Source organism: Lycium barbarum, chromosome 3 (assembly GCF_019175385.1).
Source record: "Lycium barbarum isolate Lr01 chromosome 3, ASM1917538v2, whole genome shotgun sequence".
Lineage (NCBI taxonomy): Eukaryota > Viridiplantae > Streptophyta > Magnoliopsida > Solanales > Solanaceae > Lycium > Lycium barbarum.
Genome location: NC_083339.1, coordinates 111,929,211 through 112,001,299, shown reverse-complemented (window position 1 = coordinate 112,001,299; position 72,089 = coordinate 111,929,211). Strand labels below are relative to the sequence as shown.

The following is a 72,089-nucleotide window of genomic DNA, read 5'->3' as shown; positions in this document are numbered from 1 at the left end:
GAAATTTAATACATTACCCAAAAAAAAATTAAAATAGTCCAGGCCCATTAAGTTTAAAGCAAAAAAAAACAATTGTAATAAGTCATTTTTTGCATTTATATGCCCAATTTTCCTCTTCAATTGAGAAAATCAAATATCCTTAACAAAGAAAGGTAACCAGGATGTGTCTTTAGGATTAATATATGTCCTTTATGTGTTTTCTTAATTATTCTTACGGTATGTATATAACACCTAGTATTCCTATATCATGATTATAGTTTTATGTTCTTATGTATCCTGTTTGTTTGATTTTGATTTCAATTTATCAGTTTTATGTTTTATTGCTTTTGAGAATATGAATTAGTGTCAATGGAATCGCTTCTAATATTATATCAAAAAAACCGAATTGAAAAAACCGAAACCGAACCGAACCGAACTTTAAAAAACCGAAACCGAAAGAATCGAACCGAACTAGTTTGGTTCGGTGTTCGGTGTCCACCTTCAAAAAATCGAACCCGAAATAGCCAAACCGAAGTTTGATAATCGAACACCCACCCCTAAGCACAGTGCAACATTCATGCATAGTATCCATTTTTAGAAAACAAAATATATAATGCCTATAAAATACTTAAAACTCAAAGAATGTATATTATATACTAGTTTAGTGTACGTGTTTTTCACGCATCTCTCGCGTCAATCAATAAACTATATACAAGAAGAACAAAATTATTAAAAAGTAGCAATTGACGTTAAAATAAAAGTTATATCTATTTAAATGATATAAAATATTATATGTTATTGATGGTTGTGCCTCACCTGATTTTTTTTACAGATGATTCTTTGGCTTATGTTGTCGACATTGATAATAATGATTTTTTGGCTTATGTTGTCGACATTGATAATCTCTTGTAAAGCGCAACTTATATGGATCCATGTGAATATAATGTTGCAGAAAATAAAGTTCAACTTATTTGACACTGTGATTTATTTATTATCATTGCAAATCACAAATTTATTGAAATCACTATATAATTCTTCTAAATTATGATCAGGAAACAATTTTCAATTTCAATTTCAATTTTTAGTTGTATGGTAAGTCGGTAACTATAATGTAACAATTTCGTATAAATATATGTATTCAATAGACTAATCCCGATCACCACGTATTTGATATGGGTTGAACTTTTGCCGAAATGAATTTATCTTTCAATGGACTATGTTCCTAGTTCTGTTCTTTCCGTTTATAACATCCTTTCTTCCAAATTAATACATTATTTCAGTTCTTTTTTTTTCAAATAAGGAAAGAATTTATATAAGGTTAAGTCATAATTAATTTCAAATTCTTAAATATTAAATAAATAAATATTATTTTGTCTAATGTGAAATTTATTTTTAAAGGGTGAAAAAGGCAAACGTCTTTCATGTAAGTAAAATCTTGGTCAATTATGAATTTCTAAATATTAAGGATTCTTACTTAGTTCAAATAAAGAAAAAATTAATGATCAAAATTTTATTTTATTTCAAAATCCTAAATATTAGATTATAATTAAAGTCACCTCCTTCACATCCTAACAATTAAGGACCAAAATTAAATGTCGAACAAAATTTCGCATTTAATAACCAGTTGTAATAACCCCTGAGATACTCCAACATAAAAGACATTAGTTATATTATACGAATTGATTATTAAGATGTGGATCAAACTCCAACATAAAAGAAAAGAAAAATCGTTAACCACAATTAAAGAAAAAATACTAGACAAATTAATCAACCTTGGAAAAACAATTCTGCAATCAACATTCTTAAATGAAATAGTACTAACCTGTTACGTTGTAGGCTAATCCCTGAGATACTCCAACATAAAAGACATTATACTAATTGATTATAAGGTGTGGATCAAACTCCAGCATAAAAGAGGAGAAATCATTAACCACAATTGAAGAAAAAATACTATATAAATAAATGACAATTTTGTCTATTGTATAGTCTTTTAATGAATGACAATAAATCTAAGCAACATTTTTAAGGCCATTTGTGCTTTTACATGAAAAAACACTCTAATGAATAAGATGAAGGAAAATGAACTACATTATATAGGAGCATAACAATATGACACAACTACTTGTAACAAATTAACAATAACAGAAAGGAGTATGGTAGGGTAGAAGATGACAACCTGAAATTCCTGACGGAAGAAAACTAAAATCGGTAGTTTGCTACTAAATCGATATTTTACGTAATCAACTAATCAGCATTGCAATTGTTTGATCGAGTCCAATCTCCACTAGTAGAAGGCAATGATTTTAATGTTCACCTGAAACAAAATTCACAAAGAATCAAGTTAAACTCAAGGCAAATTATACAAAATTAAAAAAAAAAAAAAAAAAAAAAAAAGATAAAGCAAAAACTAATCATCGCAATTCAACTAATTTCTTAATATGTTTTAAATTTGTAATGCTAGGTAAAGTTTAGGCTACAAAGATATTACTTGATAGGAGGAATAACATGAATCAAGAATATCTAATAAACTACAAAAAATCATAAATCAATTCTATATATATGCCAATGGAAAAAGAATTTGCAACTCTAAACTAAGCATGGCCGAAAGACGAGAAGATGTTTAAAAGTAAAACCATGCCTCTTGGTGACTCAAATAACAATCTCATTCCTAAATATTTATAGTACTGGAAAGATTTATAAATATAGTAGATCTCTTAAATTTTGATATCAGATTCTAATTTGGACTCTAAAAATAAGTGCCATAACTTTTTGCTGACAAAGTCTTCTATTACTTGGACTCTACAATTAAGCCAACTAAATTTGTTTATAGAAAGAAATAAAAAGATTGTGTCATAAAAATCAATGCTTATTAGTACGACGTAAATTTTGTGGCTCCGTGTTGGTACTTGGTGTATAAAGATTTATATAAAGTAAAAATTTAATCGACTTTAAAATCTTGTCTTAGATATTAGGACTTCTTCCCTAGTTCAAATAAGGAAGTACTGAATAATTATAGTTTAGTTTTTAAAATTCTTAAATACTAAAAAAACAGTAATTGACAATTTTGTTTATTTCAGAGTATTTTAGTGAAGGATAAAAAGTTCAAACAACATTTCTAAGATTCTTCATGCTTTTAGTATAGTACTAGTTTCTACGAACGTGCGTTGCATGTTAAAATCAAAATGAATATTTAGATAGTAATTTTAAAAAAAAAAAAATGAATATTAACCGACAACCCGATCATAAGAAGTTTGGGTCCCTAAAAATCATATGGAGTAAGATCTTATTGTGGTTGATACTTGAAAGATTCCTTCAGCTATTGTAAACCCTACTGACTGTGACTTCACAGCCTTAAGATTAGGCAGTCCTAAAACATCCAAAAAAGTAAGTCGACCAAACATATTCCGTTATTATCCAATACGGGATTATGCTCTAAAGAGATAATTTTGCTTTTGAAGAATATAAAAGTCTATTAGAAATTTCAAAATATTTTTGTCGACCAACATGTCACTTTGAGATTTATGTTTTTTTATAATAATATAGTAGCATAAATGGGGAATCTTAGTACGTAAGTTGGTTGACTACCTAAACTTTCACCTCGTTGGCGAGCGTTCAATTTCGCACCTTCTAATCCCCTCCCCAATTTTTCCTACCCCGAATTTATTTATTTTTTAAAAAAAATATAATAGCGTAAATATTGATAGATTATCTTATTTAGCCAAAGGTAATTTAATATTTAGTTAACAAAACATTGAATTTGGTTGGGAAATGCGAACAAATCAGATTTTTATAAATAGAAATCCAAAACTAAAACTGATTGAACTGGATTTGAAATCACACCCACAAACTAAAACTGATTCTATGTTGCCCAGAGAACTAACAATTTTTCAGTTATATTCAATTTCTTGGGTGAAATGAAATCTTTAATATGACAATTTTCTCCAATATTAAGTTGCTTTTTGAAGAAAAGTTTTAGTCTTGAAAGGAAACAAAAACCAGTCTATTTATTTCACTTGGAACCAAAACAAAACCTAACATTCTTTCTTCAATTTTGTATAATAATTATTTTAATTTCAATTTATACTTTGAAAATATCTGACCAAATACAATTTATCTAAGTTTCCCATTGATTTTTCTTAGTTCTTCCACGTTGCCTAGAGGAAAACTTGGTATATTTGGTTTAGGATACTATTTACACAGTTGTAGTCCGATAACAATTTATAACTGAATTGAATTCAAAAGTCTTGGGGTGAAATGTTTAATATGACAATTTTATCCAATTTTAAATTGTTTGTTAAAGAAATATTTTAATATTGAAAGGGTATAAAACTCGTTCAATGTTTAAAGGATATTTGGGTCAACCAACATTTATATTCATGCTTTTAAAATAACTAGTCTCTATGAACGTGTGTTGTGTATTATTTCCTGTTAATCATGAGAGGAAAAAAAATGTTATGTGAAGTTATTTGTAACCAAATATCATTTTTGTTACGGGTTCTTTTATCCATGTTGGAAATATTCACCGAAAAAAAAATCTACATTGGGGATTGATTGACCATATTTTTTCTTTACGTCATTATAAAAATAAAAGTATTGAAAACATTGCTGAACAAAAATAAAATATAGTTCATTTTTTTGTTCAAAAATTCAAGGATTGATGAGAAATACGTTTAATAGCAAGTTGATCCATCAAAGTTTCACCAAATTATAGGGGCTCGGCTTTTTGCCTAAGCCTAGATGGAGATATATAAGCTATTTTAATTAGCAAACAAAAGAGAATAGCTAAGCAGGGAAGAAACAACTCAAGTGCAACATTTAGCTTAAATTGGAATTTGGTGCATTAGCTTTACCCAAAGACTAAATTTTTTATTCAAATGCATAACTTATATTGTTTTCTTGTATCTTTGTAACTTTAAACAAATAGGACGCTTAATTGGTAATTGGTATTATAAGTCCATGCAAAAGGACTTGTAACAAATCAGTAGCTAAGATTTTATAGCTAAAGATGCATAATGTTATAGTGATCTCTATCAAATTGCCGCATTTTCCTACTTAGGGGTCGTTTGGTAGGATGAGATTGGAACTAATCTTATGTTTGGTTGGTGGGATAACTTCTTTGATATCCCATCCAATCCCATCTACATGGGATAAGAGGTGGGATAAGTTATCCCACATAGAGGGTGGGTGTCACGACCTAAATTACGGTCGTGCAGGCACCTACCGTATTACTACCTAATAGGCAAACCCTTGCCAACCAACCCAATATTCAAGGCATAATTATTATCAATAATAAACTTAATGATCACAATTTAAAAGTAAGTATTCATAATGACTCTGTTAACACGAAAGACTGCAAAATTTCTCGGGATCTAGTCTAGACAGGTACAAAAGCTCCTATTACACAAGGATAAACCAAATAAATGACACAACCTCTGCCTGGAATGAGATGAGCAAGGCTGTAGGAAGATGTCCGGTAATCCACTAAGAGAAACTTCAAGTAATAGCTTACAACACATCTACACCCAAAAGGATGTAGCAAGAGTAGTATCAATACACCACATGTACTGGTAAGCATCATAGGTCGACTAAGATTAGTTCACGCAACACAACACAACATAAAATCAATAAGATAAACAGATAAGTCATCGTACGTCCCCAAGACTCCCAATGTAGACGACTACACCAATACGAACTCACCTCTCTAACTCCTGGTTATTCCGGTTCCCTTATTCCCACAGTATTGCCAGCTATCCGACTAGTCAAGTGTAGTCCTACTTCGTATTTCCTTTAGGGCCAAACAATTCTTATCTTATCAATTCACTAACGTCTACTCTTTGATTTTTAGCCTTAGAGTTTTCTATCCGGTTCACTCGCTAGGGTATGATACATCCACGGAACGTACTCCTTACACTTTCATCAAACACTGTGACTCCCTAAGTCCACCAGATTTATCACAGAAACTCTAAAAATCTGTAATTCATTCTTACGCCAACACCTTCATGCATGATCAGAACTCCTTAGACAGTCCAACACAATTGTAAAAGATGCATAATGTAATCATAGTAGAATTACAACATGTAAACATGAGGATATGAATATATGTAATGCAATACAAGGGCCCAACAGACTAACTGTACATACATGCTAATTGGTGTCTTTGCCCAATAGTCATGACCTGCAGGGAACCCATGGTGTCCATGTATCACTCGTTCCGGAACGAACCTCGGGCCACGTGCTCACAACTAGGCCACATCCTCACTCTCGGTCAAATGTGCCTTTCCAAATATGTATATATATTTATTTTCACATCACTGCCAATGATCGACTATCAAGTAGTACCTCATATTCAACCCAACTCGGCCATAAAATCGGATAACATAACTAATACTTACTCAGACTTTCCGCTCTATGCATTATTTCATAATCACACGCAAATATATGCAACGATGCCAATGAATGAATCAAGGTCATGAAATATGTCCTTGATGGGCGTAACACTATTATGCCTTCGCTTCAACTCACCCAATGCAACCTTTTTTATTGACAAGAACGAACAGCCGTATGAATATTACCAATAACTCAACAATTTATTGCGGAAATTAGATATACCTCGGAAATAATTATGCTAAACTGCGGGGTAACCCCCCCCCCCCCCCCCCCCCCCCAAATAGTGATCTCTCCCAATGAGTAACACATAGACATCAACAAATTTATAGAACTTAGTATCCATTTATACACTCGTTGATAGCCTAGTTACTATATATATACAACTTCCCTAAACTATATGTATATTCATCCGAACTCCATGTCCGAAGACCTAATCATGCTTTCTCCCATCAATTCTATACGTATATACGACTCACTAATCACAGTCGAACTCCAGTAAACCGTAACCTACCTCGATGACGAGCAGTTGTTCGAACCTGCATGAAGTATCCACCCTCCTGGCCTTTATCCGAAATCCACGAGAGATGATAGTTGAGGGGGAAGATGTGAAGAATGTTGGAGGAGCCTCTTTTTCTTGGTGTCAAGGGTTTTTCTTCATGTAAAACCTAATAGCAGCCTTGAAAGTTCTTTTATTAAAAGAAAGGGTGAAATACAAAACTAAGGATGGAAAAACGCGCTCACTGGTCCATGATGTCCGTTGTTGCGGACGTCAATCTCGCTATGGCGAGACCGTTGCGGCGGACCAAATCTTGCTAGGGCTCACAATTCTTAACTCTTTTCAAAATTGATTTTTTCCCACTAGTATTTATTTAAACACCCCATAGGGCTTACCATTTAAGATCGTGGGACTAGATTGGGTACGGGTTTTGTGAAGTATTAAATAACGACCATGCGGGTCGTTACAGATTAGTTATCCCATCTTATCCCACCCAATCCCATCTACATGGGATAACTTATCCCTCCTACCAAATGACCCCAAAGTTCTACTGCTAGTTATTACTTAATTATTCCATTTGTTTCAATTTATGTCTTATTAGTTACTATTTGGAATGTAAAAAAAAAACTTTCTATGACCTTGATATTTTCATATGCTTTTTAAATATTTTGAATTATTAAATATTGTGATTTATAGTACATTTTATGTAGTTTCTAACTTATTTCAAAAAGATTTAAGATTCTATATCAAATTTACATAAAAAATTAATTAGTTTGACCCTCGTATTCTGAATCAGGACTCATAAATTGAAACGGATGAAGTACTATTTAGGAACTTAATTCAACTATGTCAAAAGATTGTTTTTTTTCATTTGATCGAATGTATGTTATATATATTGCTCTACGCTACATTGAGTTCGGCATAAAATAAGATAGAAAACTGTAGTTGGTTATTAATATTATCATTTATATCTTTAATAACTCAACATAAAACCAATCTACTACTCAGTCTTATTTTTTGTTTAGATTTTAAGATGATAACAACGTTATCTCTATTCTTGATAGTGTAGAGATTTAGGATTATAGTTTTAAAATTGTAGTCAAATAATAATTCTTTACTGGAAATCAAAGTCCAAGCTAAGATATCTAGTAAAATCCTAATATAATTACGCTGGTTTTTAAAAATTTAGTTTTTTAGTTGAGTTTGAAGTCCTAGATATTAGGAAAAATTAATATTACGTTTATCTAATGTGATATTACTTTCTAGAGAAAATTTTAACTTAAAAGGGTGTAAAAGTCGTTCAATATTTGAAGAATATTTTAGTCAACCAACATTTATATTCATGCTTATAAAATAACTAGTTTCTACGAACGTGTCTCGCACATTATTCCCTATCAATCATAAGCAATGTTAGGTAATGTTATTTGAAATTACATAGGAGTATTATTAATTTCACGAGGTGTAAAATATTATTTGGTCGTATCCCATTAAAATGTTACTTTTGGTACATATCCTTTAGGTTTTTCGTCGAGGAAAGAGAAATTTAACGAAAATAAAATTACTAAATGGGTATTCACTATTCTAAATGTTTTTTTTATGCACAGAATACACAAACTATTATAGAAGAGATTGAAATTGTATAACTCTAGTTAAATTGCTCAGACATGGCACACTGCTTCTTGTTATTTTCTCCGGTAGCTATCTTAGTTGGAAAGAAAAATAATTCTGACACAAAAAAAAGATACAACAGATCAGTGCCATCTTAAGATTCTTAACAACTCTACTTACAATGCTTTCTCTATGCAGTACACTATTTAAGCTATTAATTACTTCAAAAGGGAAATTTTTGTTTACTTGTCCTTTGTTGAACTTTCGTGAAAGAAACATCCGCATTTCTAATGCCGGTGATATGTTTTGGAATTTTTCTTTCCATTTCTAGAAAATAAGACCCACAAACATAATTTAAGTTAGAAACCCTATTCCTTATATTTTTTAAAGTAATATCTCATTCACATCCTTAAAAAACAATATCAATGCACTAAAGTTTTTCAAAATACATACATATCGAGAATCAAATTTTCACTATATTGAAACACACCATTTAATAGTCAAGAATAGAAAATTTACTATGGTGCTATCTTGAGTACCCCTTAACCTAATGATCCATGACAGCTTTCTCAGTATTATTCACATGAGATAATTAAACAAATGACAAATTCTGAAAATGTTAATATTCCTGTAAATCAAAAAGTTCTTAAATACAACTATTGTTGACATATAGTAAATCTGGCGAATTTTGTCGACTTCAAAGTCGTAAATTTAGGCTGTCTTAATCCTATAGCATATATGACATATGATCTAATAAATACCTAATAGATTTTGTGTTAGAAGGAAAGAATTTTACACGGACAAAGCAATGTTCAATCACAAAAGTACTCCTAGGCAAATAAGGTTACCAATTGGATATATCTCCGAGTTTCTTATTTTATTATCAATATTTAATAAGTAGTCTTTTCCAAAACTATTTTTCATTCTCTAAACAAACACTAGAAGAATTTGGCCAACACAAAATATGATTAATGAGTGTTAGTTTTTCCTTTGGCAAACATCATAACTTATGCACGTAATCATCAATTTGAATACGAATATCAAAATTGAAAGCTTCAACTAAAGTAACTCACTTTGAAGAATATTTCAATAGAGGCAAATCTTAAAGACCAACTCACAAACACAAATTAACAAAAAGCGGTAACGTATCACCTTAATTTTAAAAGTAAAAAAAAAAAAATGTTCGCTTGTCATCTCTTTCGAAGTAGTTTCAGCTTCCTAGTTAACCAAGAAAAAATTCCTTTTCGATTCAACGGATACCTCAAGCAAAATAATAAACTAAGAAGTATAATAATCAGAAGAAGCAATATCTTTCAAGAAGGCTGCTGAATTTTATTATGTTCTTTCTGTAATAGTACACGAAGCTTAAAAATAATACAGTAGACTCCTTAAAAATTTATAATGGAGAATGTGGAATAGAAGACTTGCGAAAAAAAGCCTCAAAACTGCAAACAAAATTGAAGAAGCGTTTGTATTACTATAATTCTCTTGTTAATTTGGACACCAAATCGCATGCATGTCTAGTTTGGACTCTTTATTCAGTTGCACTGCTTGTTCAATAAACTTTTGTGACTGCCCAGTTGGTTAATATAGTTAATTTAAAGAGTTGTCTTTGTGATAACAGTCTTAAGTCAATTTGAATATGAATAGATTTAGTTCCAATGTCGATTTACCAGGATTTTCCATTAAGTGTAACATAGTTAATGTAAAGAGTTATCTTGGTGATAGAAGTCTTGCGTGATCAATATGAACATGGATTTAGTCCAATGCTGATTACCAGAATTTTTAGATAGTATAAGCTGTCACAATTCATTTTTAATTAAAAAAGTTTACTATTTTTAATTCAAAAAGTTTACTATTAGGTAAAGTCTAAATATTACCATTTTATTTGACATTCATTGATTCTTCAAAAATTATTTTATTTAGCTTTAAAAGGGTATAAGTCAATTAATATTTTAGGGCTATTAGGTTTATAGTTTTAGGTTTAAGAAGCATGTCCAAAAGAAATAGGAATAGAGTTCATTAAGGATATAAAAGCCGTAATATTTAAAGGATATTTTAGTCAATTAACATTTATGTTCATGCTTTTATAATAATATAAATATAGATATAACTATAGATATAGATAGATAGATATAAGTACCTTTTCAACTTTATTATATAATCTTCTGTAAACCTTCACTTAGTATACATTATGGAATTGAGACACAATTTTTTTAAAAGGTGAATTGGGTTGAGAATAGTTTTTGTTTAACGAATAGCTAAATAGGCACCTATAGTTGCACTTACACATGATTGTGTTTGGTCCTTTAATTTCACGGGATTTTATCTAAATACCTGAATATGTTCAAAACTCGTGTTATAAACACTTCTGCTCGTTGATTAAGCTTACGTATAAAGTGTGTGCACTACAACAAATTTGATTAGTTATTTTTTTATTTAAAAATCATATTTTATCAAAAAACTTTTGTGATGAAAACAATTTGTCAACCATTCGAAGACATAAGTCTCTAAAAATATACATAGACAATATAATGTTTGTCGGCAGATAAAATTATATTACTATGAAATCCTTTTCATCCTCAAATACCTAGTATTTATAACACTTACTCGTCACAAACTAAAAAAAAATGTATTTGATTGTCATTAATTGTTCGAGCTATTAGTGACAAAAGCTAAGGTCACAAAGAATATACTCCCTCTTTTTCAATTTGTATCGTATTTTCCATATTATTTTATCCCGAAAAGAATGTCATATTAGTTACTTTATTTAGAAATAATTTTACTTTAAATTTTCATTTTACCATTAATGAATAATGAATGTCACATTAACTTTCATTGGTTTGAAGGATCAAAATCTCACATTTATATTAATTGAAGGTTAATTATGCTTAGTCGAATTATATAAGGACCAAAACTGAAATAAACATCGCTATTTTCCCAATTTATAAAAATCAGAATATTAAAAAAAACAATAATCTTATTTTCTTAACTTCCGAGTCTAGCTAAACTAAAACTACTAAAATGAAACGGAGGGAGTATCCATTAATATGCTCTAAAAGATTAAGCAGACACAAAACATATTAAAGATTCCAACAAGCAGATTCACTAAAGATATGAATTGCAGTCTTAGAAGTATTAGTGGAAAATCTTAAGTAGTCTACTCCCTCCGTCTCAAAATATTTGTCATTTTATTTACTCAAAATAAAATTAAGTAGCTTTTTTCCATTTTACCCTTGTATTAATTTGTCACGCCCCGAATCATGGTCTGGGCGTAACACGGCACTCGGTGCCTGACTGCATGTGACCGAGCGAACCACATGACTTGCTGAATCAACATGGGGCATAAACATGAGTGGAATATAACATGAAACATGATGAGCCTTAACAAAACATGAGAAGTCATAATACATTTAATAAAATACTTGTATAAAAAGTGAATACGGAAATATCATAAACTGAGCCAAAGATGGCTACACAACTCTAAGTATGTGACATGACTGACTGACTAGTCTATGAAACCTCTATCATGAATCTGAACTGTAAAACATATTTGTTGGGACAAGGCCCCCAGCATACCTTAACTTGCTAAACATGACATGAAAATAAATAAGGATAACACCCTGAATAAGATGAGGCTCACCAACAAGCTGATACGAGCAAATCCTACTGAGCAGATGTGGTGTCCTGTAAATTCGTACCTGCATCGTGAAATGCAGGCTCCCGGGCAATAGAAAAGGGACGCCAGCACATTGAATGTACTGGTATGTAAAGGAGCTTAATGAAATAAACATGGTAAGAGCTTAAACTGAAACTTAAATAAGATCATGAGCAGGAACATGAATACATACATACATATACATACATACATACATATATATAACATGAGTAAAAATATCTGTGGGAGAGAATTAGTATAACCGACATGTAACCACCACGTTAACACGTGGCGTTTGATCTCTGCTCGATCAGCTAAGCCATTTTGTAGCTTTCCGGGGTACAAGACATGAACATGACATGAATGGATCCATATCCCTCAATGGGGAATATATGAAGGAATCGTCCTACTGGGCAGAGCGATCCTTATCCTACGTTGGCATACGTAGTTTCAGGTATAAAACCTTCTCGATAATCTGTGCAACTCCTAAAATTATGAACATGATATAGTTGGCTGAGAAACCCATAAATTTTGTAAAAACATGACTTATAGTATAACATGGATATCTTGTTTCATAATCATGGATAATGATTACATAATTTATTTGCATGAAAACATGTAGACATGTAGGATATTCATGAAAGTAAGCATAATGTTTAATCACTACAAGAAAGTATAGAAATAGCAACAAAAAATTTAATATTTGGCAACAACTTAGTTTTATTGTTGGCAAATGAACTTTTTTGTTGCCAAAGAATTTAATTTTGTTGCCATTGTATTGATTATTGTTGCAAAAAGTACTTTTGGCAACAAAACAAAAAAGTTGTTGCACGTTGTTACAATAATCGCCGTTGGGAAAAGTCCATGCAACAAAAAAAAAATTCTTGTTGCCAAAAGTACTTTTTGCAACAATAATCAATCTATGACAACAAAAAAAAATTTGTTGCCAAATATCTTTTTTCTTGTAGTGAATGACTTGCATGTAAGAACCCATGGAATGCAATATATGGGTTTTCATGGATTATGGACGGATTCCCAATAGCCAAAATGGAAGATTAGGAATATAACAACGAATATATATGTTTCAAACATGGTAAATCATAGTGCATGGACTTAGGGTTATCATGAACTTGACTAAAAACCCTAGTTTAGTGAACTCTTGCATAATCAGGGAAGAACGTGGCGTGGGAAAGAACAAAGATGTTCTCACACGTAGATAGAAACCCTACATACCTGTTAATGCTCCAAAACTTATAATAGAATTCTAAAATATTAAACCTTGAGCCTTGAGATGAGTTTTCTTGAAAACCCTAAGTTAGGAACAATGATTTTTTTATTAGATTACATGAATATATGTTAGAATTGACTTGGAAGGGCTTGGAATAGCTTACCTTGTTGTTTTGGATTGATGGGAGAAGAAGACCTTCGTGTTAGGGCTTGGGAGTATGAAAAATAGAATAAAAAGGCTGAACTGGGGTATTTATACTTAACTGAGTCCGGGGCATTATACGGTCCGTATAAACTAACTGTATTAAACGATGGTCACATTCCAGAAACTGGGACTTCCCAAACGAGTTTCACGGACTGAAAATACGGTTCGTATAACATTATACGGTCCGTATCGAAGCATTTCAAAAACTTGATTGGTAGAAACTAGGATTTTGTACTCGCCTTATACGAATTGGAAGTACGGGCCATATATTATTATACGGTCCATATATCTAGTCATGAAAATGGGATTTTGCTGAACTGCAACAATTAAATTCCAATACTTCCGGTCTGATATTCTAAGTCCCAAATCATGAATCATAACCTCGTTTAAAGGTACGAGGTGTTATATAATTACATCAATGGGATGATTTTGTAAGTTCACATACCAACATTTAAGAGGTTTCATCATTAATGAAGTAAATATTTATTGAGAAGAGAGAACATGATGAAATATGTTAACAGGGTAAAATAGTAAAATACTAGCCTTACTAATACTTTCTTAATGAGCGTGTAAATTAAAAATGCGACAAATATTTTGAGACGAAGGGAGTAATAAGCAAGAATATTAATTACTCCCTCTGTCCCAATTTATGTGATATAGTTTGACTAGCACGGAGTCTAAGAAAGCAAGAAAGACTTTTGAAACTTGTGGTCTAAAACAAGACATAAATATCTGTGTAGTTGTAAGTCATTTCATTAAGGGGAAAAGAGGAAGTGTTAAGTTAAATTATTTCTAAATATAGAAATGTATAATTCTTTTTGGGACAGGCTAAAAAGAAAAGTATATCATATAAATTGGAATACATGGAGTAGTTGTATTTTGTATTCATGTTGACCTTCGACGTGACGGCCACCTGGCACTCTGAATTCTCAAATATTCACTAGTTAATTAATCGTTGGTTGTATAAAAAAGTACTCCGTTAATTTGAATGCACTAATAGTATAAAAAAATATTGTATAATTAGGTCACTTATTGAGTAATTATAGATCAAATTTAATGATAAGCATTAATGTAGATATAATACTACTAACAGGCTCACATGATATAATTTACAAATGAAATAATTTATATTATCAATATATATAAATTAGATTTTGAGCTAACAATTACACTCTTTATGTGTCAATTTATGTGATATAGTTTAATTAGATACTGGTTTAAAAAAAATGAAGACTTTTGAAATTTGTGATCTAAAACAAGTCATAGATATTTATGTGTCTGTATATAATTTCATTAAGGATAAAAAAAAAATTAAATTAAATAATTTCTTAATTTAGAAATTTATCATTATTTTTTACATAGACTATATATATATATATATATATATATATATATATATATATATATATATTACATAAATTGAGACAGATGGATCATTTTGTTTTATCATTTTCAAATGACAAAGATGGTCAGTAGCAGCCTAAGAAGTCAAGTCTAAAGTTTTACTCACTGGAAACGATTCACAAGCAGCCACATAAGCAGAAAGAAAACCCGCACGAGTTGTGGACGCACTTAAAGATTTGGAATATACTTTTCTTAACCCAATCCACTTGTCCCATAAAACAGCTGGGATATTTGGAACTCAAAATTCCAGCCTGTCCTCTTTTCACGCCTCAAACAAACGTGTTTTTTAGCGTCATAGATAAAACGTTTTAACTTTACTGCTTCCCTTCCACTATAAATAGAGCCCACCTCTCACACTGACCATAAAGGAAAAAAACACTACTTAAAGAAACATCAAACACTACTCTTTACTCTCTCAACCAGCAGTGACTGATCAAGAATGGATATTTTTCGAAGCTATTATTCGGACCCACTTAGTGACTCATCATCAACATCTGATACCAGCAGCTCCCCTAGTAGAGCTAATCTTACTGAATATTCGTCAGTTATGTTAGCTTCAAAAAACCCCAAGAAGCCATCCGGGAGAAAGAAGTTTCAGGAAACTCGTCATCCAGTATATAGGGGAGTCAGGAAGAGGAATTCAGGCAAGTGGGTTTGTGAAGTCAGAGAACCCAATTCAAAATCAAGGATTTGGCTTGGCACTTACCCAACCGTGGAAATGGCGGCTAGAGCTCATGACGTGGCGGCTTTAGCATTAAGGGGTCATTCTGCTTGCTTGAACTTTGCCGACTCTACTTGGAGGTTGCCTATCCCCACTTCCGCCGACTCCAAGGATATTCAGAAGGCAGCTGTTGAGGCCGCCGAAGCCTTCCGACCATTGGAAGGAATTTCAGGAGAATCTGGCAGTACTCCTGAAACGCCAGAGAGTACAGTTTCAGGAGAATCTGACAATACTCCTGAAATGTCTGAGAGTATAGTTTCAGGAGAATCTAGCAGTGCTCCTAAAACGTCTGAGAGTACAGTTTCTGGAGAATCTGACAGTACTCGTGAAACGACTGAGAGTAAATTTTTTATGAATGAGGAAGCACTAGAGAGTAGGTTCTTTATGGATGAGGAAGCGCTCTTCTACATGCCCGGATTAATTACTTATATGGCAGAAGGACTAATGCTACCTCCACCTCAATGTGCAGAAGTTGGAGATCATGTGGAAGTTGATAGTTACATGCCTCTATGGAGTTATTCTTTCTAAATAGTTTTGGTATTCTATCTTCCCTATTAAGTACAGTTTCTTAAATTAGGATTTAGGAGATTTTAGTGATTTCCGTACTCAATATTTGGATGGTACGGATGTACACTAGTATTGTAATTTAGTAACTTTTGTGTATATTAATAGAATTGAAAATATATTAAAATGGTTATTGAAAGTAGTTTCATTGAATTGTTAAATTAAATGAGTTCAAAATCTTGAAGACTATAAAAGTAATAATTCCTTCAATAAAAAATAATGAAGGGGTGCCGATCGACTATAAGTCAACTGTCAATTATATTTTCAGTTACAATTCCAAATTTCAATATTAGGAAACTACATGAAAATCATTAGAAGCCACAACTTTCTTTATGTTTAGAAACATTTAAAGTTCAGGAACATTTTTAAATTGTATTATAAATAACAATTTCTTATTCAGCAAACAAGTACTAATTATCATATATAAAGTAAAATAAAGAAAATATACCATAACTTATTAATGTCAACAAATCTTTTTTTTTTTTAAAGCAAATCCACTAGGCCTAGATTTTAAAATTTATATAAAAAAGGTGAAAAAGGATAAAGTATAAGGGGAGATAGGGCAATTACCTTACCAATCCTATTGAGGAGTAAAATAGTTATCCCTTTAAGGACCCAAACAGGGGCGAATTTATGTATAAAAAATGAGTGACGTGAACCCACGGTCACCCGATTAAACTCAATATATTATGTATATAATCCTTAAACTATATCTAATATTAACTGAAGGAACACATGATCAAATAAAATTGAGTGGAGTATTGGTTAAGTGTTGGATTTGATCCTTTAAGGTTGTGAGATCGAACTCAGCTAAATGCACTTTTATGTGTCTTTTTTAAAAAGCAAAAAAAAAAAAAAATCTAAGCAGAGTCAAATGCCCATAATCTCTACAAGTACAATCCTTGGAGAGGGACAGTCTCACGTTCTAGGTTGGTGCATGCAATAGTACTTATCCTAGCTAGTTCAGTAGACGAATATCCAAACAGGAAACTTTAAAATAAGATCCTTAGGACCTGCATGTCGCCACGTGGAACACACGTTTTCGTTGGAAAACGGCGATGAAAAGTTTTCTTTCATTTCTTGCAAAGGCTGGCAGTTGGAGATGTTATTGTACAAATTGAGTGTATTATTAGTTAGATATCAGTTGCTTTAATATGTTTGAAAAGTCTTTTTTTCTAACTGGATATACATAGCTCAACAGTTTGCATTTGGATACTCTAGGAAACAACCTAAGTGAGTGGTCCAGAAACACAATAGAAGATGTTCACAAGATGGTTTCAGAGTGGGAAAACAAGATCTAAATCCTAGAAGACAAGGACCTGGATAGTAACACTGGGACAAGCAGAATATCTCGGATGGATGGATAGACCATCTTGAAACAGAAAGCCCAAGTGGACTGATTTGAGCAAGGAGATAGTAATTCTAAATACTTTCATAGCCTGATATGAGACAAAAGAAACAAGTTGCAACTTCATAGAATCAAGAACCACAGAGGCAATTGGGTACAAAATGGGATGATAAGATCTCTAAAGCTGCTATCAAACATTTTGAAAAGCTATTCAATCTTCAAAAGCCTACCATGAAGAAGAACCTGATTGACTGTATTCCTTCTTGCATTAATGAGGCTGATAATATTATGCTTTGAGACTCCCACTGAGGATGAGGTGAAACTAGTTGTATTCAACACGATTCTGCTAACACTGGAGGACTTAATGCCTACAATGAGACTTTTTATCAGAAATGCTGGGATGTTATCAAATATAATGTCACTGCCATGGTTCGGGACTTCTTTAATGGCAAACATCGATCTTACCAAGTTCTATTCTCATACCTGCCTAGTTTTGAACCCCAAAGTTATCTTCTCAGATTTCTTCAGACACTTTCTATTTCCGCATCTTTTATTATTTATGAGACTTGGCTGTTGACTTTGTATTATCTTCACTTTACATTTACACTCGTTAATTGTTTAAATGAAATAAAATTGGCTTAAGGTTCGCCTATTGGTTAGGAGTAGGTGCCATCACGGCTGGTGCATGTGATTTTTGGTCCATGAGAATTTGATATCAAATCTATAGGTTCATCGATCTCACCGATACAAGAGAAATGTCTAGTAGAGTCTTGGGGATCAGTATAAAGACGTCTATTCCTTTTTTCGAGAGGCTATGAGAACTTAGGAAATTTCTATTCTTCATTCCTTATCATACGTATTTGATTTGACTTCAGTTCTTATTGAAGAATGAAAAACTCCCACATCGGTGATTAATGAGATGGGTGGTCGCCTTATATGAACTTGGGAAATTTTATCCTCATTAGCTAGCTTTTCGGGTTGCGTTAAGCCCAAGATCTATTGCTTTACATGATATCAGAGCAGGACCCATCTTACCCAATGCTGGGCCCCCAAATTAAATTGCCATGCTCCGAATGTCCAGCCCTGGGCGTGAGGTGGGGTGTTGAAGAATGAAAAACTCCCACATCGGTGGTTAATGAGATAGGTTGTCACGACCCAACTGGAGGGCCGCGACGGGCAGCCGGTGCTACCCCACCCGGGCATCTCTTATCATACTTTCACATTTACATCTAGGTGAGCCACATAGCTAAATCATACTTTCCATCCATTATACATAATAATTCCATGGGCAACAATACATATTTATCACCACCAATAATAATGCCCATATAGATGTACATAAGCCGACAAGGCTAACAAAATGATATCCGAAATATAGGCCGACAAGGCCAAATACATCTAACCATATACACATGTCTGCGAGCCTCTAAGGAGAGTATGTCATATCATATAGGCAGGACAGGACCCCGCTATGCCAATAAATATGTACACAAAAGAATAAATACCAAAAGTTGTAGCTCCGAATGTAATGGAGCTCCGCTATGTAGTCCCTGAGTAATAAAGCTATGGATCAAGCCTGTCTCCCTGGCCACTTGCGGGCATGACGCAGCGTCCACAAACAAAAGGACGTCAGTACGAAGAATGTACTGAGTATGTAAAGCATGATCAACATCATTATGAAAGCATAATACACAACATAAGAAATAGCATAGGATGGGAGATAGTAGTATCATCGTCATAAACACTTACTTGCTTTTCATAGGGACTTTCCATTTCTAATGCGTGATTGTGTACATACATCCGTATCCGTTTCCGTACTCATTTACATTTCGTATCCATTTTTGTATTCATTGCATATTCGTATGCATATCCATATCATGTACATAACATACCCGACCATGAAGGTTCGGTGTTTCGCATACCCAGCCATGGCAAGGCTCGGTGAGTATACATACCTGGCCCTACCAAGGCTCAGGGTTATCCGTACCCAACTGCAGTGGTGCGCGCCCAATATATATATTCTACCTGGCCATATAAGCTCGGGGTTTCATAATAGCCATACATAGACACATATACGTAAAGCTCATAAGCATCTTTAGCATCATTACTATCATCGTTCATTACATCTATCCCTAGAGGATTACTCATCATAGGAGGAATTTAGTACGATCGTAACATATTAAGATTCATGAGCTTAATAGCTTTTAAAGATAGAATCATTTGGAGGACATTATAGGCTCACAGAATATTAGATATTTGGCCAAGAAACCATGCCTTATGAAAGAAGGGTTAGCCTCACATACCTTTCTGTTCAACTATTCTATCACCTGCACGTTCTCCTTTAATGCTCACGTTTCTACCTTCATTAGAGTTATACTATCATTAGAAAATCGATAACTTAGCATACATGACAAAAGCTAGAGAAAATTGGATAGCATCTCCTTTATTTATACGACTTCCTCCATATCATATATCAACCCCCAAACATCAATAATAACATTCACAACATCATAACAATAGTCTTTATTCACCTACATTATCCTTACTTCTTAATTCACTTCCAATCATCCATATCCATGGTTATAGGACACGATTACATTCATTCATATACAATGTCTATCTCATGTTCTTAACATCATTTATAACATAACCATAATCACAACATATCAAGAATCATGACTCAATCCAAGCTATTACTAAAAAATGACATTATTCCCACATTCATGACCCATTTTCTATATTCTTCTACAATCCAAGTGTTTCAACTTCTCAATACCTTAAACAACATGGAAATACCATAAAAATTACCTTATATGGTGTAGGAATGAACCTTGGGTGGAAACACTTCACTTGAGAAAAACCTTAGTTTCACCTTCACTTGGATTCCTTGTCCTGGATGAACTTTAATGGGTTTCTTACACTTGATTCTTTTGGTTTGATAAAGTTGATCACTAATATACCTTGAATTCTTGCGGGAGAAGTGTGGAGAAATGTTCTAGAGAGTTCTAGAGAGAAGGGGAGTGAAGGGGAAATGAAATGAAATAACTTGGACCCCTTATTAATAATACTCAAATCTGCCCCGACCATTTTCTACGGACCAACATACGGTCCGTATAAATTATACTGACCGTCTGTCTGGCCGTAGATTTGCTCCAGTGAGGTGTGATAATCTGGGCTGATTAGACGGCCAAACATACGGCCAGTATGTTGGGCCGTATAATGCCCAGTTCTTCCGAACTCATTCTCGTCGACCCGTTTGATCTCCAATCCTTATGGAACCTTCTTAACACTTGTTTATCACCTCATTAACAATCTAAGGGAGGTTATAACTCTTCTCCAAAACATCATTAACTTGTTACTCGTAAATCCTTCCGATACATATCGTATGCCTGGCCTTCTCTTGGCAAACTTTCTTCTCTTACCTCGAATGTCTTTGAAATCTTTATTAGGATCATCAAATGTCATTCCTTACTTATTGAAATACCATATACTTCATGCTCTTCGTTATTCTATTCACTGTGCATCAACGGAAAATTTTTCGAGGTGTAACATTCCCCCCCCCCCCCCCCCCCTTAAGAACATTCGTCTTCGAATGTTAAGTCCTCGGGGATTTTATAAAAATTTTGCCAGAGTTTCCCCTGTAATATGGCACTACCATCCGGTCACAACAGCCCATAATAACAATGCCTCACAGGGCCACAACATAATAGCAATAGAGTTTGGCCACACACGACCCAAATGCATAAAAAGGAAAACATACATACCTTATGATCTTGATGTCTTATCTTGGATCTCTTCCGGGGGCTGAAATAAGTGCAGGTACTTGGATTTCATAATTTCTTCCGCTTCCCATGTTATCTCTTCTCAGTTATTGTTTCTCCATAAAACCTTAACTGAGGTCACTTCTTTGTTTCTAAGCCTTTGTACTTGCCTATCTAATATGGCAATGTGTACCTCTTCATAAGTCAACTCTTTTGTCACTTGAACATCATTTACTGGAACGATCCTAGTAGGATCTCCAACACATTTACGAAGCATTGAGACATGAAACACTGGGTGAACTGACTCCAGATCAGGAGGTAGATCTAATTTGTAAGCCACTTTGCCTACCTTGCGCACAACCTCATAAGGCCCAATGTATCGGGGACTTCTTCCCCTTTTTGCCAAATCTCATAACGCCCTTCATCGGCGACACCTTTAAGAATACCCAATCTTTAACTTGGAATTCTAAGTCCCTTCGACGATTATCTGTATAGGACTTTTGACGACTTTGGGCTGCTAATAGTCGACCTTGTATGAGCTTAACTTTTTCTATGGCTTGCTGGACCAAGTCTGGCCCTATCAATTTAGTCTCTCCTGCTTCAAACCACCCAATTGGGGATCTACACTTTCGCCTATATAGAGCCTCATATGGTGCCATTTGGATGCTAGAATGATAACTATTGTTATAAGAAAACTCAATAAGGGGTAAGTGATCATCCCAATTTCCTCCGCAATCTAACATACATGCCCGTAACATATCCTCAAGAGTCTGAATGGTACGTTCAGCTTGTCCGTCAGTCTACGGATGAAATGTCGTGCTAAGGCTCACATGAGTCCCCAAACCTTCTTGGAAGGACTTCCAAAAATTAGCTGTAAATTAAACTGAGTCCCTCTATCAAGATAATCGATACTGGAACACCATGAAGTCGCACTATCTCTCTAACATAAAGCTTTGCATAATCTTCTGCCACATATGTAGTTCTGCCTAGTAAGAAATGAGCTGACTTCGTGAGCCTATCCACAATAACCCATACAGAGTCATACTTACGTCGAGAACGGGGTAAGCCTGTAATGAAGTCCATGTTAATTACTTCCCACTTCCAAGTTGAAATTTCTATAGCTTGCGACAATCCGCCTGGCTTTTGGTGCTCGATTTTCACTTGTTGACAGTTGGGACATTGAGCTACGAATTTCGCTATATCTTTCTTCATCCCATTACACCAATATATAGATTTAAGAACATGGTACATTTTCGTTGCTCCGGGGTGGACAGAATAGCGGGAGCAATGGGCTTCCCTCAATATTTGGTGGCGTAACCCTGCCACATCAGGAACACATAATATGCCTCGGCATTGGATAACTCTGTCTCCTGCAATCTCAAATGATGACTTTTCCTTTTGAGGGAGTGTATCTCTGTAATGTATTAGCATGGGATCTTCGTATTGTCGCTCTTTCACTTCCACTACTAGCGACGAGACTGCTGAATTCTGAATGGTAGTTCCCCTGCTACCTGAGTCCACTACTCGAACTCCTAGGCTAGTTAACTGCTGGAGCTCACGAGCCATTTCTGTTTTCTCTGGTCGTACATCACACAAACTTCCCATGGATCTACGGCTAAGAGCATCAGCCACAACATTTGCCTTTCCGGGGGTGTTATAGGATATCAACATCATAATCTTTTAGCAATTCTAACCATCGTCGTTGCCGCAAATTCAACTATTTTTGCTTGAAGATATACTGAAGGCTCTTATGATCTGTGTAAATATCCACATGAACACCATAGAAGTAATGTCTCCACATCTTTAATGCATGAATCACTGCAGCCAATTCAAGGTCATGGGTTGGATAATTTTTCTCATGTTTTCGTAATTGCCTTAAAGCATACGCAATCACCTTACCATTTTGCATCAACACACAGCCTAGCCCAATGCCTGAAGCATCGCAATAAACAACATAACCTTCCAATCCCTCTGGAAGTGTCAGGACTGGGGCAGAAGTCGATCTATCTTTTAGCTCTTGAAACTACGTTCACAAGCATTTGTCCATTGAACCTTTGCTGATTTCTAGGTCAGCTTTATGAGTAGTGCAGAAATAGAAGAAAAGCCTTCTACAAATCTGTTGTAATAACCTTTAAGCTCAGAAAGCTATGAACCTCCGTAGGAGTTGTGGGCCTTAGCTAAGTCTTCACGGCCTCAATCTTTTGGCTATCTACCCGAATACCATCGGCTGAAACAATGTGCCCCAGAAATGTCACTTAGTTCAACCAAAACTCACAATTAGAAAATTTTGCAAACAACTCTCGAGTTTGAAGAACTCTAAGGACAGTACGCAAATGATCCGCATATTCTGCCTCGGATCTAGAATATACCAAGATATCATCGATGAATACAATCACAAATAGATCTAGGAAAGGCCTGAACACATCGTTCATCAAATCCATAAATACTACTGGTGCATTAGTTAGCCCAAATGACATTACGTGGAACTCAAAATGGCCATATCTTGTTCTGAAGGTTGTCTTAGGGATATCTTTCTCCCTAACTCTCACTTGATAATACTCGGATCTCAAATCTATCTTTGAAAACCATTTGGCGCCTTGTAATTGGTCAAATAAGTCATCAATCCTCGGAAGAGGATATTTATTCTTAATCGTCACCTTATTCAGTTGCCGATAGTCAATGCACATTCGCAGGGAGCCATCTTTCTTTTGGACAAACAATACGGGTGCTCCCCACAGGGATGAACTAGGCCTAATAAAGCCTTTCTCAAGCAAGTCTTTCAATTGCTCCTTCAACTCTTTCAACTCTGCGGGAGCCATTCTATAAGGTGGAATAGATATAGGCTTGGTGTCTGGAAACACATCAATAGCAAAATCAATCTCTCTTTCCGGAGAAAGGCCTGGAAGCTCTTCCGGGAATACATCCGAAAACTCATTCACTACGGGAACTGATTGAAGAGTCGGCGGTTCAGCTTCTACATCTTGAACCCGAACTAGATGATAAATGCAACCTTTTGTGATCATTTTCCTTGCCTTTAGATAGGAAATAAACCTACCTTTTGGTGACGTAGTATTTCCTTTCCATTCTAAAACTGGTTCACCCAGAAATTGAAAACGAACCATTTTCATTCTACAATCAACATTGGCATAGTAAGAAGCCAACCAATCCATGCCCATAATAACATCAAAATCCACCATTTTTAACTCATGTAAGTTAACCATAGTATGATGGTCACAAATCACAACTACATAATTTCTATACACTCGGCTGGCTATTACCGATTCATCAATGGGTATACACACCTCAAAAGGTTTGATCGACTCCGGTTTGACGCTAAACCGACCCGCAATATACGGAGTAACATATGACAATGTGGAGCCCGAATCTATCAAAGCATATACATCATGAGAAAATATCGATAATATACCTGTGACAACATCAGGAGAAGACTCAAGATCTTGGCGTCCAGCCAAAACATAAATACGGTGCTGAGGACCGCTAGAACTGGGGACTCTCCCTCTGCCTCTACTATGGCCGACTGGCGCATGTGAACCTGGCCCCATAGGACGTATAGATGACGAAAATCCGGCTACCGACCCCGAAGGCTGAGCCCTACCTCTACCACCAACTGAGGGGCAATCGCGCATAATATGGCCTGACCGACCACATGAATAGAAAACCTCCAAACCCAATCGGCACTGACCCTAATGTTGCTTCCCACACTGGGAACATCGTGCCACGAGTGGTCTCACTGACCCGAATCACCCCTAAACTGAGAACCGAAAACACTCTGACTCGGCCCGAAATGAGTAGATCTATCAAATCTCTGGCCTGAAAACTGTGGAGGCGCACTAGTCATAGAATGACCTGAATGCCTAGAAAACTGCTGTTTGTGCCCGCCTCTAAACTCACTCATCGGACCCGAAGATCTAGCCCTCTTGTTATACCCTCTATCATGCTCACGTTCACTTTTTTGTTGTTGTAGGCTTTCTTCTAAATTTTGAGCATGGGCCTGAATGCGTGAAATATCCATGTATTCCTAAAGGGACGCAGTCAAGCACCTATCCATCAAATGTGGCCCTAGGCCTTTCCCAAATCGGTGCACTCGGTCACCCATATCCGCTACCATGTCCGAAGCATACCTAGCCAAAGAATTGAAGCGGAGACTATACTCTAAAGCACTCATGCTTTCTTGCCTCAAATTCAAGAAATTATCGGCTCTAGTTCGCCGAACTTCTGGAGGCAGGTAGTGTCGGAGAAAAGCATCTACAAATTCTTGCCATAAGGGGGGGGAGGCGCGTTGGCTCCCCGTGAAGCCATCCAAACCGTGTACCAATGAACCGCAACATCCCTCAATCTATAGGATGCTAACTCCACCGATTCGGTGTCCGAAGCGTGTATCAACCGAAGTGTCCTCAACATTCCATCAATAAAGTTCTGAGGGTCCTCATCCGGATCCAAAGAATTCCGGAGGGTTCAAGCTAATAAAATCATGGGCCTTTGCACTGGCAACCCTATCACCTTGCCCTGTACCCTGCCGCTGAGTCTGGGCGGTAACCAATTGAGTAAGCAAATGAATGGCCTCTTTTACATCTTGGCCTGAAGCATCCGGTGGAGGAACCGGAGGTACTAGAGCTGGGGCTGAGGCTCCATCACACTCCTCAGAAATAGGCACTGAATGAGAGGGCTGAGATTGAGCCGCATTCTGGGACTCACTTTCCTCTACAACTGTTGGCGGTGCTCTTTCAGCCCGCTTTTCTGCTACTGTCTTGCCCTTTTGGGCTGCCGTAGCCTTTCCCTTTACAGGCATTTCTGAAATACATAACACACGGTTAAGGAGAAGGAAGTTCTTATATCATTGCTCTATCGCACGATCTTATGAAGAAAGAAGGTCATTCATTCCTAAAATGCCTGCAGCCTCTTGTTTATAAGTGTGGCGCGCAACACACCCATAACCAAGACTCTATTGGACACGGCTCGCAGACACACCCTAGGACAGAATTGCTCTGATACAACTTTTGTCACGACCCAACCGGAGGGTCGCGACGGGCACCCGATGCTAACCCACCCAGGCACCTCTTATCATACCTTCACATTTACATCTAGGTAAGCCACATAGCTAAATCATACTTTCCATCCATTATTCATACTAATTCCATTGGGCAACAATACATATATATCACCACCAATAACAATGCCCATATAGATGTACATAAGTCGACGAGGCTAACAAAATGATATCCGAAATATAGGCTGACAAGGCCAAATATATCTAACCATATACACATGTCTGCGAGCCTCTTAGGAGAGTATGTCATATCATATAGGTGGGACAGGACCCCGCCATGCTCATAAATATGTACACAAAAGAATAAATACCAAAAGTTGTAGCTCCGAATGAAATGGAGCTCCGCTATGTAGTCCCTGAGTAATAAAGCTATGGATCAGGCATGTCTCCCTGGCCACCTGCGGGCATGACGTAGCGTCCACAAACTAAAGGACGTCAGTACGAAGAATGTACTGAGTATGTAAAGCATGATCAACATCATTATGAAAGCATAATAGACAACATAAGAAATAGCATAAGATGGGAGATAGTAGTATCATCGTCATAAACACTTACTTACTTTTCATAGGGACTTTCCATTTCTAATGCGTGATTGTGTACATACATCCGTATCCATTTCCGTACTTATTTACATTTCGTATCCATTTTCGTATTCATATCATATTCGTATACATATTCATATCATGTACATAACATACCCGACCATGAAGGTTCGGTGTTTCGCATACCCGGCCATGGCAAGGCTCGGTGAGTATACATACCTGGCCCTACCAAGGCTCAGGGTTATCCGTACCCAACTACAGTGGTGCGTGCGCAATATATATATTCTACCCGGCCATATAAGCTCGGGGTTTCATAATAGCCATACATAGACACATATACATAAAAGCTCATAAGCATCTTTAGCATCATTACTATCGTCGTTTATTACATCTATCCCTAGAGGATTACTCATCATAGGAGGAATTTAGTACAATCGTAACATATCGAGATTCATGAGCTTAGTAGCTTTTAAAGATAGAATCATTTGGAGGACATCATAGGCTCACAGAAGATTAGATATTTGGCCAAGGAACCATGCCTTGTGAAAGAAGGGTTATCCTTACATACCTTTCCGTTCAACTATTCTATCACTTGCACGTTCTCCTTCAATGCTCACGTTTCTACCTTCATTAGAGTTATACTATCATTAGAAAATCGATAGCTTAGCATACATGACGAAAGCTAGAGAAAATTGGATAGCATCTCCTTTATTTATATGACTTCCTCCATATCATATATCAACCCCCAAACATCAATAATAACATCACAACATCATAACAATAGTCTTTATTCACCTACATTATCCTTACTTCTCAATTCACTTCCAATCATCCATATCCATGGTTATAGGACACGATTACATTAATTCATATACAATGTATATCTCATGTTCTTAACATCATTTATAACATAACCATAATCACAACATATCAAGAATCATGACTCAATCCAAGCTATTACGAAAAAATGACATTATTCCCACATTCATGACCCATTTTCTATATTCTTCTACAATCCAAGTGTTTCAACTTCTCAATACCTTAAACAACATGGAAATACCATAAAACCTACCTTAGATGGTGTAGGAATGAACCTTGGGTGGAAACACTTCACTTGAGAAAAACCCTAGTTTCACATTCACTTGGATTCCTTGTCCTGGATGACCTTTAATGGGTTTCTTACACTTGATTCTTTTGGTTTGATAAAGTTGATCACTAATATACCTTGAATTCTTGCGGGAGAAGTGTGGAGAAATGTTCTAGAGAGTTCTAGAGAGAAGAGGAGTGAAGGGGAAATGAAATGAAATAACTTGGACCCCTTATTAATAATACTCAAATCTGCCCCGACCATTTTCTACGGACCAACATACGGTCCGTATAAATTATACTGACCGTATGTTTGGCCGTAGATTTGGTCCGGTGAGGTGTGATAATCTGGGCTGATTATATGGCCAAACATATGGCTAGTATGTTTTATACGGCCAGTATGTTGGGCCGTATAATGCCCAGTTCTTCCGAACTCATTCTCGTCGACCCGTTTGATCTCTAATCCTTATGGAAGCTTCTTAACACTTGTTTATCACCTCATTAACAATCTAAGGGGTGTTATAACTCTTCTCCAAAATATCATTAAATCATCATTAACTTGTTACTCGTAAATCCTTCCCGATACATATCGTATGTCTTGCCTTCTCTTGGCAAACTTTCTTCTCTTATCTCAAATGTCTTTGAAATCTTAACTAGGACCATAAAATGTCATTCCTTACTTATTGAAATACCATATATTTCGTGCTCTTCGTTAGTCTATTCACTGTGCATCAACGGAAAATTTTCCGAGGTGTAACATAGGTGGTCTCCTTATATACACTTGAGCAATCCTCCCCTCATGAGCTAGTTTTTGGGGTTGAATTAGGCCCAAGATCCATTCTTTACAATTCTAAACTTCTGTTTCACTCTCTCATAGATAGTGAAGCACGATCGATTGGCTGGAGAGATAGAGCCAGAGCCTGCGTTGCAGGACCTGCCAGAGGTCGAGCACCAGCAGCTGCTCATGGCCATGCTCCTTATCTCCTGAGTCAGAGGTTGTTCCTAGGATGAGCCGATTAAGGCAGATGAGATGGGATTAACACGAGCATCACCGGGTTTCGTTGCTACTCTTCTGCTTCAAGATACTTTAGTGGGCATGTTGAGTTTCCGTGAGGATATGACTAAGGTGGGTATTTTAAATACCAGTCACTCCAGATGGTTCTCAGTCTAGGGTCGGAGGTCAGACTCCCTATCAGATGATTGCTCTAGGATTTCAGATTCCAGAGGCGTAACCAGCTACAATTGTAGCTCCCCAGTTAATGGGTATGCCATTGCCTGGCCTTACTCCACACCCAGGCACCCAGCCTTGACAGTAGAAGATCAGAAGAGGTTTGACCCGTTCAAGAGAATGAACCCACTACAGTACAGTGGAGATCCTGGTGATGATGCTCATGAGTTCTTGATCAGTTGTCATGAAAAGTTGCACAATTTAGGGTTGGTAGACTCCAAGAGAGTGGATTCAGATAAAAGTATATGTCGAAGTCTAAGGGCTTGTTGGGACATGATTTCAAATTAATGATTTGAAATCAGGTTGATTTAAAGATAAATTTTGGTTGGACATGCAATTTGAGTTCTTATGTTGTATTTTTTTTCTCATATAAATAAAAACCCCACAATTTGTGAAACAATCAAAACGTTCCCAACTCTCATACAATCTTACCAAACGAGCAAACCATAGATCATAAACAAGGTATTGGAATATCCTAAGACGCCGCATTAATAAATCTCATATGTCCATGTTCCTTTTATAAATAAATGCTTGTAATTACATAATATTACAAACTTTCAAATACACATAATTTTACATAGATTCACTGGTCCGAAAAATCAATAATAGTAGTAACTAAATATTCTTTAGTATAATGCTTCTATATGATATGAACAATTTATTCATGTCGAACACGAGTCTTTTTTTGCAAAATTTAAAATGGTGGGGTTTTTTTTCCCACAAAATATAAACTAGTTTATATTTTGAAATCACAACTTGACATTTGAAATTCTACGTTTTGAAGATTTTGAAATTAAAATTGAAGTTTTGTGCAAATTTAAAAAACAAACACTTATTTCAAATCAACACTTTGAAATTGGAATAAAAAAATCTACGGCCAAACGCCTACTAAGATCAGTACGAAGTCACTAATCCGCACAACTTCATTGGAAAAGGACATGAAGTACTTTCTAGGTTAGTACAATAATACTAATCCAATATTTCTCTTTCCAAAATAGTCCAGTAGAAGAGCATAGGAGGGAAGTGGGAACCACAAGATTCCTCGACATGCTCCACTCGTTTCTTTCATTTCTTGCAAAGGGCAGGCAGTTGCAAATATGATACAATCTTAGTGCAAGTGAGTGAATGAGCGAGTGCAGTTCAGCAAGACAAAATATCAATGGCTTCAAATATCTATAGATAGGTATGCCTAAAGGTGTCAACCGGTTCATTGTAACCGGTTTTAACCGGTAACCGGACCGGTTAAACCGGAACCGGTATAACCGGTTCCGGTTAACCGGATATTAGTTTACCGGTCCGGTTCCAAATTTTTTTTAACCGGAACCGGACCGGTTAAACCGGTTAAAATTAAAAAAAAAAAATGAAAGAGCCGTTGGGCCTCGGTAATGGACCGTTGGCAACGGTCCATTTGCAAAAATGGCCGTTGCCAAACGGTCATTTTCTTAATTTTTGGCCCCCAAATTTTTTTTTTTAACACTTTAACCCCTCCCCCACCCCTATATAAACCCTTCTTCATTTTCATTTCAATTCACTCTTCTTCATCTTTCTCTCAATCTCTCAATTATAGTTACTTTGCAATAATTAGCCACAAAGTCTTATTATAGTTTCAACTTTCAATTATTAATTTTGCAATTATAATATTGTTGGTGGAGTTGGTGATTTTGCAACAATCAGAAGTAGCTTTGGTGGATTTGCAATTCTAGCCGCCTTCGCTTTGTTGGAAATTAATCCGGCAATTTGGTACCTTCGTTCCAACTCTATCTTTAATTTTCGCAATTTAATTCTAGCAATTTATTTTTCGAAATTTAATTTACGCAATTTAATTCTAGCAAATTTAATTTGTTGTAATTTATTTTCTTGTGATTTATTTGATTGTGATTTAAATTATTTCTATTTAATAATGTCAAAGAGATTAAGACGTGGTGCCGGTAGTAGTAGTCGTACTGTTAGGGGTGCGCTTAATGAGGAAACATTTGTGGAAGAAACACCTAATTTAGGTATTGATGTTGGTGGAAATAATCCACTTTTAGGTCATGAGGCAATGCAACAACATTTTACCGACACTTTTAATGAAGACTTAGATGATGATGATGATGAAACACAACCCCCCGAAAATCCCATAGGAGATACAGGTCCTGCACAATCACATACACAAGACAAACCGCCTAGAACTCGTAAGCCAACAGCTAAAGTTTGGAAATTTATGACTAAGGATAGGGAAAATCAATCAGTTACATGTACCCTATGTGGACAAGTATTTAGTTTTAAGCAAGGAACTGGTAAGGATGGTGGAACGGGTACACTAAATGCTCATATAAGAACCAAACATATGGATATTTGGGGAGAACAAACGGGTTCAAATGTGGGGGAGATTCAAATGACGATAGACCCACGAACCGGTAGAAATTTTAAGTATGACAAGAAAAAAGAACGCGTAGAAATAGCTAAAATGGTAGCTTATGATTGTTTACCATTTTCCTTTCCCTCGGGTTTGGGGTTTGTTACTTACATTCAACGTTGTTATAACCCGTTATTTGAGGGTATTCCTAGAAGTACTTGTAGAGCCGATGCTATAGATTTGTTTAAAAAATATAGATTTTATTTGCGCCATGTATTTAATTCTTTAAATTGTAATGTTTGTCTTACCGCTGATTTGGGTCTTAGTATTAACCATTTAGATTTTTTTGCTATTACATGTCATTGGGTTGATGACAACTGGGTTATGCAAAAAAGAATTATAGCTTTTTTATACGACGAAGGAAAAGGTCGTCACGATGGAAAAATTTTAGCCGATTCAATGTCTACTATAATGAGATTTTTTAACATTTATAGAAAAACACTTTGTATTGCTTTAGATAATGCTTCTAATAATACAAAGGCAATTGGTGTTTTAAAAAGAGAAATAAACCCTCCTCTAAGAAATATTTTTCATGTAAGATGTAGTTGTCACATTTTAAATTTAATTGTTAAAGATGGTCTTATGCATTTTGATGATTCTGTTCAAAAAGTTAGAAATGCTGTTGCGTTTCTTTTTTGTAATGCTAATAGGGGAAGAATTAGAGATTTTAAGAATGCTTGTGTGGAAAATAACCTTAGACCTAGGAAAATTCAAGTAGAAATTGAGATTAGGTGGAACTACACTTACATTATGCTACAACAAGCATATGAGTATAGGATTCCCATACAACAAGTTTACAACAAGTATAATATTGATAGTGAGGATTGGTTAACTTTTAGGCATTGGGAAGATGTTAAAGAATGTATTGAACTCTTAGAAATTTTTTATAATGCAACTCTTGCTTTTTCTAGACAATTCTATCCCACGGTAACCGGAATTTTAGCCTACTTAGCGGAAATAGCTAGAGTTTTACAAGAGTATAAATATAAACCCGATTATCAAGTGGCTATTTTTGAAATGATAATCAAATTTAAGAAGTATTTTTTTCCCATCCCAACTTTATTTATATTGGGTTCCCTTTTAAATCTTTGTTTAAAAGTGTCTTATACTAAAAATTTGGTTAGTCAAATTTATACATTTTTAGAAATTGAAGAGGGAGTTCAACCATCTTTAGCTGAAGCCGATCTCGCTATTGATGATGAGTTTAGAAAAGTTTTTACTCATTATTCTAGTTTGGAAGAACGTGCTACACCCGTTGCTTCACGCCCTACTACTTCTCAGAGTAGCAAAAAGGGCTTGTCGGGTTTAAAAATTTTACATTCACAGCCAACTTCTTCTTCTACTGCAAACTTTGATGAATTTAGCTTTTATTTGATGCAGCCAAATGTGGATATCAAGGATGACTTGGACGTCTTAGCATGGTGGAAGAAGTACAAGGCAAGCTATCCGGTACTTTCAAGAATGGCTCGAGATATCCTTACGGTTCAAGTATCAACCGTGGCTTCGGAGAGCGCATTTAGCCAAGGAAGACAACAAATTGGAGACCATAGACATTCATTATCCGGCTTTAGCTTGCAAGTACTAGTGTGCATTCGAGATTGGATTAGATCGGAGCGACGCAACCAAAACTCAGAAGCGGAGCAAGGCGAAGAGGAAGAAATTGAAGATTTGATAGCTAGTGGACCGGACCAAATGGAAGACTTTGAAGATATTTCCATGACCGAATATGATGTGGGGGAAATTAACGAAATGGTTCAAAATTGGTGATTTTATTATTCTACTATTTTTGTATAACTCATGTATTATTTGCAAGTTAAAAAAAATACAACTTGCAAATAAATGTTATCCAAGAATGAATAAAATATATGGCTCATTGAGCTCTCTTCTATTTACTTGTGTTCATATTTTTACTTTTATTAAGTTAGGAATATAAGTATATATAGTATATAAGTAAGTATATATAATATATAGTACATATATACAAGTATATATAAGTAAGTATATATAGTATATAAGTATAGTACATATATACAAGTATATATAGTATATAAGTAAGTGTATATAGTATATAAGTAAGTATATATAGTATATAGTACATATAATACAAGTATATATAGTATAGTACATATATACAAGTATATATAGTATATAAGTAAGTGTATATAGTATATAGTATATACTATATAAGTATATATAGTATAGTACATATATACAAGTATATATAGTATATAAGTAAGTGTATAGTATATATAGTATATAAGTAAGTGTATATAGTATATAAGTATATATATTATATAAATATATATAGTATATATATTAAGTATATATTGTATATATAGTAGATATGTATACATATATATAAGTATATAGAGTATAGTATGTAAGTTATACATATATATGTGTACGAAAAACACTATTCTGTATTGCTGACTTGCTGTTAGGCTGTTAGTCAGTAAATATTTAAACTTTAATTATACAGTTGTATAACATATGTAAATATACCTACAATATACAAATAAATACTATAATATATATATATATAATACAAAAAACAAAAACAAAAAAAAACATTTTAACCAATCCAAACCGGACCGGTTCCGGTTTGGACTTTAAAACCGGTTAACCGGAACCGGTTAGGCGGTTCCGATTTTGGAACCGGAACCGGCCGGTTTCCTAACCGGTTCCCGGTCCGGTTCCGGTTGGAACCGGTTGACAAGTCTAGGTATGCCTGTGACGGGCCCAACATTTTATAATTTCAAGTAGGTTGGCTGAAGTTAAGGGGCGTGAACATCTTCTGGCCTGTATACGTACAACACAAGTTTTAAACTTACTTATTCTCTCACTTCTTTTACAGCAATTACACCGACACAAGGAAAAGAAACCAAATATATCTTTCAATGTTAATGCAAGTCCATTTTACATCCATCTAAACAATATTCCGCTTGAAATGTCAAACACGTGATGGAAACCTCTTGACGATGAAAACAAATACTATTTCTCCTGTAGGGAGTAACCTCCAACAATAAACTATAAGGTTTTAAAGCCGATATGGGAAAAAAACATTATGACAACGTACAAGATGCCAATTTGTAACACAACTTATATTGGGAAACTGTTGACACACGTAGAATTTTTTAAAAAAAAATCTCGCTTCCACTTCACATCTGGAGCATCCAAATCAATACCTACTCTTTGGCATCTGAGTGTCCTGAAATGATCAAAAATCAGAAGCCAAATCTGCACTCAGAAAGCAAAAGAGGGAATTTTAAGCACCAATTTTTTTTTGGAAATGACCAAGAGTCATATTCATTACAAAGTTCTAAGCATCTACATAGACAAATCCTATGGCTATCATAAGAAGGAGTATTTATAAGTGCATTTTGTTTCGAATCATTTTAGACAGAGCAAACAACTTACTACAAATGACAAATATTACTGCAAAAAGATATTTCGTTCCAGGATGTGCATCCAAGCAACCTACCACTTCATAATATTACTTGTATCCTTCAATTCAATCGTACCTTATATACCATCACATTGTTTCCATGCTACCCTTCAATGGCTCAAAGTGACATTTGCACAAATAGACTCAAAGTCTAGCTGATAGAGGAAAGTGAACTTAATACTCTTTTCCCCTGCTTTTTCTAAATGATTGCCAAATTATATTCACAAACCACATATAAAACGGAGATTGGGAACTCTTCTGATAAGCTTGTATTCAAAATAAAGAAGAATGTACTTCTCTTCCACTTTGTCTTGTTGTTTACTCTCTCATGCAACCTTTCCAAACCCCTATTCACTTTCTGTCTTTTTTCCTAAAAGAGGCAATAATGAAATTAATACCAGGCAAAGCAAATAATGAAATGAAATGTAAAGCTAATGCTAGCAGAAAGTCTATATCATTCAATTAAAACACTTTTTAGTTCAGTACGTTTTGAAATAAAAGAACACTTTTTTTCCTGAGAGACGTAAGGTATTAACATCACCAAATTAAAACACTAAAGAGTATGTATACCTTCATGTAGCTCATACCAAGATCCTTTCTTGAATATCCTCGGCCCAAATCTAGTCCACTTGTTGGTTCATCAAGAAAGAGTATTGTAGGCCTCATTAGAATCTCAAGTGCAATACTAACCCTCTTCTTTCCTCCCAAGTAATACCACGTACGTGTCAATCCCCAACAAACGTATCAGCACAATCTTGTGCCATTTAAACAATTGTGCTATCAACCAGTGTCCGTTTCTCTGATAATGGCATCTTGTAGGGGAGACGCAATTAAGCTGAATAGTAAATCGTCTCCGGAACTGTTAGCATTCCAATCAACACAGCATCCTGTTACCTGTATTACATATGCCTGTGTATATCAGTTAATAATTGTACTCTTCTCTCTTTTCAAAAGAAAAGAAGTATAAGAGCAGAATTAACTACTTACTACAGTTCCAATTTTATTTAAAATATATGAAGATATATGATTAATCCATAGAATTAAGCTTGGTGTACCTGCAATACAACGATTAGCAATCCCTCCGGAAAATGGTTATATTTTTGGAATACGAATCCTCCTCTGCTCCTTCCCAGCATCTCATTTTTGTAATTCCTTTCTTCTCGAAGTAAATGCAATTGATGTATGCAATAAATGAACAACCAACAATACCAAAGATTTCATTGTTGAAAAAAAAAAAAGAGTATAAATAACAAGTATAAATAATTACACCTTGCATCTTTAGCGTGTGGAAGACAACAATAGACAGCATGATGAACCAAATCTTGAATTGTGGCCCCAGAGCCATCAAGCTAAGATAAATTGACTTTCTTCTGATAGAGTCCTCAGTGCTCCTAGAAATTTTCCTGCTACAACCCAAAAAGGACAAAGACTACTCAAATAAGATGACTCGGGCACATCATCAAACACCCTGAGTGCATAGTCTACTTAAAAATTTCAGTCAAATTTGCTACCTTAAATTTTTCATAGGACGGTTTAATTCTGTACTAATTAGTAATTACCAAAGACAAAATTCATCAAAGAGATAATACATGTACAATTACTAATACGGAGGTAAAAATTTCAGGAAGAAATTACATTTAAGAGAATTCTTATACACAACAAATTGTGATTATCAATAACAATAAACCAAGACCATGAAAAACCAATTCAATACTCACCGGAGTGATTCACAAGCGCGGACCAACTCTATCATTGCATCAACTTTTTACAAAGAAAATATAGTAAGCAAAAAAAGATAAGAAGATGTGAGTGAGTCAGAGAGAAGCAGTGCAATGGGAAACCAACACTGAAGAATGAAAAAGGTGAATTGGAGATGGAACTGAAGTGGAAGTCAGATTTCCACAAACATTAAAAAGGTAGACACTGTGTTGCCCGAAAAAGGAAAATAGAATAGAAAATAGACACGTAGTATATATGTTGATGATAGGCCCACAAAAGCAAACTTACAATACACTTTAAAATTATCGGCGCTTCGCGCGATTATTAAAATATTAATAAATTTGTTATATTTGCACTTTATATACATACAAAAACTAATTGTATGGATTGATAGTTTCTTATTATAATTACGGAGTATGTAACATATATTTACTTCTTTTTAATTACTGACCATTCATATATACATAGTAGACGTAATAATAATAATTTATGGTGGGTGGGTGGGTGGGTGGTGAAGTCAATGGAATCAGAGGTCATATTTTGAAACAACATTTTATCATATTAAGTTGCAAATAATTATTTTTTGTTTCAATCCCCTTTTTTTTAGTACATTTGTTCACTACAATCTTTTACACATTAATTAATTTTTTAGGAGTTACGAAAATGAAATACATATGAAGTGGATCCCAATTAAGAGTAGAAGTTAGGAAGATGATGAGATGTGAGTTATAAGAAATTTTAATATATAATATTTATTAGTCATTAAATACATTAATCATTACGCATTTGATTTTTTTAATAGAAAAGATAACTCGGTTATAATATCATGCATATGCTTACTCATGATCAACAGAAAGTAGCAAAGCTGTACAAGTTCTTTTCAAGAAGAAACATGGAAACATAAAAAAGAGAACAAAAAGTGAAGACCCTTTATATTTTCTTTCTTTTATTTCATCTCTCGGGTTAAAAAATAGATAAAGGGGGGAAATATGGAGAAAAAGGCATAAAAAAATGTATTTGATGGGAGGTGTCACATCACTATTTCAAAGATCACAATTATGTAATATAAATAAATTTTCTTAGTTATGTAGTTAAATGTATGTAAAAATAACCTGCACTATATAAACAACGAAAAGAAAAGCAACAAAAAAAAAATTGTTAAATACGCAAAAGAGTAGAAAATAAATAAATTAAACAATGACATCATAAAATAAATTAGTTCATCTTTTAATTTTCGTTATGAGAATAATAAAACTCTTCATCATATCCTACCAGTTAAACTAAAAAGTTTTAATACAGTTATGAATAAATAAAATAAATTCTCTAATTAAAATAACACAAAACACAAAAAATAAACTAATTTTATTTAATATAAAAATACCAAACCCTTTTTTCCTTCTTCTTTTCTTGAATAAAAAATCTAGACAATTGTTAATATGATACTACTAAACACTATGTATGATATTTACAATATTTCTATTCTAATCATACCTACCAAAGAATAATTATTTCATAAAGAGGAAAGAAATCTAAACTATACAAGTCTCTACAAATCATTTCTTCGGTTGTAACTAACTATCAAAAGTTTCTTGAGATCTATCAAATATTGTAATCAAACTACACCATCTGATTAAAAAGTTAGTGTCCGTCGCAAAATAACTTTCGGAAAAAGCAACCACACAAGTGTCAATCGCAAAATAACAATACTACTAAAAGTACCTCACCGAGAAAATATTTTTGATCATGGTTCGTTGGAGCTTGGAGGATGATAATACATACAAGCGTAAAGAAAATATGCTAAAGAAAGAGCAACCAAGCACATAAAGTTGAACGGAAGACTTGCAAACGAAATTTTTTCTTACCTATATAGTCCTTGCCTTGACACATTAGTTAATCCAAAAGCTAAAATGATAGAGAAGAGAAGAGAAGAGAATTTTGGATGAGAGTCTTCATGAAACAAAATATGAATTTATTTAGGCAGAATGGAAGAATACCATAAGGTATCACAAACTTACAAATTAAAATATGGGGGTTATGGGCATGAAAAATTAAAGTATGAGAGTTATGGCTATTACTAAGAGGGATTAAAGAGGTGTGAGTTATGAGTAGTTAATCCTTGTAAAAATATTAAATACAAAAGAGAAAAATACTTAAAGTAATAGGTGATATTCTCATTTAATAATTACAATAAGGCCAAGAGAACAAAATAAAAAATAAGTTTGTTAATTGAACGCAAAGATTTGAGACAATTTTTGGACATGACAGAAAGGTGATCAACTCTTTAAATAACCAAAAAAAAAAAAAAATCAAAGAAACTTAGGAGTTATGAGTCTCAGACGTGGGCAGGGGATGAGTTTTTTTTGCTTTTTACTAACATTTAGTATACATTAATTGGAGGAGAAAGAGAAAAGATTTAAAAATACATTTAGAGACTAAAAAATCTCAAAAAAAGGAGAAAAAAGATAAATGGTTTTCTAAGCCATAGAGAGGTGTCACATCACCTTGTCTATGCCTAGCTTTATATTATATATAGATTGTTGTGTACGTCCCACCGTTCGTAACCGTAGTCCCATTTGAAGAAATAATTTATCATGGGTGAGGCACAACCAATAAAAGATGTGTAAGGCTCACCCATTATTAGACAAGTGGAATGCGTAGGTCCCACTAATAATTTTGCTTTTCACACCTTTTATTTTTCTTCCTTTTAATTCGATTGGTCACCGTTTATTCTTTTCACCCTTTCTAATTTAATTTTCCTCTCACGCAGTTATTTCTCTGTCCTCCCCACTGTTATTTCCCACAGTTATTTTGCATAGTTGTTTTAGAATCAACGTCTACTGAGACAATTTAAACATTACCAAAGTTTAAATTAACCTTTGTTTTTTTCCTGATAATTTAAACATTACAAAAGTTTAATGTTATAAGAAATGTATATGAATATCATTTGACATTTTAAAATTAAATAATTTTATTATCTTTTATACATGAACAAATTGAAAATATATATATATATATATATATATATATATATATATATATGAGTTTTTGCTATAACTGTTTGTGCATAACAGTTAAACAACTAATTAAATGCTATTATAGGTATATAACAACCAATCGCTAAATATGACAATAAAAATCTGGCTAAACAATTTTTTTTATAGTGAAAATTGATTGTATTGCTAAATTCCTATACTAGTCAAAACTCTCCATTTAGGCAAGACATAAAATACAAGGGAGATGATCTTAATTATAGCAAGACTAAAAATATAAACAAGTTCAAAATAAAAATGAAGCCACAGACGAATGGTTGTTGTAGTGATTGATTATTATGTAATTCTACTATTCGCTTGTAGGTAATTTTTCACTATTAAAATTAGCATTGACATTCTTAGCTTGTCGTTATTTCCGAACTATTAACATTAACATTGACAAATTTTATATTAAATTCTTACAAGAATGTGCAACATACAAAATATAGTATAACCATTTATTTTCATAAAAGAACTACTAATAGTAATCATTTTCCCAAGAAATAAGAATATGTTACCATTTTATTACAAGAGTTGAAGGCAGGGAGTATGTGGATAGATTTTTTTTTTCCCCTCAAAGTGGAAAGTGAACAAAAAATATTTAGTTTTACAATTTTTGTGCCATAAATTCCATAATAAAATTAATGAGCATAAAAAAAAAGTAAATCTATTGTTGTTGTTCCTTCCATGTTATTACCTTCTCCTTAAAAATTAAAAAAAAAAAATCATGCGAAAGAGAGAGTATGGGAAAGGAAATGAAGAGAAAAAAGGTGTCAAAAGTTACTGGCGGGACCTACAGATTCCACTTGTCTAGCCATGGGTGAGCCTTAAGCATCTTATGATTGTTGTGCCTCACCCTTGATAAATTTTTCATCATGTCTTTTCTATATAGTAAAAAAGTAGAAATAGAAAAATAAATAGTTTTATCTTTTCTTTCAACATGATTATATTTGGACTTTCCTAGGATACAACTGATTTGTCATCTAGTCCAACACTAGCTATTACTCCAAATGGAACTCACCCTTCACCTTCCACTATCCTTCACCCAGAATTGAATGTTTATAGCTTTCAGTTGTCGTTATCGATCTTAACTGCGATTACTATTAACCTATTCCTTTCTTTCACTAGTGTACATTTTTATTTTGCCATAAAGAACTTAAAATTCTTTCCTAGTTTAAGATAGTTGTAATTACTTCAGAAATTATATGTACTCCTTCTTACAAATAGTATATGACAAGGTTGGATCGGTATGATACGGAGTTTAGGAAAAAATTAAAGATATTTAAATTTGCACTACATGAAATTGACTTTTAAAATAAGTGAGATCAAAATAATTTTCCACATGACAAGAAGATACGTGTTATGAGGCAAAATCTAAAGGAAAATCTCTCAAATTACCCTAAAATATATTATTAATGTATATAACTTAAATCCCATTTACTTAGTAAACAATTAGTCCAAACAATTAGTCCAAGTACTCTGGATTAGGTATATTCGAAATGTGAAGGAAGGAATGAAGGAAGAGAGACCAGAAACTAAAAATATTCACAAGCAGCCACATCAGCATAAACCCACCTAATTAGACACGTTTGCGACTATTACTTTTCCGAAACAATCCACTTGTCCAATAAAACAGCTGGGCTTAGGATATTTTGTACTAAAACCATTAAAAATCCAGCCTGTCTCCTTTTTTCACCCTCAAACACCGGGGCACTTTTTTAACCAAAAAAAAAAAAAAAAAATTAGAACCAAACTAACCTATTAAAAAATTAAAATAAACCAAACTAGGCTTCTGTGCGTGAAAGGGTCAAAGTGTACATTTACATTTTGGCCCTTTCATGCACAGAATCTGTGCGTGAAACCTGTCCCTAAAACCCCGCCCCAACCTTTATTCTTTGGAAATCAAACTCAAAATTAAGGTTTTTTGCGTACTTTGACCGAAGATTAGTCACGTTTCAAAACACCGGAATATAAATATTTTATATAGAACTTAATATTTTTTTTAGTGTACAATAATATCAGCTCATTACATCAAGTATACATATACATTTGGATCGTCGTTTTAGGGGTTGTAAAGTGCTTCGAAGTACGTTTGAAAACTTGTTATATTTAGGTTTAAGCGCCATATTTTATAGGGTTTTGATTAATCTCTTTTGTTTTACTCCCAAAGCTATGAAAGTAATTTTTTGGTTCAAGACGAGAGGTTCATAATAATTGAAAAATATTTCATTCCATTAGCAATGAAATACATCATTAAATTACAATAGACTTAAAAACAAATCAAGTTCTAGACACTCTTCTACTTCCAGATGTGCTGCCACCACGGGAGTTTTGCCCACATGATCACTTATCATGACCAAATTGCTTACATGTCGAGCACTTGCGAGAGTAAGTCTTTTCGCTAACATCCATTTGATTGTGATAACGGGTTAGCTTATTTTTTCCCAATTTACGAATATGGTTCTTGTTCGCAATCATAGAAAACGCCGCGGCTGGCCAATAAGCTTGATCACCAAGGGGACGGAATTGACTGGAATATGCTTTAAGGTATTTTACGACCTTATATTCCTCCGCCACATAATCAGCTACATTTCTGGCCATTCTCTCAAGGCACTTGACTGCATGAGAACATGGCATGTGGTACGCTTGCCACTTACCACAAGTGCATGATTGTGTACACTCAGTAACAATATGTTTGCTTCCTCCTTTGCTGTCGCAATAACCCGTTCTAACTCCATACACTCGTTGAACGACATCATACTCGGTCATTTGGTGACCCTCTGCCTTTCTTCTATGGTGCTTCATCTTTTTATAGGGCTTTGGCATCCATGTTCTCTCGTTGGCTAATATAGCTCTTGCATGTCTTGTCTTATCCGCAAATCGCTCCATGACCTGCCTGAAAGTTAGTCTAACCATTGCGGTGATAGGTAGTCCTCGAGTAGATTTGAGGAGTCCATTGAAAGACTTTGAGATGTTCGTTGCGAGCATGCCCCATCTCCTTCCTCCATCAGCATAAAACATCCATTTTTCAACTTCTAATTCCATCAACCAAGCATATGCCTCTTCACTCACTTCCTTTAGCAGCTCCATTTTTGTAGCCCATTTTCTTTGTTGATGTTGCATCGCAGCCCCCCACATCAATTTGTTTACAGTGCCATTTCCAAACTTTGTTTGCAAATTAGCCTTTAAGTGCCTTAAGCAATATCGATGGTAAGCATGTGGAGGCTGCCACCCTTCCAGAGTACGCATATTGTGCAAGATGCCTCTATGACGATCCGATAGGACACATATGCCCTGACGACCCTTAATAACATGAGTTTGTAGATGAGTCAAGAACATCCCCATGTCTCGTTGCTCTCGTTGGCGGCTATTGCGAAAGCAAGAGGGAATACTGACCCATTGGCATCCATACCTACTGCAATTAGGAGCTTAATTTCATATCGGCCATATACATGGGTCCCATCTATCGATATCACATTCCGGCAGTGAGCAAAACTATCAATACTTGGTTTGAATGCCCAAAAGACGAAGTCGAAAATTCTGCCCTCTAAAAGTCGCCACTGTACAACAGTGCCAGGATTAGCATGTTGTAAAGCCGCCATATACCCCGGCAACGCCTGAAAAGAGGATTCCCAAGTTCCAAAGATCATTTCAAAAGCACGTCTACGCCCGAGAAATCCCTTTCTCTTGCTTATGATTTTACCATATTTTGAGTGGACCATGCTAATACAAGTTTTGATAGGCATCCTGCATAAGTTTAAACAAACAACATTTAACAATGATATTTTAATTGCTATAAGATATATAATGTAAACAGTCAGATAAATTACCTTGGAGTTTCCTCAATGTGTTTAAGTAACACATGAGCAATCATGTTTGTATGTAGATTAAAATGATCTGCTCGACTTTGTCCCATATCACAAGTGTGCTTCGGGTGGAATTTTGTGATTTCCCACAGACCATCCGGCTTAGCAATTCCCCGAAGCAACCACCGACAACCTTGAGTATGTCGCTTACAAATCAGCCTCCATACCGATTTGTTTGAGTCATCAACCTTAAACTCTCTCATATCCTTTATACAATACATTATGACAGCTCGTTGCAACATCTTTTTTGATGTGAACTGCATTCCCTTTGCAATGACGCATTAATCAGTTATGGGATTTTTTGGTTCAATCTACGTTTTTTGGTGACTTTGATAATCATCTCTTGGGAAGATAAAAGTTAGCTTCAATAGGGCTTAAACGCCCAAAAAAACGTGCCATGTCAATGCCTCGCGAAACTTCACAAGAGTTTAATTTTGCTCTTAATCGTTTTCGCGAAGAGAACAATCGGATGCAAATACGTTACCATAGGGTAGAATATGGTATACATAGTAGCACAAGATTTAGATCCAAGTGGGATTCAAACTGTGAAATGTCTGATGAAGATTAACATTTTTCTTATAATAAGACAAGTAGGTAGGGTCATAAAGACCCCCCCCCCCTCTCCCCCAAGGGTACTTGGGGGTTTGCAACTATATAAGTAGCCCTTTATTTTGTTATTAGACTATACCATATTCAATGTCGAGTAGTAGAAAATCAGCTTGGTCTTTACTCCTTCCAAAAGAACCAAATAGCCAGAGTTCAAATCATAGCAGTTTTTTGAGTGATACCAGTGATTTCAAACTAGACGAGCTAAATCCGCACCTTCTTGTAGAGCGTAATGATGATTTCTGCAGTGTGAAATATTCAGATCCGCGAGAATATTATTGCGGTTTACGCCAAGAATGGTCACATCGGATTGCCGAATCAGAACATCTTGTTCGTGATTTGGAAAATCTCAACGCTCCAATCCCAACAAAGTACTCACTAACCATGCCTCGAGTAGGTCCAGCAACTTGCGAGATGGCCGTACAAAGTATTAGAAAAGAAAACAACAGAATGCTGGCAAGACGTTGTAGATTTTACATGCTAAAGTTGGCTGAAGAACAAGCATCATCAACTGGTAGAGAACTAACATCTCCTGAAAAAAGATGTGTGTTAAGAGACTGCCAATATCGTTCTGAGGACGATATTGAGGACTTCTATTCTGATGACGATTAGGGTATATTTAGGCTCACTGTCTTAGATTATGAGTCATTTAAGTTTCAGACTAAAGCTGTTAATTTGTATTTTTATTTTATGATGAAGTCATAAATTTGAATTAGTTTGGCATGTTTTTAATTCTTCAATGTTTATTGTTAAAGTCTATTATTAAATGACAATTTCACAAATAAACACAAATAAATTAGTACATAAAGGGTGCAGATTACATTATAGGGGAAAAAGTACAACTAGTAAAAAACATAATCCATAGAAATATTAAACTTAATAAACAAAATACATATAAATAATGAACAACAACAAGATAGCACAAATAATCTTCCACAATTTAAGTTTTTCTTTCAAAGTTATTTTCTCGTGTTGAGCCTCTCTAAGTTTAGCCTTCAACAAATTTCATTTTTTTTTCGGAATCGGTGAGCAATACCTCCAAACCTTCAATTTTTTCTTCAGCTTCCACAAGTTTAAATTCCGAGTCCAACTTAGCGGTATTTCTAGAGATACGTGAAGTCACGGTATCTCTATCCAAAACTGGATTTTTAAACTTCGCCGCCACCGTTTTATCCACGTGAATGCTATCTTCCCACCGAAAGTATTTGCAACCGCCCATATCCTAAAACATTACAAGAAAATCAATTTTTTAAAGTAAAATATATGGATAACGTGAAAAAAAAACACTAAAAAATGTAAAAATACTTACTTCGGGCACTTTACAACGCCAAAAACGGCGACCCTGATTATCATGGATCTTTGATGTTTTTAGTTTACAGTAATAACTGCATTCGCAAATATCGGGTTGTATATAAAACATTGAAGTTTCAAAACTTTAAGACATGTTTTTGGAAGTGCAAAAGTATGTTGAAAGGGTGTAGATGGAGAAAATGAAAGAGAAGAGAATGCATGTGGTGGGTCGGGGGTTTTTAAGGAAGGGTTTCACGCACAGATTCTGTGCGTGAAAGGGCCAAAATACAAATGTACACTTTGGCCCTTTCACGCACAGATTAGTTTGGTTTTTTTTTTTTAATGAGTTAGTTTGGTTCCAAATTTTTTTTTTGGGTTACAAAAGTGTAGGGCTTTCAAACACCGTGTTTTTTTTGTGTCATCAAACTATCTTTAATGCTCTCACTTTATCGTACCACTATGTATATATAGAACCCACCTTTCACATTGAGCACAAAGCTAAAACCTCAGATCACTAACAAACATCCAACACTACTTGAGCACTTTTTACTCACTGATCACGAATGGATATCCTTCAAAGATATTATTCCAACCCACTAACTGAATATTCATCAGTCAGGTTAGCTTCAAATAACCCTAAAAACGAGCGGGGAGGAAGAAGTTTCATGAATCTTGTCATCCAGTATGCAAGGGAGTTAATTAGGAAGAGGAATTCCGACAAATGGATTTGTGAAGTTAGAGAACCAAATAAGAAATCATGGGGTCGGTAGAAATGGCCGCGGCTAGAGCTCGTGACGTGGCGGCTACAACATTAAGGGGTCGTTCTGCTTGCTTGATCTTCACTGACTCTTCTTGAAGGTTGCTTATCCCGGACTCCTCCGACTCCAAGGATATTCAGGAGGCGGCCACTGAGGCTGCAACTTGATTCACCGCCTACTTGCCCTTTACGCCCAGTCATTCCGAAGAATTGCTCGGGACCTAGTGATACAAGACTAACTCCATCGAGCTTCATGAAGATGAAGTCTTTGAAGATCATGGGAGGTCCACATAGGATGGCCTTCAAGATATGGGAGATAGCTTGGATGGAAGGCTTCAAGAACGTCACATTCAAGATATGGAAGATAGCATACAAAAGGAGCTAGCACTTAAATGCAAGCCTTTTCAAATTTCACTTCCATGGAAGACATCCGAACAAGGCCCTTACTTCATTAAGGGTATAATTGTAATAATGTAGTGTCTTCTATTAGTTAGTTAGTATAAATAGCTAGTCTTTCATTTCATTAGGGGACTTTTTGACTTTGGATGAATTGATGAGTGATTTTGAGAGTTGTCTCTAGAGAGAGAAACTTGTAGAGAGGCCATTGATGGCTCTTATTGGATATTTCATTGTTGAGAGGTTGGTTGCTTGGGAATTCAATTCCCTTGAGGTCATCCTAAGAGGTTGGTGCTTGTTCATGTTAATTAATTGAGGTCTTTAGGTTTGATACACCTTTAGGTTGCTTTTAATTCCATTTTCTTGTGTCAATCTATCTATCCTTTACTTTCCTTGTTATTTTATTGCTTCCGCGTATCCATTATTGTATCAATTGGTATCAGAGCTTAGCTTAGGTTTGTTCCATCAAATCTAGTCTTGGGTTTTGATTCAACAAAAAAAAAAAAAAAAAAACGAAATTCAAAAATAAAAATAAAAATAAAAATTGAATTTTCTTGTTGATTTTGTTGAATCTAGTGTTAAATTAGAGTTTCCTAGTGTTTCTAGAGTCTAAATCTTCAATTTCGAGTCAATTTGGAGTTAGGGTTTGTGTTCCACCATTGTTGAGCTTCAAACCTTCAAGAACTTGAAAGTGGGTCTTGTTGAAGAAGGTGAAATTGAAGGTTGAAACCTATTGGGATTTGTTCTCTACATTAAAGAGAACTTAAATCCGAAATTTGAGCCAATTTGGAGTTGATTTGAGGGTAGTTGAATTTTTGAATTGTTCTTGTGTTCTTGAAGACCTTCAAATCTTCATAAGGAAGAAGACTCTCCAAAGGGCCATTTGATCCAAAAGTTGTCAAATATTTCTGATTTTTTGCGGAAAAAAAAGCATCGAATTGGCCCATATGCGACACTACATGCGACACATGCGAGTCGTGTGTTGAACCTGCGAGTCGCAGGTAGTGTCGCACCTTGTGACAGAGAGTTGAACGTTTTGGGGGGCATCGTCTGCGAGCCGCGGATCACCATCGCAGGTTGCACCTGCGAGTCGCAGGTGGTGTCGCACCTTGTGACAGAGAATTAGCATTTTGGCTGCATCATCCGCGAGTTGCGGATCACTATCGCAGGTTGCACCTGCGAGTCGCAGGTGCTGCACAGGTGTCACAGGTTGCATATTTCAGGTTTTTCAACTTTAATTCTCTTTGATTCCATTTATCAAAAAAAAAAAAAAAACTTGATCCTTAGTTGATGGTCTTGTGTCCCTAATCCTTTGGTAGGGAAAAAAAAGTATAGAAATTTAAAAATTTCCGTTATTTCAAATTGATACCTTGGATCAATTGGGGCTTCCCGGTCGTGTTTTCAAGTTATCACCTACCCGGGCCCGAAAATTTAGTTATTTTTCCGATTTTTGCACTCCATTTTCTTGTGTCTCTCAACTAGTAGCCATTTAGTAGTTGTTCCTACTTGTGTTTGCTAGTTCTTATGTCCGCATTTCTTTTGTGCCAATTCTTTCGTGCTTTTCTTCGTTTTATCTCGTTGTTAATTTCTTGGCTCAAGTGCGTTTGTTTTAATTGAGTCGTCCTCGTTCTTCTTGAGTCTACAAGAATCCATTCCGATCTCGAGTAGTAATTGTGCACCTTGCAACCAACCGAATCCAATCGAGAATCAACATCGGCTAATCCAATTGAGTGGTAAAAGGCAAGAGTGTGTCAGTTCATTTGAGTGGTGCTAGCCGAGTACAAACGAGTGTAAACACGAGTGTGGTGAGGTTTCTTTACTACTAACATGTTTGCTAAGTGTTCTTTGCAGGTACTTCTCCATGGATTCCGATTCATGTGGTGGCGATTATGATTGTTATGACGATGATGGTTGTAGTTATGAAGGGGAGGACTATTGGAGCTATCAAGGGTGTGACGATGGGGAATATGAGGACTACATGGGAAATGGTGATCATGAGGAAGTTCGAGGAGAGAATTACCATTTTGAAGGAGAATATGAAGAGAGTGGTACTCATGTGTCTCATGAGGAAGATAGGGATGAAGAAGAAACTTGTTATGCTTCACATGATGAAGGTGAAGGTTCTTATGCTATACATCATGAAGATGAAGACGACTCAAGGTATGACTCTCTTTCACACGTATCTTATGGGTCTTATGGGGAAAATCCTTATACAAGTAGGACTCGTGGAGGGTATATCTATGGAGGTAGTGGAAGTGCTAATGTTGATTATGGAAGGAATTCTAGTTGGCATGCATATGCTTCTTCTTGTAGTACTTCTTATCCTAAGCAAAGTGGTATGAGTGGGAATGTGAGTACTAGTTGGAGTCGTCATATACAAAAGAATGTGTTTCCAAAGAGGAGATTCATGGAGACCAAGGTAAACCTTTGTGGTAGAGAGGGAACCCTTGTGCTTGATGACGATTGTTACACCAATTTCATCACCCCTCGTGCGGTTGAAGAATTAAGGCTACCTTGTGTGAATAGGCAAAATCCTTATTATGACGAGGGAGGATATTGGGTTGATAGGAGGGTGATGATATATATTTCACTTGGCAAGTACCAAGAGGAGGTTTGGTGTGATGTGCTTCCAATGGATAATTGCCACGTATGCTTAGGAGTCCCTTGGTTCCAAGAGCATGGAATCCCACATGAACAAGATTGGCATCGATATGTAGTGGACAAGAAAGGAAAATTGCTCCTTCCATGCATACTTTCTCGGAGGAGTCCAAGTATAAAAGTGTGAGATACCTATGTGAAATGGCCTACCTTAGCTAGGGAAGCTAGTGGAGAAGAATATGAGAAATGGGAGTCCATAATAGATGAAATCTTCACTAGCTACAACTATTCGCAAGAAATGAAGATGGACTTAGCCGTCCAAACTTTTGACTCAAAGCTTGTCCAATATTGAGAGTATGTGAAATGTTGTGGGAGACGAGTGAGGAGTCCAATCAAGACTTGGGAGGACATGAAAAGGATATTGAGAGGCCAATATCCCAAGCCCCATGTGAGACGAAATAAATCTTTGAAGGGTACCTCTTTTGAGAGAACCCCATGCTTAAAGGCAAGGACGGCGGCCCCAACCATTCCTTCCATTGGTCAAAGGAGCTTACGTGAACATCAAGGTAAGATCACTTATCCTTATACTCCTATATCTTTGTGTGATTTTAATGCCGAGTCAAGTATGAAAGTTAGCTTATCGTGCATTAAGCCTAAAGCTTCTTTGTCGTCTATTGGTAATGCCATTATTGAAAGTGTTCCCACACTAGTTGATCCTATTGATGACTGAATTTATCTTTCTTGTAAGGTCGATTTGTGTCCACCTAGTGTTGACACTTGTGCTTTGAATGATAGTGCATTATCGAATAAAGGTGCTCAAACACTAGTTGATCCTTTAGATGACAAAATTGATTCTTCTTGCAAGATCGATTTGTGTCCATCTAGTGTTGACACTTACGAATTGAATGGTAGTTTGTCATGTGGTCACCATGTTAGTAATTCTTGCGAGATTGACATACTACCAACTACTGTTGAAACTTGTGTTGATCAACTTGTTTGTAATGATAATTCACTACTTGAGGATCCTTGTGACGTGCTTAATGTACCTCTAGTTAGTGATGATGTTGATATAGTTGGTCAATTGAAAGAATATGACATATCACCCTTGCTTGTTTCGTGTCAAAATGAGTCTCTTGATCGTACTTTAGTGTCACGTGATAAGACTCCAATTTGTAGTGGTGATGTGTGTCATGTAGATAGTCATGTGAGCGAAAATGCATTGAAAGATGACATTGGTTCTTTTGAGAGTGAAATGACATGCTTTGACTCCTCATTGTTCATGGATTACTCTCTTGTAAAGGATAATGTTTTATTTGAGGATGACATGACTGTTGAGAGTGAAATACCTAGTGGGTTGTTTGGTAATGTTGAACGTTTAGTTTCCTTTGGAGGCTATAATGTGATATGTAACCCACTATGGGATGAAGACACTCTTTTCCATGATGGAGATCTTTCTCTGAGGAATTGTGATCCATTTGTGGGGAAGGAAAGTGCTACAAAGGAAGGTAGTTCTCGTCTAGAAATTGCAAATTCTTCCTTTCATGTTCAACTTCATAGTAACCCCTTGAATAATCTTGTCCTTGAACCGCATGGTGAGGTTACATTGGGGAGTGATATTGATGAGGAAGTTATTTTGCGTGATACCTTTCTTTATTACTTGTTTGCATATGATGACATTCTTGAGCATATAGGGAGTGCATCTTATGTGGGAGAAGGCTCTTATGATCTAGCCGATTGTGTTCTTGACCACACTAGATGGATGTTCGTCCCCTCTGATCCGGGCAACACCTTGTGTGATTTGAGAGCACTATCTTGGGGGAGTCCTTGTTTGAAAAATGAGAGTGTTCTTGTTTGGACATTATGCTACATGTCAAATAGAACCAATGTCGAGTTGCATACTTCGTATTTTAAACCCATTGGTTTTATTACTCCCTTATGTCATGAACCTTGGAGGAATCAACTGCTTGATACCTCATGTGTGCAAATGTTAGTCGTGATTGTCATAGATGTGTGGTTGTACCACAAGTTTGTTCATCCTTGGCATGAATATGTGATTATTGCATTGTGTGCTAACCCTCAATCCTTGAGGAGTATGTTTTTGTTTGTCTCCCTTATGGTTTTTCAAGGTTTAGATTCGAGGACGAATCCTTTTCAAGAAGGGGAGAATGATACAAGACTAACTCCATCGAGCTTTATGAAGATGGAGTCTTTGAAGATCATGGGAGGTCCACATATGATGGCCTTCAAGATATGGGAGATAGCTTGGATGGAAGGCTTCAAGAACGTCACATTCAAGATATGGAAGATAGCATGCAAAAGGAGCTAGCACTTAAATGCAAGCCTTTTCAAGTTTCACTTCCACGGAAGACATCCGAACAAGGCCCTTACTTCATTAAGGGTATAATTGTAATAATGTAGTGTCTTCTATTAGATAGTTAGTATAAATAGCTAGTCTTTCATTTCATTAGGGGACTTTTTGACTTTGGATGAATTGATGAGTGATTTTGAGAGTTGTCTCTAGAGAGAGAAACTTGTAGAGAGGCCATTAATGGCTCTTATTGGATATTTGATTGTTGAGAGGTTGGTTGCTTGGGAATTCAATTCCCTTGAGGTCATCCTAAGAGGTTGGTGCTTGTTTATGTTAATTAATTGAGGTCTTTAGGTTTGATACACCTTTAGGTTGCTTTTAATTCCATTTTCTTGTGTCAATCTATCTATCCTTTACTTTCCTTGTTATTTTATTGCTTCCGCGTATCCGTTATTGTATCACCTAGTGATCGATTCTTTTTCTTTTATATAGGTAGGGTTGGGCAGCGACTCTACTCCTTCAAGTGAAGAATCGAAAGTCGTCGTTCGTTAGACAAGGCCCACGTGTTGTGCATCTAAACCATACCCAGGGAGCTTACATCAGGAAACTTCCAAGCTTGCCGAGGAAGGAACAAAACAGAGAAAGACACCGTCCAATCGCTTTTTTATGTGCGCATACCACTTTCACTCCCACCAGCCGGCTGATGGAAATAGACTGACTACCGGAGATATTCGTGTTACTTCGTCTGCACCGCTCTGTACACGAATGTTGTCTCTCGTTTCTTTTCTGGAAAAAAAAAAAAAGCCTTCTGGCCATCAGAGTCAGAAGGGGTTTCAGGAGAATCTAGCAGTACTCCTGATACGCCCAAGAATAGGTTTTTCATGGATGAGGAAGCGCTATTCTACGATCTACATGCCAGGATTAATTGCGAATATTGCCCAAGGACTAATGCTACCTTCACCTCAATGGCAGATACCGAGGATCATGTGGAAGCTGATGCTTACATGCCTTTATGGAGTTATTCTATCTAAATAAACTTCTGTTTCTTCTTTTGGACAGTCTTGGATTTTCCCTATAACTACAGTCACTTTGCAATCAGAATGCTTGAAGTGAAGTTCCTTCAAATAGGATTTAGGAGATTTTAGAAGTTTCGTACCGAATATTAGGATAGTACCCACACAGTCCGGCTCAATAAGATCGGGGCCTAAAGCTAAACTTCACAGAGAGGCCCTAATTTTTTTTTTTTGAAAGAAAGGAAAATCATCATATACATTTTTACTTAAAGTCTATTTTTCTAGCTATTTTAGATGTGAAGTCATTAACTATTGTTTTATAATCCATTTGTTCTAACAAATTCTTTTCAATTGATAATATAGCTATCAAAGACTGCTTTTTGGGATTTAATTAATTCTTCAAAAAAAAAAATCTTTTTGGAATTAAAATATTTACAACAACATACCCCGTATAATTCCACAAGTGGGTTTGGAGAGGATACTATGTATGCAGACCGTACCCTGTAGAGAGGTTGTTTCTCATAAACCCTCAGCGCAAGGAAAATCATAGTACAATAGTACGGAATTAGAATATTTATTAATTTCAATAATAGTAAAAGGGGAAATTAGAATAATATATATATATATGATAATTTTTTAAGATAAATGGAGCCCTACAAAACTGGAGCCCCAAGTCATTGTTTTACTGGCCTTTTGATATGGCCCCAGCGGCGTACGTCGTAACGTGGTAACGATGTATATATTCCTAGTATATATTTCTCTTATGTTTTAGTAGCATCAGAAAGTGGATCTGGCTACGTCTCGTGATCTTTAACCAATTATGCGCTTCAATATAATTACCGGGAGTAAGCGCTATAGCCTGTTTCCAATACTCAGCGGCTTATCAAACCAGGCCTCCGCAATTTCAAAATCTCCCTGTTGAATGGCCTGTTCTGGCCTAATCTATGCACATAAGACTATTATAGCTTTGTGAAAATTATAAAGCCTTCGAACTTGAATGAAAGAAGTGCGCAAGTCACTAACAGCATTTCATTTATCTGGCTCAGAATGTTCTCAAATGTATTTTTTTTTAGGGGCCATTTTGATATCAAAGAATTACAACTTCTAATTTCTTTTTAAAATTTTCTAAAACTTTTGAGTATCTAATTTATTTTTTTAACAATCTAGGCGAAAGCTATGCAACATGTTGAAATTATGCTGCTTACGTATTGTAACTGAAAATCGAGTTGATAGATTTCCGTGCGCATGTTGATTGGCAAACAGATATTCTGAAAAGTCGTTCGTATGATCGACAATTAAATAGTCTTTGTTTGGAGTCTTTGTTGGTTATTTTTGCTATACTATCGCCTTGTTGGATCTATGTTGGCAAGACTTTATTATACTCCATGTATAGACATTCATGGTTTTGTTTAACACGGTGAAGTGATTATTGGAAATATTTACAATATTAATCAGTAAAACGAACAAGAATAGAATAAACTTATCGGATCAACGTTGTGTCGTGGCAAGCTACTGTCTTGAAAGTGATTTCGGATCGATTACGGTGCAAATTGTTTAGCCAGTCGCTCTCCAAGGTTCCACAACACTCCTAAACACTTGCACTAGTGGATGGAAGTTTGGAGTTTGCACAAACTGGATTGTCCAAAAAACAGAAGGAAAAGAAGAACTCTGAAGAAGAAGAAGAAGAAGAAGAAGAAGAAGAAGAAGAAGAAGAAGAAGAAGAGATGATTTTCAGTGTTGTAATTCACCAAGAAAACTGAAAAAGCAAATTAAATGATCAGATTGTATTGTCAAAATAACATTAGCATTTGAATTAGAAATAATTCCCATCAAGGGTTGTCAATGACAAGTTAAATTATCTGAAACGTTTTGACAACAGTCAATTTTCCCATTAAGGCAAATAGACTGTAGTATCAAATATTTTGTTCCAAATGTTAACGTCACTACCAAATAAATTATATATATCTTCTTCTTTTTTTTAGATAATAAAATATTTTCTCAACAAAAATATTATTCTTAGTTAAAACAACCATAGCATGTTAAACAAAAGTCTTTACTTCAACATTTTTTGATAATTCCTCATCACCCAAATTGTATCGAATATTAGGAACATGTAATACCTCGTTTAAAGCCATTATTTGTTTTTCCCTATGTGAGTTCGAGAAGAACTTTCCTTGTTCAAGAACTTGAGTAGTTCTTCAATGACCAACATAAATAAATCATTCTTCTTCTTCAACTTGGGTGACACAAAATAAACTCTGTTAGCAAAAATTTTGCTTAGTAGAATAAGAGTCTAGCACTCAATCTCTTGCATTAGCCACAAGATTCACTTGAGGAATGGCTACAACAATTATATCATCCGCTTAATCAAATTTATTCATGTCAAAATTTCTCACTTTTTTAGACAAAACAGATTTCTCATTTTTTTTTCCATGACCACATTCTTAGAGAGGAAATAAAAGTATTTTATCTTTCATCACCAAAATATGTATAGAATTAATTTACCTCCCCATATGCTACTGATCAATATTGCATAAAAGAATTCGCTTTCAAATTGTTGGAAATATTAACAATATTAATCAGTAAAACAAACAGAAGGATAGAATAAACTTATCGGATCAAAGTTGCGTCGTGGCAAGCCACATGCCTTGAAAGCGATTTCGGACCGACTACAGCGCAAATCGTTTAGCTTGCGTCGCTCCCCAAGGTTCCATAGCACTCCCAAACACTTGCACTAATGGCTGGAAGTTTGGAGTTTGCACAAACTAAATTGTCAAGAAAACAGAAGGAAAAGAAGAAGAAGAAGAAGAAGGCGAAGCCGAAGCCGAGGAGGAGGAGGAGGAGGAGGAGGAGGAGGAGGAGGAGGAGATGATTTTCAGTATTCTAATTCACCAATAAGACTGATTAATATAGGCTGAAAATATGAAGCGGTCAAAGAGGATTAAGGGGTCATTAACTCCACCATTAAAAAGACCTTAATGACTCATTAACATGGCTATTCAAATCAATAATAAATCAGCCTCTAAATGAGAATTAAAGATGAGAGGGGTTATTGATTTTCGTTGCATTACACATTAATATTATTTTCAACAGTGATATTCTACCATTATTATATCTTATGGTTGTAGTTCGTTTAGCTCGAGTGTTTAGTAAGATAAAATAACTTTTAAATCCTTGAGAATTCAAGATTAAGTTAATCACTGTTTTCAAAAGCGTTTTCGGGGAGAGCCCAGGGCGGGGCGTACCAAAACGCTCCGGGGTGCAAATGAAAGGCGTAGATCCATAGGGCGTACGTTCTAGAATTTGGGGCGTAAGATCCGGGCATAAAAGCATAAGCCCCGGCATAAAGGTGTAAGTACCGGGCGTTAAATTTGATTTTTGTTGTTTTAAAAGTATTTTTACTATAGATTACGATTTTTATTATTGGTGTAATGGTATTTATACTTTATGTTATCATGGTTTTATGTTGTAGTGATTTTTCCTAAAATTTATAAATAAAGAAAGCTACTCTCATAGAAAATATAACACCGCCATAGTTTTTTTAGATGATTATGTCTGAAATTGATATGATAGAGATTTCATAGTACTATGGTCCTGAAATAACTTTATCCATTATTTGTAATTGCTCTTACACTTTTTTCCTTCTCCTTCTTTGAATATATAAATAAAAATTAGTGCAACTATTAGTTGAGGGTGCATGGGAAGGACTAATAGATCTGAAGATTGATGATGAGTAAATCAAGATTTCATTTTAAAGATTATCTAAGCGATTATCATTTTTTGTGTTGTTACCTTTCTCAAATAATAATTATAATAATTCTTTTTATATTATTAGTGATTTATTTGAATTTAGTTGCAGAATTTACTTAGCTTTAGCTTATTTTTAGCAATAAAATTATAAATTTGAAGATACATGAGACATACGCCTCGTAGACTCATGGGACTTATGCCCTGTATCTTGGGGCTTACGTCTTGCCCCATGCTGCGTAAAACGTGTTGCCTCGCGCCCGCCTTCTTAAAACACTGAAGTTAATGATGTCCAAGCAATGGAATATTTGAATTTTTACTAGTTATAAGTACCCACTCACAAATTGGAACTATTCAAAAAAAGGATTGAGGAAATTAGGCAATTCTACAGATAGGAGACTCTCTTCGGGCAGAGAAAACAAAGCAACATAATCAAGTAGCAAGGTGGAAAAATGTTACTGGGAAATATATCTGCCGCCAGAGTTGCAAAGGTTATACACACTGAAGGAGGAAGTCTTTGTAAAATTGGATTAAGTCTCTTAACAAAACTCTACCTCTTATGTATGGGGGACATGCTATTTTCAAGAGGGGGCAACGTAGCTACAGATCAGGTGATGAGAGTAGTTCCAATACTCTTATTTGTTCCAGTATGAGTGTGATTACTTGGAATGTGAAAGCGATGAATAAAGTGTATGAGCAAAAGAAGTTGAAGGGATATGGTCCACAAAGGAGAATATAGTATAATGGGCTTGCTCACAGTTTTAAAGCATAGAGAACAAGAAAGAATCACAGAAAGATAGCTCAAATAATTCATAAGGTTCTAGCTAGCTAATGCTAGCAATACAAATAACGGTAGGATTTGGATTATTACTGGACTCAAATGTTTTGGATTTGTCTGTATTTGATATGAGTCCTCAATGTATTCATGGCATTGTCAAGGTTTATGCAACTAGTCTATCTCAATTTGGATAATTTAATTTGGATAATACAATTCGAGTTCGATTTACAAATGCAATTGTAAAATATTACGGTTTAACGGTTCGGATACGGTTTGCTTCAATTATCAACCGAACCGATCCGAACAAACCGAATTTGTATGCCACTAGTGACTAATATGACTAATTTGGTATATGTACTGTGGTGTTGGCGGATTTGTATGCTTGCACAAGTTGTCAAGCTCTTGTTTTGCTATTTATATGATATTATGCTTGCAAGTTTATGATTTTTTCTTGGTTAATGTCTTCGTTATAAGGCTGCAAGTTTAGGATCTCATTATTTTTTGTTATGTTTACTCTAAAACTGAAATGAAATAGTTGCTTGTTTAAATTTCGAATAAACCGAACAAATCGATTTGTGTAACCGAACCGAAATAATAAAAAGCGAATCAAATTGTACCTAGAATGGATCGAGTTTGGTTGAGAATTTTAGAAAGCCGAAATTCGAAATTTCAACTCGGTGATGGCCAAAATCGAACCGAACCGATTCGTACACAGGCCTACTCTGAGGTTCTAGGTTCGAACCCCAACTCAGTAAAAAAAATAAGGAATTTCGCAAGGCAGAGATTTGGATTCACAAGGTAGAATTTTGCCTTCAAAATACTGCCTTAAGGAAAAATTTTGCCTGAAGGTAAAATTCTGCCTTGAGGCAGAGTTTTGGCCAAAACTCTACCTTAAGGGAGAGTTTGAAACTCTGACCGAATCATGCAAAATTCTGTCTTAAGGCAGAGTTTTGCATGCAAAACTATGCCTTGCGAATCTAAACTCTACCTTGCAATTTTTTTTAAAAGTTTTTGACTGAGTAGGGGTTCGAACCTGAAACCAAGAGGTTCCAACGAAGGCCAAAAATTAAGTAAAATTTTCACAAACAACTACCTTTTAGCTCCTTCTAACAACTTATAACTACATGTTCTATATTACAATTTGTAGCTAGATGACTCTATATTTAGCTAGTAGACGGGTGTACTAAAATATAGTATAAATATAACGAAAATACACACGCTGGGCTAACTGAAAGTGCTATATTTATGGAACCAAAATCTGTTCCAATTTAAATTATAATCAGTTTTATTGTTCCCTGATTCACGCAAATATCCTCCCATTCCGTATCTGATCCCATATCGCGTTCAAACAGCTAACAAATTAAAAAAAAATTGAATTAAAAAAAGTACATTCATATTTTTAACCAAAAATAAAAAGGTTCAAAAATTAGTTCATCAAAAATCTTTGAAAAATAACAATATCAAACCAGTGAACAGAGCTCGATTAGAAAGACGAATATATATTTGATTTCATCTGTTGAAATATCGAATTCAAGTTGAGTTCATAATTGAGGTAACAATGTTTTCACTGCAACCTTTTATTTTTTCGTCTTTTCTGAAATTTTGAATATACGAAAACTCAGATTCATAGATTCAAAATATTTTTTTTTCCAGCTAAATTGAATATAACACATTACTGTATTCGAAAACAACAGGATAATGACAAGCGTAACTGCGTTAATCCGTCATTCTGATTTTTGGAACGATCAGAACTATTTTGTGAATTACAAAATTGATGTTGTTGTATTCACTGATAATTGCAATTACGATGAGTTAGTTTCTACGATTATAAATCAATTAGGTGTGGATATTGTCAGAAAAACTATTTCAATAAAATATACTATTGAAGGCGATTTTCAACCAATTGAAATACACAACGATATGGGAGTTCGTGTGTACGTTGAGCTTAAGAGAGAAAACAGAGTTTTGGGCATGTATCCAATGTGTGTTAGTATTCATGATTTTGATGTTGAGGATGATGCAACTGGTAATCGTGTTATTAGAGATGATGTGCTGCAAATTGGATATAGCGAGAATCGGGATGGAATGGAAGTTTGTGATTCCATAGGAAAGGCTGTTGTTTTGTTTGAGAATGATAACAATTTGGTAATTTCGAAACCGGAAGCGAAAGGAGTTTTTATTGATCAAATTTACCAGTATAAGGAAACTTTGAAAATTGTGATGACGAAATATGCAATTCGTGAAAAATTCAATTTCAAAACAGAGAGATCGAATGCTATAAGGTATGACTTTCTAAATGTATTCTGGTAACTGAAAGTGCAGATGTATTTTTGTTATATTTGTTCTATATTGAGATGATTTGTTAACTTGTTTAGCACACTGTTTATTAAAAAATGTTTGATGCAATATATTTCTGATATATTTTTTGTATATTTCTACTGCATTTAAGTGATTTAGTATGTACTATTTGCATTGTATTATGTAGCTATACTCTGGCATGTTGGTCGCCGGAATGTAAATGGAAGTTCAGAGCGTCGAGAATTGGGGATTCTGAAATGTTCAGGGTTAGATTTTTCGATGACGAACATACATGTCCGTTGAAGGACAAGGTGTATTCACAAAGACAAGCAACAAGTTGGTCTATTGGAGAAGCGGTTGTCAAGGCGAAAATAACTAACCATAAAAGGAAGGTCACACCTGGGGATATAATAGACGATGTCAAAAATGAATTCGGCGTAGATGTTTCTTATATGATGGCATGGAGAGCTAGAGAGAAGGCTATAAAAGATTTCAGAGGTGACCCAGCTGATTCATACATGAAGTTGCCGGCATATATATACATCCTTGATAAAACGTATCCTGGATCGCTTGTTAAAATGCATAAATCACCAGAAAATGAGTTTATGTATTTGTTTGTAGCACTCAAAGCATTCATAAAGGGATTCGAGTGTTGTAGACCAATAGTTGTAGTGGATGGTGCATACCTTAAATCAACGTATAATGGTACATTTGTGTCGGCAAGTACTTTGGATGGAGCAGGTATGTGTAATTCTATTCTATGAATGTTTTTTTTTTATAAATACAACAATATACTATTGATTTGCAAATAAAGCTGTTAAAAACATACTCTGGATATATTGCTGGTGTTAATTTGTGAATAATATATGCTGAAATACACTGTAAATATGTGATGAATATATTGTAAATATATACTGTTGTTTTATAAATAATGTTGCTAAAAACACAGTGTGAGATCAAATTCAGTGAAAATATGTGTTGAATATATTATAAATATATACTGATTTTTGTAGGTAATATCCTATCACTAGTGTATGGTGTGATAGATTCTGAGAATAATAAGTCTTGGACGTGGTTCTTTGAACTGTTCAATCAAGCTTATGGTGTTAGACAAAATATGTGTGTCGTGTTCGACAGACATAAAAGCATAATACACGTAGTTTCTAAGGTGTATCCTACTGTTCCTCATTTGGCTTGTATATGGCATTTGTGGAAAAATGTGACAAAGCAATACACAACAAACAGTGAAGTGTTGAGTCCTATATTTTATTCACTAGCGAAGGCATACAGCCAGGATTAGTTCGATAAATTGATGGAGAAGATTGAGAATGTTGATATTCGGGCAAAACGATACCTAGAAGATGCTGGAAGGGATAAATGGTCTAGGCTTTATTCACCTGTTAACAGAGGATGGACAATGACTTCGAATATAGCCGAATGTATTAATGGAAAGCTGGTTGCCGCAAGAGAGTTACATATTTTCTATTTCCTTGAAGAAGTGAGGAAGATGTTTGGTAGATGGAATTGCACAAATAGAAAAAATGGTACCTACACATTCACAACACTGATGAGGCAGTATCAAGCGATGTTGTCGATCAACGAGTACAAATCAATACGAATGAGGGTATCTTTGTTTGCAACACAAAATTTTAATCTATATTTTACTATATCTAATCTATATTTATTTATATTCCCAATATGGTAAAACTGCTCAGGTTAATGCTTGTTTATTGGTTAAATGGTTCTCAGGTTGAAGCGTCAACTGAATATGTTTACACAGTGAATGATGGACCGAGGCGTTTCATAATCTATTTGAAGGAGAAAACTTGCAGCTGCAGGATGTTCCAACTAGACGAGATACCGTGTTCTCATGCATGGGCAGTATTAAAGAATAAAAATTTGATTGCTGATGCATATTGTTCGGAATTATTCAAGCCAGAAACAGTTGTGAACACATATGATGTGCCGGTTGATCCTCTTCCCAATGAGACCGAGTGGAATGTTCCTAAAAGTATATCAGATGAAGTTGTTATGCCACCGATCTATAAGAGACCCCCTGGGAGGCCAAAAAAAGAAGAGGGACAAGCCATTTACAGGAGTTGGTGATTGGTAAATGCAGGAATGCTTGCGGTAAATGTGGACGTCTTGGTCATAACAGGCGTTCGTGTGATAATCCGCCGCTCAATAAGAAGAATAAATAAGTCCATTTTGATTTTATTTGTTAAAACAATTCTACTTTAAATTTCTGTTAAAAATAAAAAATGAATTCATCTTGAATTCATATTATTCTAGTATGATTGTATTTCACATGGTTGAACATCCGATGTTTTTCGATGTTATGCTATATTGGTGGTTTAATGGGATTTGGAAAGTCTACTCTATGTAAACTGATTTGACCTTTTGTTTTGGATTTATGCTTTAATAGTTGTATTTCGTATATATTTTGGCTATATTTTAGTTGCATTTTGTCTGATCTGGTAGATAATACTTATTTTGGTTTACTGTTAACTATATTTCATATATATTTTACATATATTTGAAGTGTATTTAGATGAAATTTTAACTTTTGTAACACACTATACATTAAAAATGGACTTATGAAATATATCTAAGTTATATTTTCTGTATATTTCGACTGTATTTAAATGGTTAGATATACTACTTTGCTAAATGAATACATTTGTCAGAAAATGAAAATAGAATTTATGCATTGAAAAAATAACATACTTGAAAGAAACAACAATATAAAAACCATAAGGCGGTGTTCAACATTAATCATCCTAAAAAACATTACTGCACATGAAACGATATGTCCAAAATGAAAAAACAGCAACAAAAGTCGCAACCAACTATGCTATTGTTCAACATGAAAATCAAAAACACAAAAGACTTGGTGGCCTAATCAAGATCCTCTTTATCAACTACATTGTAATCAACTGCCCGTCTAATTGGTCTTGGAGGCTGCTCGTTATCACTTGATGCATTGTTGTTTGACTTATCCCATGCATAGTCGCATAAAAAGGCACCGTATCTCATACGGAGTAACTTTTCATCGAATTCGGTTGGGATGACTTCACTTGAGCTCAAGTATTCAGCAAAGGCTGCCACATACACACCACAATCCCTGAAAAAAAATGATCAATAAATTTACTGATCAAAACCCAAGAAAAAATAGATGTATTTATTGTGTTTTTTATTGGAAGAGATTCTTACATGCTAGCGGGAGCTTGTTGCAGGAGATTGTCTACATTCACAATGTCAAAGTTGTCGGTCTGTTCTCTGTTTCTGTAAGAAGAATGTGGCAAAATCTATATCCGCCTTCTTCTCATAGAAATCAGTCATTTGTAGACTGTGTGTCACAAGAGTAGCCAACATTTTCATTCCCGCTTTAACGACAGCATCATGCCCTGCAGCTCAGTATGAGTTGTATACGTAGATGCACCTGTTTGTAAAAAGAAAAAATACGAAAAAAACAAACATATAAATTTTGTAGAAAAATGAATGATTTTTTCAAAGGATGAGAGCACACCTGTCAGTGAATGATATCACAACCAAAATCCAGTGATTTTCCTCTTTTACGTTGATAGGAATTAGTACGCTGTCAACAGTATACCATGGTACATTAGCCAACAGCCTATGCCCATTAATATACTCACACAGTTCATCTTCCTTACTGGCGACACATGTGGATGAATCAGGGTTTTCCCAAGATGTGTAAATTTTAGCAACTAAAGTGTGAAAAATACAGCTGACAGTGGTGAATCTATAATTGTTGTTATTGTGATACTTCCCCTTCTTGCGTAGGTAGTAGAAAATAACATCAATATGCTGTAAAAACATCAATTCAGTGACTATAATCAATACTATGTTCAATAAAACTATTGCTGTATATATATTAAATATAGTGAAATATACTCTTAAATATAGCAAAAATACAATTTTGTATACTTAATCAGTACTATGCTCAACTAATAAATTAATGTCTCTATATTAAATATAGTGCAAATATAATGATGAAAGTATTTTTAAAATACAATACAGTCTTAATGTAAGTACAAAATTGTGATCTATATATATATGTCAAATATAGTAAAAAATATACTCTAGATACATCACACTGTAATTCTATTATAAAACATAAAAAACTTAGATAACAAGCAGAAAGACATCAAACCTCATCAGTCCAAATTTGCCCATTCATAGATAATAAGTAGAACCAGTTATTGTCTGATACGGCTGTAACGCCTAAATGTAATCGAAGTTCAGCATCCGCAGGATCCAGTCCTTCCTTGTTCTTTCTGTAATGATTTTCCTTTGGTTTCCAGTATATCAACAATGGAAAGAACATACGTTAAGTTTATTAAGAATTGATTTCTAGAAAACTTAAAAAATAAGTTGTGAAAATAATTACTTTTTGTCGTGCGATTTCAACAGATCCTTCTCAAGCCACTTTTGATATTCTTGAAGAAACGAAGTATCTAACGGGGCATTGATAGGGTGCTCAACAAATGGGTGTTTTTTCTGATAAATGCAAGGACTGATATTTTTGACAGAAGAACCCGCTGAGCTAAAATTGGGACAGTAAGGGGACAGGTTGTATTTGCTTGGTTTTCTTTCTCGGGCAGCCCCTGGATGGACAATGATTTGTTTTTCAGGGTTTGAAAGCTGTGCAGTCTCACCACTTGAGCTTTGACCCGCATTTGGTTGTACAGGAACTTGTTGTCCAGTTTCATCACTTGAACTGTGGCCAACGATCGGTTGTACTCCAACTTGCTGTTCAGTTTCATTAGTTGAACTTTGTCCCGTTGTTGGTTGTACTCCAAGTTGGATTGGTATCTGAGAATCAGGAATCATCCACTGAGAGATCGTTACCGGGTTATTGTCCGGATTCTGAGGGGTCCTTAAAATTGACAAATCGTCTTGATCATCGCGTGGTACTGGAGGAGGACCGAGAGGAATAACAGATGCTAAAGGACAGTTGACTAGAAAGTCCGCTATCATTTCCTCTGATATGGTAAATTCAGCATTAGCATTCTCCATATCACCGATTTGCTGAGATTCCTGAAATAAAAAACAAACAAAAAACGACTGGTGTTTGTCAATTATTGCTTATCAAAACGATATGTGATTGGCACTTAAAAGCCATATTTCATTACTTACATCAAATTTTAAATGGATTGGTGTTATGGGCACTCATCTGTTTGTTCATCACTTTTAACTCCAGTTTCTTTATCCACATTAACAACAAAAACCGGATCATTAATAGGCAACCCAACTGCCTCAACCTAAAACAATAAAATCATGGTTCAAATAAATTTAAAGGCATCAGTAAAACAAATACACATTTACACATATATAGCCCTGCTATAAAAGTTAAAAGTTTCATATAAATATAGACAAAATATATGAAAAATATATCTGAAATATAGTCAACAGAAACCAGAATAAGTAACCTTGAACATAATAATCAAAATACAATTAAAATAAAGCCAAAGTATATATGAAAAACAACTATTAAAATATCAATCAAAAACAAATATAGCACTACTATTATATATAAACACAATCATAACAAAAATGGCACAAATAGATACAGCAAATGGGACACTACTAACAAATGACTATGTGAAAAATATATATGTAAATACACTATAGGTAATACTAAACACAAATAAAATTCCAATATTTTTACTTTGAAAAATATACTGCAAATATAGCAAAGTGAAAGAAAAAATGAGTACCACTGAATGACTCCTCTGCGCGGAAGTTGCACCACCACCTTGATTCTCTCTAGTTGAAAACTTTACTGCACCGCCACTTTGATTGCCTTGAGAAATGCCACCATCAGTACGTAAGTCAGCTTGCAACATTGTGTCTCCAACCTTTAAAATTTTTCAAAAAAAAAATATAAAGTCTTCCAATAAATATATCAAAATAACTTAAAAAGTTAATAATTTCCATTTTTACCGTGTTGTCTTCGACTATGTCATTGACAGTTGGTGTGCCTTTATCAGAACGATGACGTTGATTTTTCTCATGTGAGTGTTGTATGCCAACATCATGTTGATGTGATGGGGCTTTACTATCAGCGAGCTTCAAAAAAAATATCTTATTAATAAAAAAGCAAATCGGCTTGTTAATGCCTGTAATGTATTTAATGAACATAACTTTTAGTTTTGATTTTTACCTTATCTGGTGTTTGATTGCCCTTTATTGCATCTAACAACTTTTTGAAGTTGTTATCCATGTAGTCAAACACCTACAGTTTTGAAACACAAAAAATAGAATTAGAATTGTTAATTACTTGACACAAGCAATATGAAGTAACAAAAACATATTGAAAACAAAACGCCTACTTCTTTCTTGAAAATCTGAATCTCTTCCCTTATCAGTTTAAACTCATTTGTTCCGGATCCTGTAGGTGCATCTGGTTTCCTTGTCCCTTTTATTCGAGATTCCTTCCGTGATGGTTGTTTCCTGGAAGGAGAAACAGAAACGGAAAACTGTGTCCGTTTCTTGCATCGCGGGGAATCAGAATTGGCACTCCTTTGTTGCTATTTGCCACTGGACAGCTGCGGCGGTGTGGTTCTAAAATCATCGTCTACCAAATCAGTACCATGTACACCATCAACTCCATGTTTGACGTCTGGTATATCATGTGCAACAGGAGGCAAATTAAGATTTTCCAACTCATGGGGTGTTGGCACAACTTCCTCAAATCTACAAGACTGTGAACAACAAAATATAGAAAGTACATTACCATATATATCTACATTGGTAACATACTAAAATATGAGGAAAATATAGTCAAAATATATTGATCACAAATGACTTACTTCATAAATATAGTCAAAATATAATCAAAATATACCATGAAAAACAAACATATTAAAATAGTTAAATGGTAAAGGACACAAACAAATAGAACTGTTCAGTTTGTTAAAAAACTGGTTTACCGGGTTTTTGTCGTCTTTGAACATGCCATCCATCAATCTCTTGAATTCTGGTTTTCCTTCTGTAGTCCGCCAGTTCAAAATTCTAGGAACTAAATTCTCCGTCTTAATTGCAATGGTGGACGGGACTTTTGAGCAACATTCATACAACCAGACTTGTATAGCAAGTGGCAACCCATGAATCCTATAATATTTCTTAAAACCAGCATATTTCTGCCCGATGCTTACAACCAACTCTCTAAACGAATCTTTACCCCAAGGATACTCATTATATCTCCTGTACTCTACAACATCAAAATGGATCCTTGGTATGTTTGTTGAGTTTGGCTCACCACAATGTACCCACGTATTTATGAAATACAATATTGTCATCTTGACTGCGTCATCCCCTTTATCATCCCAAACTGACTTGTTGAAACGCTCAATAAGCTCGTGCCTTTTAACTGGCAGTTGGTTCTCCTCATTTCTACCAAAATATTCAACCATAAGCCTATTCGTTTTTGAGTTATCATAAACAAAATCGTTTTCATCAGAGACACAATCTAGCCCAGTGATCAGTGCAAATTCTCTAAGGTCAAAATGCAGAACTTTACCATTTATTTCAAATGTAAAGCACCTATATGTACTGCCCCTAAGTTCTTTGACCATAAAGCACCGAAAAATCTGTGCTTGTACATCCAATTGCTGCATCTGAGATATTTACCAAAACAAGAATTCCTAAACATATCCATCTGTGGGTCTGTTAGTTTGCCTCTAATATCTTGCATTACATTAACATTCGTGTATCTACACATAGATGGTGCCACAGCAGGGTGCTTGGTAACAAAAAAATTAGATACCTGAAACAACATGCTAAAAAACACGTATGATTGACAAAAAACAGTGAACACAATCAGGTAAAAAAGAGATCAACCAAAAATATATACAAATATAAAACAAAACAGTGATTCACAATGAAAAAATATAATGTAATTCAACAATAAATATATATGAATATACTGAAAATATAATGACATATATTGACTGAATATGTAAATTACAGAACTGTAATAATTGTCAACAAAATATACACAAATATACTTAACAATCTTAAAAATTACAATTATGGTGAAGAACAATAAACGCGAATTAACTGAAGAAACATGTGTAAAAAATTAACAATAGAAAGTATACTTAAAATGCACATAAAATATAGATCTGGTTAATTCACAGATCTGTAATAACTGAACTAAAAAAAAACAAATGAACTAAATATACTGAAAATACAACATAAATATACCTCTGCATCATCATCCTCATCCACATTATGTTTGGCTTTAGCAATTTTTTTGCCCTTAACATTAGCAACATTGTCACCAGCCTTTCTCTTCTTTTGTTTCTCCATTTGAGAAACCTTTTTCACTTTTTCTTGTTGTTTACTCTTCAAATCAACATAATCAGCAGAACGCCTAGGATCGTTAATTCTTTTTGAACGATTCTCAACATAAGAGCCTGCAATGGCAGTTTCATGTTGAGAAATTCCCAAAGAAAAATTAGAAATCTCAAATTCGGGTTCTATACTTGTATTTATCATCGGAGTAGAAGCTTTCTTAGCCATTTCACTTGAATCTAAGAAAAAACAACCAAGAACAAACACTTATAATTAATTATTTAGAGTTGCATTCCTGATTCAAACGAAAAAACCCCTAAAATATAGGTTAAATACAAGGTGAAAATTAAAAATCAGTATAGAATCTTACCTTTTTTGGGAATTAGATTTGAATCATGAGTGAAATTAATGAGTAGTTAATTATAGATAAAAAAGGAAGTTGAAGAATTGTAAAACTGATTTAAAATTGGAGAAAATTAAGGCATATTGTGAATAATGGCGTGTATTTAGGGGGATAGGAGAGAGAGACATTTTTGTTGGCTTAAATTTTGGGGTGTGGAAGTTATCAGATGAGTGGTAAAAAAAATGGTAGTTATATGAAGTAAATATGTTATATTTTAGCTACTAAATACAATTATTGAAAAGTTTAGTTATGTTCCATAAATAGGTAATAATGGAACCTATGCCAAGTAAATTTTACAAAAATTAAAGACCACCCAAAATAGGACACTCCTGTGAATTGCCCAATCTGTTTTAGAAGTTAGACTAACTTGGGCTTGGAAAATATATAAAACAGCCCAAATGCTTGTTCTCTGGGTTTTAAACCATTTTTTTGCGTGGATTGCCCTTCGTTTGGAGTGGTCTTTAAATTTTGCCCCTCATATTTGTGGTCTTTAAATTATGCCCCTCATATTGCTGGTCTTTAATTTTTGCCCTTTGCGTTGCAACCCTGAGCGTTCATGCAAAAATCATGAGGTTCTGGGTTCGAACCCCGCTCAAGCATAAATTAAAAAAAAAATGCAAGCCAAGATTTGGGTCGCGTGTATGCCGGACCCGGCATACATTTGTTAAGGAATTACCAAAGTTATGCCGGACCCGGCATACTCTGCCTTATGGGCAGACTTGGCATAAGTATGCCGGGTCCGGCATAACTTTGGTAATTCCTTAACAAGTTTATGCCGGGTCCGGCATAACTTTGGCAATGTTTTCAAACAGCACAATAAGCATTGAAAACTCCAGCACCGAGCTAACACAGTATACTTGAAGTTCAATGTGTATTTAAAGTAACTTTTGAAAAAGAAATATTTCGCATGGATCATTATGTTATATTGTCTTCTTATTTGACGAAGATATATTCGCATTAGGTTTATCTCTGTACTTACTTCTCGTTCAAGAATTATGGTTGGTAAGATATTTTAAGGGAGGGAGATTTACACACACAAAAGATTCTGTAACAAAGCAAAGTGCCAAATTCTTTGCCAAGGCACCATATAAGTGAAATAAATCTGAATAATTGAACAAAATCTATGTCTTAAGGAAAAGTTATGCCTTATGGGGCATACTTTTAGTTATGCCTTAACTAAAAGTCTGCCCCATAAGGCACAACTAGGAAAAAACTTTTAGTTAAGGCTTAACTAAAAGTTTGCCCACAAGTATGCCGGATCCGGCATAAACTTGTGAAGGAATTACCAAAGTTATGTCGGATCCGGCATACTTATGCCAAGTCTGCCCATAAGGCATAAGTATGCCGGGTCCGGCATAACTTTGGTAATTCCTTAACAAGTGTATGCCGGTGGGGGCATAGCGAAATTTAAACTCTGTCTTGCGATTTTTTTTTTTAAATTTTTGACTGAGTGGGGGTTTGAACCTGGAACCCATGAGTTTTAGCCGAAGGGCAAATTTTAAAGATTTCAAATATGAGGGGCAAAATTTAAAGACCACCCCAAAATACTCGTAAACTGTAAACTCGTTCTGCAAAAGAGGTTTGTTTGGGGCCTCAACCTTCGCCCAAGAGTTTTACAATCCTTTGAAAATGCATCATGAGTTTTACAATGAAAGGTGTTTTTGGTTTTGACCCATTTCAAATCGAGTCCTTTAGTTTGAAAATTCTGAAACTGTCTGCGCTATAGATTTCCCATAACCAATTCTGAAAATTCTTTGTATTTTGAAATATTGAAAATACTCGTAAACTGTTATCCTCAATTTTATTCATCAAAATCATTTGTTTGAGATTCTAAGACTTAGTTTAACTCAACACCAACTAGTGATGGGAGTAACAGCATCAGAGCAAGAGGAGTCTCAATGCTATTTACAATTTGCTTCACATAATGCCAATTACGCATAATAAAAGGAATACCTGGCAGCAGCACCCATTACAATATATCGGAATGTATTCATCCGGCTTAAAATCTAGCGAACATTTTTGGAGTCACATTTGAGTTCCTTCTATTTCAATCATCTTCTCAGTTAAACACTTACGATCTATACAAAGTATGCAATAAAAGGATCAATTACCCAATCGAATTTATCTATAAAATTAAGTATCAGTAAAATTCTAAGACCAGTAAGAATTATGAAGTCACTAATCCGCACAATTTCATTGGATAAGGACATGTCTCACTTTTTATGTTAGTACAATAATATTAATCCATGATTTCCTATTTCCTAGTCATGTAGAAGAGAATCGGAGAAGGGAACCACAAGATTCCTATTTCCTGTACATGCTCCACGTGGTCCACTGGTTTAATTTCTTTCATTTCTTGCAATGGCAGGCAGGAAGTAGTATCTACGTGGAACCTCTAAATTCCACTTGAATAACAAAGAGTGTATTTCCTGTACATGCTCCACGTGGTCCACTCGTTTAATTTCTTTCATTCCTTGCAATGGCAGGCAGGAAGTAGTATCTCCGTGGGACCTATAAATTTCACTTGTCTAACAAAGAGTGTCAATTGTTATTGGTTGTGTCTTACCCAAAAAGGAAAAATTAAACAGGAAATGTCATTTTGAGTCTCATGCAAGCTAGTATGAGGCCTTTATTGCAGTGTTTCCACTTTCAGCATTTTGCTTCCACCGTTTTGCATCTTTCTCTTCCTTTCATTTTCTTTGTTTTTTCCATTAGCCGATATGTGACTTCTCTTTTTTTGCTTCTCCATTTCTTGTCCTCAAAAAATCGTTTTGAAAGTGTTATTCAAGCCCAACTAAAAAAATTCTAAATAAAGTAAAAAATTTATGGCCAAACACTTATTAGAGCATTTTATTTGAAATTTATGTAAATGAAGTTGAAAAGCAGGTTTGGAACACTACTTTTTCAAATTCTGAATTTAACTTCAAATTGAATTTGAAAAATTTATAACCAAACACTGATTTTTGGAAAAAGTACAAAATATTTCGAAAAAAATGCTACTACGCTTTCCGTCTCAATTTATGTGATATATGGCTAGACACAGAGTTTAAGAAAGAAAGAAAGACTTTTAAAACATATGGTTTAAAATAAGTCATAGATATTTGTGTGGCTGTAAATAATTTCATTAAGGGTAAAAAGAAAATTTTAAGTTAAAGTATTTCTAAATATAAAAATATATATATTTTTTTTATAAACAAAAAAAGAAGGAAAAAAAGTGTATCACATAATTGTTAGAGAGGAATTTTCATGACCAAACGGTTCCCAACTCCTAATCAGCACAATTTCATTGGACAAGGACATGTTTCACTATTTAGGTTGATTACACACACATATATATATATAATCCAAGATTCCTACATTTCCTAGTCCAGTAAAAGAGAATAGGAGAGGGGAACCCCAAGCTGCTTATTTCCTCGACACGCTCCAGGTGGTCCATTCATTTCTGTGTCAATTCAGTAAGACAAAAATATCAATGGCCCTTCAAATTAAATATTTGAAAGGTCAATTGTTTTAACTTATCTTTCAATATGATCATTACATTTGGACTCTCCTAGGATGCACCTGATTTGTCATTTTAGTCCAACACAACTCTAAAAGGAACTCACCCTTAACCTTCCACTGTATCCTTCTCGAAGAATTTGAATTTCCATAGCTATTAGCCGTCGTTATTGATCTCGAGAAATCCGATTATCCTAGTGCACACTTCAATTTTTTAACTATATAGAAGCATGAGTTTAGACTCATGCTTCGTCATCCATTGTCTCCTTTAAAAAAAAAAAAAAAAAAAAGGTGAGCCCATACTAAACAACACCAAGCAATATAAAAAAAAATAAA

The 72,089-nt window shown here is 34.9% G+C and overlaps 3 protein-coding genes and 1 pseudogene across 11 annotated transcripts; 3 read left to right on the top strand and 1 right to left on the bottom strand.

Annotated features, from left to right (window-relative positions):
• Window positions 1-15,340: 15,340 nt before the first annotated feature.
• Window positions 15,341-16,411, top strand: LOC132634012 (dehydration-responsive element-binding protein 1A-like). The gene has a single exon (XM_060350341.1). The coding sequence runs from the start codon at window positions 15,404-15,406 to the stop codon at window positions 16,211-16,213; it is 810 nt and encodes a 269-aa protein (XP_060206324.1). The 5' UTR covers window positions 15,341-15,403; the 3' UTR covers window positions 16,214-16,411.
• An 18,146-nt stretch (window positions 16,412-34,557) lies between these two features.
• On the bottom strand, window positions 34,558-37,053 carry LOC132631828 (uncharacterized). Of its 9 annotated transcripts, XR_009579086.1 has the most exons (6): window positions 36,844-37,053; window positions 36,395-36,531; window positions 36,181-36,281; window positions 35,696-36,019; window positions 35,202-35,495; window positions 34,558-34,888 (listed from the first exon to the last, which is right to left on the bottom strand). XR_009579086.1 is itself a non-coding variant. In XM_060347527.1 (4 exons), exons 1-4 carry the CDS (start codon window positions 36,876-36,878, stop codon window positions 35,906-35,908), a joined length of 402 nt encoding a protein of 133 aa, XP_060203510.1. In that variant the 5' UTR covers window positions 36,879-37,053; the 3' UTR covers window positions 35,695-35,905. The 9 variants fall into 9 exon arrangements, 1 of the variants encoding a protein (XP_060203510.1); XR_009579084.1 differs by having other exon boundaries at window positions 36,181-36,554; XR_009579081.1 differs by having other exon boundaries at window positions 35,696-36,034; window positions 36,181-36,531.
• Window positions 37,054-45,827: 8,774 nt separating this feature from the next.
• On the top strand, window positions 45,828-52,725 carry LOC132634011 (dehydration-responsive element-binding protein 1A-like; annotated as a pseudogene).
• Window positions 52,726-60,842: 8,117 nt separating this feature from the next.
• Window positions 60,843-61,636, top strand: LOC132631139 (uncharacterized). The gene is made up of 2 exons (XM_060346739.1): window positions 60,843-61,039; window positions 61,246-61,636. Exons 1-2 carry the CDS (start codon window positions 60,843-60,845, stop codon window positions 61,634-61,636), a joined length of 588 nt encoding a protein of 195 aa, XP_060202722.1.
• Window positions 61,637-72,089: the final 10,453 nt, after the last annotated feature.

Coding starts and splice junctions, on each gene's coding strand:
- LOC132634012 (XM_060350341.1), top strand. CDS start 15,404: ATGGATATTTTTCGAAGCTATTATTCGGACCCACTTAGTGACTCATCA.
- LOC132631828 (XM_060347527.1), bottom strand. CDS start 36,878: ATGATAGAGTTGGTCCGCGCTTGTGAATCACTCCG. Junction 36,282..36,394: donor CCACACGCTAAAGATGCAAG/GTGTAATTATTT, acceptor TACTTCGAGAAG/AAAGGAATTACAAAAATGAG. Junction 36,035..36,180: donor TGCTAATCGTTGTATTGCAG/GTACACCAAGCT, acceptor TGATATACACAG/GCATATGTAATACAGGTAAC.
- LOC132631139 (XM_060346739.1), top strand. CDS start 60,843: ATGGAGAAGATTGAGAATGTTGATATTCGGGCAAAACGATACCTAGAA. Junction 61,040..61,245: donor CTTGAAGAAGTGAGGAAGAT/GTTTGGTAGATG, acceptor AAAACTGCTCAG/GTTAATGCTTGTTTATTGGT.